Below are 72,089 nucleotides of genomic sequence, written 5' to 3'. Positions count from 1 at the left end.
ACTCTGATTTCCCTTCACAAACACTGTTAAAGATCACATAGCACCAGCTTATAATCCAACAGGTTTATTTCAAAGTAGAAGCTTTTGGAGCACTGCTCCTTCAACAGGTAGCTAGTGGGGCAAGATCAAAAGACACAGAATTTATAGTAAATTTATTTATCATAAATTTTGTGTGCGATGATCCTGCCCCACTAGCTACCTGGTGAAGGAGCAATGCACCGAAGCTAATACTTCCAAATAAACTTGTTGGACTATAACCTGGTTTTGCGCAATCTCTAATTTTGTTTGCCACAGTCTAGGACCGGCACTTCCACATCATGACTTCACAGATACTGCCAGATCTGCTGAGCTTTTTCAGCAATTTTTATTTTCGAGCCTTCTTAAACTGCTGCATGCTCTCACTGTTGTGAGAGACTGATGCAGTGACAAGGAAACAATAGCAATATTATTCTAAATCAGAGCGCTGTGCAATCCAAAGGGAGATTGCAGGTGACAGTGTTCCCACAATATTCCTACTTTTATCAAATTTGATGGCTGTTGCCATGGGAATAGGACATGGAAGATAATAAATACCCACTTCCTTTCATTATCTCACATGAAATTATTGGTCACAAGGTACTTAGCCATCATCATTTGTGGAACTAAAAACTGAGATCTCATGGCAAAGACATTGGATATACCCTCCTCATGTTGGGTCAATAGCAAATCCTGCAACAGTCCCATTGGGCTTATGACCTTCATCACAAAATACTTTGATTATTGAAAAAAAAGTACAAATCCATGCTCTGGCAACAATCCAAGAATAACAGTGCTTTGAAAATCATTGCAGATAAGGATATATAATACAATCTTTGTTTTACATTTAAGCTAATGATACACTGGACAGACACTGCTTGTTTTGGATTCTTTCAGTCAGAGCCAATAAATCTGTTGCTCAAAGCATTTTGTCCTGCCAAGTGAAATGTCAGTGGTTGTTTTGTGGTTTCTGTAGAGGATATACGAAAAGTCTGTGCAAATATTATTGTTTTCTTTGTGGGGGTCGGGGTGGTGGGGGGGGGGAGGTGTGGATTGCGAATGGGGGATTGTTAAATAAACATCCTTTTCTCAATTTCCCTGTAATTGAAACAAGATAATTCGGCTGGGTTCTCTTTCCTTGCATTATTTGATTTTCAGAGACAGTTGGCTGGAGCATGTCTGGAGCGTACATCAGGGCAGTGTACAGAGCATTGCTTTCTGAGACCTGCTTTCCCACTTGACAAGTTGGTAGATGTACAATTTCTGAAAATAAATGACTGTGGGGGCAGCTGTCTGCTCCAGTGTTGAAAATTATTAAGTGAAGGTGGATTAGACTGACCAGAACCTCTTAAGGTTTATAAACTCAAACATGTCCTTTTAAACACTTGCAGATTCCTTAGTTCAGTCAGAAAACTCACCCAGCACCTCCCTTATGAATACACCCAGTGTATCAGGTTCCTGTAGATAAGGCACAAGCACTGATTTTAGGCTTCCCACATTAGTTATAAGTGACAGTGCTGTAAAATTTGAGCCATGGAGTTAAATTCTGATTCTGTTTTGTTCCCCTTTTTGGTCAACATGAAGCATGTCTTTTAGATAAGCACATGAATATGCAAGGAATGGAGCGATATGGACCAAGGGCAGGCAGAAGGGATTAGTTTAATTTGGCGACATGTTCAACACAGCATCGTGGTTTCTGTGCTGCACAGTTCTATGTTCGATATTCCAAGTCCAGATGTTGTTTCATAATCAGTGATATTGATGGTAAAATTGCAAGGTTCTAATCTTCTCTAATAAGCAGCATTATGTCAATCACCTGTGTATTATTTCGTGTGCAATAAGAAGCAATTCTCCCGATACCCTTTCCAAGGCTTCAGAGTCTGGGTGGTCAGTTTTGGACTAAATTCTCCAAGTGAAATCATCGACTTATAAGGGTTCAGCATAACTTGGGACTCTATAAATTGCTAAATATCAATACCAGAGAAAAGATGCAGCAAAAGATTCACCAAGTTATCAAAATTTCAGAGGCTGCAGTTATGAGGGTCATTTTGGAACATGCCAGATCAAGCAGTTGTAAGTTAGCTACTCAATGAAAAGCAACATCAATGACTCCAAGGAAAGACTCAGTGTTGGGAAACCACATCATCTCAGGGATCTCTGTAATCTTGGTATGAGAAATGCCTTTGAGCCCCCACTGTGAAGCCATTGGTCAGTTGTAATATCATCCAGTTAGAGTCACAGAGATGTACAGCATGGAAAATCTTGAAGCATCCACGTCCTCATACCTACATCCAGCAGCTCTCATCTCGAACAGTGAGACTGCTTATTTCTTAAAGACAGGAGGGCCACTTATTGACACCCTTCCCCTACCCCCAGATCAACATAATTACATGTTTAATTCATAAATTCTGACAAAATTATTTGTTAACTTTCATGATGTTTGCTTTGAATAGGATCTATATTAAGCATTTCACACTGAGCTGTAGGGTGACCAGATTCAAGACAAATTTACCTGTGTTGAGATCCAAAGGTTTTCGGTTAGAAGAGTTAAATGTTCTATGCTGGACATTCATAGGACTTTTCAAAGGAAGATTTCCAATTGACTATGAACTTTGCTTGAATTGCAGTCTGTGCTGTGTCGTAAATGTCTTGCTCATTGCATGTTGGATTGAAGTTACACAATCTCAATTAATTTCGGATCCACACAGCTCAGAAAGGATGCAATTGTAACTCTGGTGCACAAGTCTTCAATACTATTGCCGGAATATTGTCAGGGCCTGTAGCCTTGGCACTGTCCACTGTCTCCAACTGTTTCTTGATATCACATGGAGTGAATCAAATTGGTTGAAGTCTGGTATCTGTAATGCTGGGGACCACTGGAGGAGGTTGAAATGGATCATCCACTCGGCATTTATAGCTGAAGATTGCTGTGAAAGCTTCAGCCTTATCTTTTGCACTGATGGACTGGGCTCTTCCATCATTGAGGATGGAGATATTTGTAGAGCCTCCTCCTCCATTGCGTTGCTTAATCATCCACAACCATTCATGAGTGGATGTAGCAGGACTGCAAAGCTTAGATCTGATACTTTCGTTGTGGGATTGCTTATGCTGTTGGCATGCAAGTAGTCCTGTTTGGTGGCTGCACCAGATTGACACCTCATCTTCAAGTACACATAGTGCTGTCCCTAGCAAACTCTCCATTGAACCAGAATTGATCCCCTGGCTTGATGGTTATGGTTGAGTGGGAGTACGCTGGGCCATGAGGTTATAGATTGTGCTGGAGTACAATTCTACTACTGTTGATGGCCCACAGTGCCTCATGGCTGCACAGTCTTGAGTTTTTAGATCTGTTTGAAGTCTGTCCCATTTAGCGTAGTGATAGTGTCACACAACAAGATGGAAATTATTTTCAATGTGAAGGCGAGGCATCGTTTCCTCATGAACTGTACGGTTGTTGCTCTTACCCAAACTGTCATGGACAGATGTTCCTGCAGCTGTCAGATTGATAAGGATGACTACGTCAGGCTGTTGCTTGACGAATCTATAAAACAGCTCTCCCAATTTTGACACTAGCTCTCAGATGTTAGTGAGGAGGACCTTGCAGGGTTGACAGTGCTGTTTCCACCTTTTCCAGTGTGGAGGTTGATGCCGGATGATCCGTCCGGTTTCCTTTCTTTGAGATTTTTTAGCGATTGATACAACTAAATGGCTTGTTCGGCCATTTCAGAGGGCAATTGAGAGTCAACCACATTTCTGTAGGTTTGGAGTCACATGTAGGCCAGATCAAATGATTTCCTTCTCTGGAGGACATTAGTGAACCAGAACTGAAGGACATTACCAGAGCTATTCCACATTTGTCTGCTCTCATTGACAGTAAAGTGAAAAATTCAAGTTGGCAGCAGTTTTGAGATACACACAAACATACATACCCACATATACGTGCAAATACAAAGACAAACACACACATGTGGTATTTTCCCAGATGACTACTCTTAATATCTTATGTTATTTGCCAACTACATATGTAAATGCTACTGGGCAGGGATTGTCTAAGGTAGGTCACCACTACCAAACCTCCTTTGACTTTGACGGAACAATGGTGTGTCTAACTGCCAGACTAGAAAAAAACAGACAGTCCCACTTGAGTATGGGTAGGGGAGATAGGAGGTGGTGAGAGAGAATGTAACAAACAAAGCTAAAAGAAAGGGAAAGAATGGATTCACATTCTGAAGGTCTTGAACTCAACATTGAGCCCAGAATGTTGTAAAGTGCCCAGTCTGAACATAAGATACTGCTCCTCAGGTTTTCACTGTGATTCGCTAAGCCATTGCAGCATGCTAAGGACATGTGAGGAGGATGCTGTGTTAAAATGGCCGCCTGCGGGAATGTTGGGAATATCCTTGCACACAGATGGGAGGTGTTCTGCAAAACCAGTCTGTGTTCAGTTTCTACAATGTAGAGTAGGCCACATTGGGTGCAATGAAGGTGACCTAGTCTACATTGGAGAAATCAAACACAGACCTTGTGACCGCTTTGCAGAAAATCTATGGTCCATGTGCAAGCATGATCCCGACCTTTCCATAGCCAGTCATTTTAGCACAGCGTCCTGCTCATGTGCCCACTTGTCAGTCCTTGCCCTGCTGCAATGCTTTAGCAGATCACAGCGATAACCTGAGGAGCAACATTGCAACTTCAGACTGGACACTTTACAACATTTAGGGCTCAACGTTGAGTTCAACACCTTCAGGTTGTGAACCCATTCCTTCCCTTTCTTTTAGTTTTGCTGGTTACATTCTCTGTCCTCTCTCCCCTGCCCCACTACAGTGGAACTGTCTGTTCTTTCCAATCTGGCAGTTGGGAACATCATTGTTCTGCCATCCTTACATTCTGATCAGCATCCTTTCTCCCACAGCTTTCCACTATCCCCCCCAACTACAGCACAAATGCTGCTCCCTCCACAGTTCACTTCAGCTGTGATGAAGAGTCATTTAGACTTGAAACATTTGCTTTCTGTCTCTTCCTGGATGCTGCCTGATCCACTGTGATCTCCACTGTGACCCACTTGTTGTTTTCAGTACAGTTTACGGCGTCTGCAGTAATTTGCTCCTCCTTTGACTTTGCTTTGTCTTGGGCCTATCTAATAAATGGTGACAGTGGATAAACCAATGAACAGCATCTACAAAAAAGGCATTTTTTTGGAGAACAGGAAAGATTATTGCAACAGAGCAATAAGCGTGGATTCATTTGGTCACATGTAATGACCAGGAACTAAGAGATTTTGTATACATACATCTGCCCCCTCCAAAAGATGGAGTAGAACATTTTGTCTCTGCTAACAGTCTCATGTGACACCAGAAAAATTGGAAGAGCCAATGAACTTTAGCCCCTTCAAACCATTACTTTGTTGAACAACATGCACATACACTTATACATTGAATGACTCACTCAAATATGTAAAACTGAGAACTTGCAGTCTCAAACAATGAACTGATGTTGAAATGTAAATCACAATCCATTCAGTCATACAGGCTAAAGTTGATTGCTCAGTCCAGCAGATCCAAAAGAGCTTAAAAAAGAGAAAAGAACTAATCAGGATTCACATAGATGATCATTATTCTCAACACTGAATGAAAAAAACAGAATGTCAGAAATGTCATGAATGAGTAAAGGTCAGACAGATCAGCAATATCTATATTATTGGCACAATGGCTCTCTCATTATGATATTCAATTGTTCATTGAACAAACCAAAGGTATATTTAGAATGATCAGTTGGAGGAGTGAGGCCACCTGCCACTACCAGCTGTGAAGTTCCTCTTTCATTATCTCTCTCCAATCCCCAACCCCCAAACTGCATTGCACACCATCTCCTGGCTACATCCCCTAGATTACACCACTCAACAGATTCAACAAAGGAAAATTGACTGGAACCACGTATGAGAGGAGAACCAGAGAAACAATGTATGCATTCACTGTACAGAGTGAAACACAAAGGAACTTCGCAGCACCCCTTATTTGTTGGTGCATTTAATCACTCACTGTGTCAAATGCAGATCATGAGACAAAAACAATGTTTGTTAAAATGTGACCTTGTGCAATTTTTAACTCCAAATCTGATTTGTTTGTAGCCAAATGCTAACATGATGTTATTGCCAGTTCTCTTACTGTGATGGACTGCACTGATAATAAACAAATTCCAAAGCATGATTCAAAGTGCACATGAACTTGAAGAAAGGCAAGATCCTGCAGATGTTGGAAGAAGCACAGAGAGTGCTGGAGAAGCTCAACAGGTCTGATAGCAGCTGTTGAGTGAGAAATGGATTTAATATTTTGATTCTGTAATGACTCTTATTGCAAAGCTCTGAGGCAGAGTTCTGAAGTAGAGTTGTGCCAAACGTGAAACATTAACCCCGTGTCTTTCTCCACAGATGCTGCCAGTTCTGCTGAGTTGTTCCAGCATTTTCTGTATTTGTTTACTGGACAGGGACTTGGCTGATAATAGGCATTCCAAGCAGATGGCAGCTGATTGTGTAGGATGTCCTTCAGAAGCATATAGATCAAAGAAGTGCATTTAAAAGTTTTTATCTATATCTATTTATCATAGTAAAATACTTGGGACTGTTTAGAAAATGTAGTAACATCACAGGTTAGTGATTTAAACCCTGGATTAATTAAGTATTACAATATGGACTACACAGAATTAGGATAATAATTAACAAATTAATATTTGAAAAGATATAACAATATTAATAATGGTAGAAATCATGCATAGTGAAGTATGCAACGTGGTTCCATTAAGATATACTGTGAAAATTTATGTTCTACATATTCCTTTTAATGAGATCTATATCAAACTGATATCTACTTAAATTAATTAAAGAGGAGACAGAAGACGCTACAGCTAACTGAAAACTGGAGTGCGCATTTACACTTTCTGTTTTTACATAGCTCAGTTGCTATGAGCAGTCCCCAAGTAAGGGTTCTCAGTTTGTGTGATTCTGGTCGGAGCATGCACAAATTGTAATACACCAGGTGAGCAAGAAGGAACTGGCTTCCTGTCTTTATTCTACACTCTCACCCCTCAATCTTGATTCTTTGCAGGAAGCTAACTCAACAGCAGTAATCCTTTCCCTCATGCATACCTTTCCCATTTCTTATGTATGTATGTTTTCCAAGGAGCCAGAAAAGAGGGTGTTTATCATTGCAAATATGTATGGAACATACTAATTACACAGGAGAAACTGAGGACTGCAGATCCTGGAGAGTGAGAATCAAAACATGTGGTGCTGGAAGAGCACAGCAGGTCAGGCAGCATCTGAGGAGTAGGAGAACGAACGTTTGGGTATAAGACCTTCATCAGGAATGTGGAGGGGCAGGGGGCTGAGAGATAAATAGGGGGGTAAGGGTGGAGCTGAGGGGAAGGTAGGTGGGATGGCGATAGGTGGATGCAGGTGGGGGGACATTGTGATAAGTCAGTGGGGAGGGTGGAATGAACAAGTGGGAAGGAAGATGGACAGAGAGGACAGGTCAAGAGTGTAGTGCCGAGTTGGAGGGTTGGATCTAGGATGAGGTGGGAGAAGGAGAAATTTGGAAACTGGTGAAGTCAATGATGATGCTATGTGGTTGTAGGAATCCGAGGTGGAAGATAAGGTGTTCTAATTAAACACATGTACATAGAAATGTGGATATTTGTGAATTTGTTAATTTGTGACCTTCACAACACACACCAGTTTGGTTGAAGCAGAGCACCAGACTAGCAGACAGAGATATGGGTTGCAGTTGATTTTTTTTTATTCTTCTTCTGTATTTCTCGAAAGGGGAAGATATAAACGGATTTTCCTTTGAAGTGTCTGACTGATGTTCCTTCTCACTCTCCAGGTATAAAATTCCACCCTCAGAACTGAATATAACCCACACAGAAATCTTCCAGACAGTCAATGAATTACAGTTTCAAAATTTACACTCCCAGCCACTTTTGACTTTTTTTTAACATTAACAGAAAAGCCTGTCAGACTTAAAAATCAATATGTCTGTGAGAAATTTGAGGTAATGATCAGTTGTCATGACAAGTTATGCATTCCTCGCTCAAGTTTAGACTTTGTGTTGTTGTGACTGGCATTGAGAAATGCAAAACTCTCTCCAGGTCAAACTGTGCAGAGTGAAGCTCCCGGTGTTAGAAATGCAGACTTTGTACCACATTTACTGACTCGTTCTTTCCGAGGATTTAAGATTTGTGCCACGTCATGTCTGTTTCTTTTCTCCTCTTAGACCTTTACACTTTAAAAGAATCTACATGTGATGTTACTCAGGGACTTTTGTCTGATGCATCTTGCCTTCTTAAAGTTATCACATTGGATGAATTTTCCCAAGGGCCAAACAAGGCACCTGTTATTATCTGTTTACAAGCAGACAAGCCAATGACCCTATCCGATTCTTGCCAAACTCCCCGTGAGCCATTGGAGACCAATCTCTTTCCCATCCCATTTTCCTCACTCATCACTTTTTTGCATCATTCAGCATAGGTTGGGGTTGAACTGGATTTTAGGTCCAATTATTTAGCTGTCAGATTATGTTTTCTCTTAACTTCATTCCCAAACTTTGAGCCATGTATTGCGTTGGATCAAGAATGGACAAAATACTGCAGTTATTTGCTACTACCTTCTGAGCTTGAGATCTTTTATCGCTGGTGGTTTATAGACCTCGGACCTTTTGGGATCAAATCCAGATCGGGTATAACTTTCAGCAACTTCTTTTCATATTCTTTAACTCTTTTAGAGTATCATCTTCATCCAGATTTTTATTTTAAAACTTGATCGTAGCGTTTGCATTGCTGGCTATTGTGGTTCTGTTCGCCGAGCTGGGAGTTTTTGTTGCAAACGTTTCGTCCCCTTTCTAGGTGACATCTTCAGTGCTTTGGAGCCTCCTGTGAAGTGCTTCTGTGCTGATTCCTCCAGCATTTATAGTGGTGTGTCTCTGCCGCTTCAGGGTTGTCAGTTCCTGTTCGCTGCAGTGGCCGGTATATAGGGTCTAGGTCGATGTGTTTGTTGATGGAATTTGTGGATGAGTGCCATGCCTCTAGGAATTCCCTGGCTGTTCTCTGTTTGTCTTGCCCTATAATAGTGGTGTTGTCCCAATCGAATTCATGTTGTTTGTCATCTGAGTGTGTGGCTACTAAGGATAGCTGGTTGTGTCGTTTTGTGGCTAGTTGGTGTTCATGGATGCGAGTTGTTAGCTGTCTTCTTGTTTGTCCTATGTAGTGTTTTGTGCAGTCCTTGCATGGGATTTTGTACACTACATTGGTTTTGCTCATGCTGGGTATCGGGTCCTTTGTCCTGGTGTGTTGTTGTCTGAGCGTGGCGTTGGTTTGTGTGCTGTTATGAGTCCTAGTGGTCGCAGTAGTCTGGTTGTCAGTTCAGAAATGCTCCTGATGTATGGTAGTGTGGCCAGTCCTTTGGGTTGCGGCATGTCCTCGTTCCGTTGTCTTTCCCTTAAGCATCTGTTGATGAAATTGCACGGGTATTTGTTTTTGGTGAATACCGTGTATAGGTGTTCTTCTTCCTCTTTTTGTAGTTCAGGTGTGCTGCAGTGTGTTGTGGCCCTTTTGAATTTATAGTGGTGTGTCTCTGCCGCTTCAGGGTTGTCAGTTCTTGTTCGCTGCAGTGGCTGGTATATAGGGTCTAGGTCGATGTGTTTGTTGATGGAATTTGTGGATGAGTGCCATGCCTCTAGGAATTCCCTGGCTGTTCTCTGTTTGTCTTGCCCTATAATAGTGGTGTTGTCCCAATCGAATTCATGTTGTTTGTCATCTGAGTGTGTGGCTACTAAGGATAGCTGATGCAACTTCTTTTGTGTGTGTTGGGGTGGTTGCTTTCATAGTTCAGGACTTGGTCTGTGTGTGTGGCTTTTCGTGTTGAATTCTCCATTCAGGGTTCTCTGTACCATCACGTCTAGGAATGGGAGCTGGTTGTCCTTTTCTTCCTCTCTCGTGAATCGGATTCCTGTGAGTGTGGCGTTGATGATCCGGTGTGTGTTCTCTATTTCTGTGTTTTTAATGATTACAAAGGTGTTGTACAAAGAGTTTGGGTTGTATTTGCGTTAAGACTGTTTGTTCTAACCTTTGCGTTACTGCCTCTGCTATGAGTCCAGAGATCAGTGAGCTCATGGGTGTTCCGTTGATTTGTTCATTTATCTGGTTGTTGAATGTGAAGTGTGTTGTGAGGCACAGGTGCTAAATGCATGCAGACACAGAGAAAACATTGCAAACTCAACCAGTTGCTCAAGGGTGAAGTTGAACCTGGGTCCATGATGCTATGAAGCAGTAGTGCTAACTATTGAGCCACCATGCTGCCCCTCACTTCACTGTGAGTCGAAGGTCATATATAGGCCAGACTGGGTAAAGATGCCAGATTTCCTTCCTGAAAGGAAGGAAGTGAACCAGGGCCATGGTGACAATGGTTACATGATCACCAGTATTTAACCCTTTACTCCGGATTTTTATTGAACTCAAATATCACCAAATGCCAGAGTGGGATTTGAACTCTTGCCCTCAGAACATTAGCCTGATGTTCTCAATTACTAATCCAGTGACATTATTATCATTCAGCTTTTAGCAAATGTCAGCCAGATTTTAGGATTGAGAATGAATCCTCAGGAAAGTACAGTCCCCATCAAAGTGGGTACACACTCAAGTTCATTACTTACCCATACAGAAGACCAAATAATCTCTATGCTATGTTTGTTGTACAGTTGACAGTGAATCGGAAATAATTAATCATTGTGAGCTGAATCTTATGTATTTTTGGCTGTCAGTTTCATCAAGTTTCATGGAGGGTTTACCTCAACAGGGCCTAATGAGTTTTCTCACCATATCTAACCAAAATCAACTGATTACCCTGACCCTGTGGCTCCTCACTCATCTAGTTCTAGCTCCATTCTCCACTCACATTACTCAGAACAACTCAGCACTGCCAGGGTTTCCCAGAATGGACTGGAATTAATTTTGTATGTAGTATCTTAAAAAGGTCTTTGTGCACCCCGACAAGTCTGGATCGGCCCTGCACAGTACATGGTATTCACTCCCAACATGGCAGACAAGGGAAAATTGGTAACCTCAATGTGAGCAGGTACCTGGATCCCTGGTGGATAGGGTGGGACAGAGCAGGGTTGTCCTCTTTCCTCAGGACTGGCAGTGGAGGTCATGAAATCTTGTCCAATGGGAAAAAAGAGCAACAATGTAGGAAATACGTGAATAACTGCCTATATAAGTGTTATCACTTACTCTCAGTCACCTCACACTCACTCTATCACTGCTACTGCAACCGCCTCCCAACAAGTCTCATGCTCTAACACTTTCACTATTGCTTGTAATATCTTCCTTCACTCTCTCTTATCCATCCCTACCCCCAACACCACTAACCTTGTGTGCTTGCTCAGGAAAACTTTTTTCTGTATCAAAAGTGTTAGCTGTTCCTCCCATTTTCATCTAGCTGTCTCTTGTTCCAGGAAGAAAACAGCCCTCAATAAGGCAAAAAGCATCAACACAAGTGGTGGTGGACTGTCTGACATTCAGCTCCTCATGCTCTATGAGGACAGAGCCCTGACTCTGATCACCCTGAAAGGCAGGCAGACTAATTGTGCCCATCCCCTGCACTGGTAATAAGGGCTGCTGTTGATATACTATAAGACAATAAGACCATAAGCATAGGCCATAGGAGTGGAAGCATGGCCATTCAGCCATCAAGTCCACTCCACCATTTGATCATGGCTGATAGGCATTTCAACTCCACCGACCTATACTCTCCCAGTAGACCCTTAATTCCTTGAGAGACCAAGAATTTATCAATCTCTGCCTTGAAGACATTTAACGTCCCGGCCTCCATTGTGCTCTGTGGCAATGAATTCCACATGCCTACCACTCTCTGGCTGAAGAAATGTCTCCTCATTTCCGTTCTAAATTGGCCCCCTCTAATTCTAAGGCTGTGGCCATGGGTCCTAGTCTCCCTGCCTAATGGAAACAACTTCCCAGCATCCACCCTTTCTAAGCTATGCATTATCCTATAAGTTTCTATTAGATTTCCCTCAGCCTTCTAAACTCGAATGAATACAATCCCAGGATCCTCAGCCATTCATCATATGTTAGGCCTACCATTCCAGGGATCATCATGTGAATCGCTTCTGGACACGCGAGTATGTCCTTTCTGAGGTGTAGGGCCCAAAATTGGACACAGTATTTTAAATGAGGCCTAACTAGAGCTTTATACAGTCTCAGAAGCACATCGTTGCTTTTATTTTCCAACCTTCTTGAGATAAATGACAACATTACATTTGCTTTCTTAACCGTGGACTCAACCTGTAAGTCAATCTTTAGAGAGTCCAGCTCTCCCAGATCCCTTTGTACTTTGGCTTTATGAATTTTATCACCCGTTAAGGAAATAGTGCATGCTTGTGTTCTTTTTTCCAAAGTGCAAGACCTCGCATTTGCTCACATTGAATTTCACCAGCCATTTACTGGACCAGTCTCCTAAACTGTCTATACTGCGCCAAGACTCCCTCACGGAAGGCTTTCTTGTCTCAACTAGGAGCTGCCAATAATCCATGACAAGCTTCCTGGCTTTGTGTCTGTGCTAAAGAGCATAGCAGTACAACAGTATCTCATGCTAAGAGAGGAAAGCACAAAATGGAAATGGAAGGTGAGGTGGAGATGATGTGAGCTGCAGGCTCAAAGTGAGTGAGTGCTAAGAGAGTAAGTGAAGAGCCCAATGATGCAACCTGGTCCAGTCCATGAGCTGTGTTTATGTCCCTGAGAGCAAAGTGTCCTTGCTGCAGCATCATAATGATCATTGTCATTGTGCTCAGAGATGAAGCATTGAAGTACAGAGGCATGCTGTGAGTAGTTCAGAGATGTGCTATGAAGATTCTTCGAGGCTGTCGTATGTCAGATGCCAATGTCTGTGGAGGTGGGCTGCATGTGAGTGGTACCCATGAAGTGTGCCCTGAGGTGTGAATGCCAGGTGTAGAAACGATAAGCTGAAGTGACCTGAGAGACACAAGTTACATTTAATAATCAGTTCATAAACAATAATGGATGCCGGAAGACTGGAGGTTGGCCAACATGGTGCCACTGTTTAGAAAGGTGGTAAGGCAAAGCTAAGGAACTATAGATCAGTGAACCTAACATCGGTGGTGGGCAAGTTGTTGGAGGGAATCCTGAGGGACAGGATTTACATGTCTTTGGAAAGGCAAGGAATAATTAGGAATAGTCAACATGGCTTTGTACGTGGGAACTGGTGTATCATGAACTTGATTGAGTTTTTTGAAGAAGTAACAAAGAGGATTTATGAGAGCAGATTGGAGGACGTGGTCTATATGGATTTCAATAAGGCGTTCAACAAGGTTCCTCACGGGAGACTGGTTAGCAAGGTTCTTCAGAAGAAGGGTCACTGGATCCAAAACATTAACTCTGATTTCTCTCCATAGATGCTGCCAGCCCTGTTGAGAATGTCAAGAAATTTCTGATTTTGAGTCTGAGTTCCAGCATCTGCAGTTCTTTTGGTTTTTATTTTGTGCTGTGAAGAGTCCATGCAACATGAGAATTAGCTGACAATAAAGCTTTGAGGACTGTTTTCACTCTTTCTGGAATTAAGAAATCTTGCCGAAGTACTGAAGAAATCCCAACTGAAATTTAGAGCTGATCATTATGTGAGCCTGATGGGTCAATTTGTCAGATTAGAGATGTGTGATTTATAAATTAGCAAAAGCACCCACTGGGTAGGCTAATTAATGGATGCCATGATATCCATTAGCAAGCTGACAGCTGAAACACTATCTAAATGCGGTATTATTGCAATTTAGAATTGTGGTACAACTACATCTGAAAATATCCGGCGTTTCAAACTATTGTCTTTAAAAGTGCTGAAGGGATGGCGTTAAGGAAAGATGTGTGCAAACACTGACATCAGTATCAATTTTGCAAAGATTTCTGATTGTACAGAACTTATTCATTTTTTCACAGAGCTTTTGACAAATTAGGTGATTAGGAAAGGAACTAGTTGATGCTATCTCATTCATTGAAAAAGGAGTGTTTAAACATCACGATTAATTGGTTTGTCTCAGAAAAAAAGTGTTTCTGTCCCGTATTCCTGGAGGAAGTGGCCATCTATAGCAGACCTGGTTGGCTAATAGATCTGCTATTGTACTGGCTTGATGGTGATGGAGATTTAAAAGGGGAGCATTTAAGAAGACATTCTATGAGATCCATATGAAATATTTGTATGACTTTATGGGGATATAAAATAAAGGAATATTGTGGCTGTTAAATATACTGTCAAGAATCTAATACTGACACAGACACAAAAGTAAAGTCGTAATAGTGAAAAATATCATGATATCGCGAATTTACCTTAAATGTGGCAAAAAGGTATAGAAGAAGGGCATTCTGTAGACTGAACGATCCTATTCACAATGCTCACTGAACATATGTTTAAAAATAAAGAGGGAACATGGCAGCATAAAAATGCAATGAGGTAGAGGCAACAGACAGGACAAACATATGCAAATAATTAAATATAAGGAGACAAAGGGTAATTGAAATCAAGTGTCTTGGAGGCTATAGATGGTAGACCATTCTGTTGATCCATTTTCTGAGAAGACAAGGGAACAGAAGTGTGAGGATGTTAGTTTCATGTAATAGATTGTAAAAGTTTCCCATGTTGTTCAAACTCATGTGACCAATACAACATCAGCTTGTATTTATATAGCGTTTTCAATGTTGTAAAATATGTCTAAAGGGGCTTTGTAGGAACAATGTAAGGTAAAAATGAACACCAAGCTACATAAGGTGGCTGAAAGCAGTTCAACAAAAGAATGTTTGAAGAAATAATTTGGAGGAAAATATTGTATTACATGAACAATATGTTAGCCATTAGATTTCTGACAACTTTCAGGAAAGAATCCTGGACCTCTGAACAAAATGGCAAAATGATTATGCACCATTCACATTACACAGGGGACTGAAGGAAGGAAATATATATGCACTCGGGTTAGGGAGCTCGGAAATGATTCTGTGTCCTGTAGTTAAGGAGAATTTCCTGTAATATTTATGGGACAGGTGGGCACAGAATGGTGGAGGCTTTGTACCTCCCAGAGCAGGGGAAAACCTGATCTTATCAAGTCATCCAAGACAGGTCTCTGCATATTTACGGTGAGTTTCTTGCATTATAAACTTTCAGAGTCATCAGCAGTGTAATATGTTAGTAACTGGTACAACTATGTCGTTAACATTCATTTGAAGCTCAACATACAAAGAGAACTTACATTAAATAAGGCAAGATAAATAGGTCTGTGTGTATTAATGTGGCACCCAAAACAGAGCCAGCAGGGTATTAAGTATGTGACTAAAGGCAGTTACATTTGTTGGTAGTGAGGATATGATGGTGATTTCTTGATGGTAAAGAATGGTGGAGGTTATGTTGGAGGTCTGTTGACTGGTATAATGAGAAAAAGCAAAACTGGAGCTAGCTTGAAGATTTACACTTTGGCAAGGAACTGAAAAAAGTACAAAGTTCCAACTTGGGCGACTGTCTGTATGGAGTTTGCATGTTCTCCCTGTATCTGTGTGGTTTTCCTTCGGGTGTTCCGGTTTCCTCCCACAGTCTAAAGATGCACAAGTTAGGTGGATTGACCATCTTAAATTGAACATAGTGTCCAGGGATGTAGGTTAGGTGTGGGAAATGCAGGGTTACAGAGATAGGGATGTGTTTGGGTGGAATGCTCTTCGGAAGGTCAATGTGGACTCGATGGGCCAAATGACCAGCTTCCATACTGTACGCATTCTATTCTATGATTCCATTCTATTCTATTTTTCAATCTTATTACTAATGAGAGAATGTTTCCAGAGAAGTCTTTGCTGTACAAAAGGGTTAATTATAATGGGCACCATTTCTCACCTGTCCTTTCTTGCTCTTGACCGGATTGGCTGACTAAGTGATTTCATGGGGTAGTTAAAAGATAACTATTTTGTTCTGGGTCTGGAATCACAAGTAGACCAGACCAAGTATAGGGATGTACCTACAAGAGAAGATGCAAAACTTGACCAACTCTTGGGAAATAAGTCAAGGCAGTTGACTGAGCAACATTGGGGCCAGCGACCACAATTCCATTAGATTTAAATAGTGATAGAAAAGGATAGACCAGATCTAAAAGTTGAAGTTCTAAATTGGAGAAAGGCTAATTTTGATAGTATTAGGCAAGAACTTTCAAAAGCTAATGGAGGGGGTTGAGGGGGGTGGGGAACAGATGTCCACAGGTAAAGGGACAGCTGGAAAATGGGAAGCCTTCAGAAATGAGATAACGAGAATCCAGAGGAAGTATATTCCCGTTAGGGTGAAAGGAAAGGCTGGTAGGTATAGGGAATACTGGATGGCAAAAGAAATTGAGGTTTGTTCAAGAAAAAGAAGGAAGCATTTGTAAGGTACAGACAGGATAGATCGAATGAATCCTTAGAAGAGTATAAAGGCAGGAGGGGAATAAGAGGGAAATCAGGAGGTCAAAAATGGGACATGAGATAGCTTTGGCAAATAGAATTAAGGAGAATCCAAAGGGATTTTACATTAAGGACAAAAGGATAAGTAGGGAGAGAGTAGGGCCCTTCAAAGATCAGCAAGGCGGCCTTTGTGTGGAGCCACAGAAAATGGGGAGATAATAAATGCATATTTTGCATCAGTATTTACTGTGGAAAAGGATATGGAAGCTATAGACTGCAGGGAAATAGATGGTGACACCTTGCAAACTGTCCATATTACAGAGGAGGAAGTGTTGGATGTCTTGAAACAGATTAAGGTGAATAAATCTCCAGGACCGGATCAGGTGTACCCTAGCTTTTTGTGGAAAGCTAGAGAAGTGATTGCTGGGCCTCCTGCTGAGGTATTTGTATCATTGATACTTACAGGAAGACTGGAGGTTGGCTAAAGTGGTGCCACTGTTTAAGAAGGGTGGTAAGGACAAGCCAGGGTACTATAGACCAGTGAGCCTGATGCTGGAGGTGGGCAAGTTGTTGGAGGGAATCCTGAGGGACAGGATGTACATGTGTTTGGAAAGGCAAGGACTGATTAGGGATAGTGAACATGGCTTTGTGTGTGGGAAATCATGTCTCACAAACTTGATTGAGTTTTTCAAAGAAGTAACAAAGAGAATTGATGAGGGCAGAGCAGTAGATGTGATCTATATGTCTTCAGTAAGATGTTAGACAAGGGAGACTGGTGAGCAAAGTTAGATCTCATGGAATACAGGGAGAACTAGCCATTTGGATACAGAACTGGTTCAAAGGTAGAAAACAAAGGGTGGTGGTGGAGAGTTGTTTTTCACATTGGAGCCCTGTGACCAGTGGAGTGCCACAACGATTGGTACTGGGTCCACTAATTTTGTCATTTACATAAATGAGTTGGATGCAAGCATAAGAGGTACAGTTAGTTAGTTTGCAGATGATACCAAAATTGGAGGTGTTGTAGACAGCGAAGAGGGTTACCTCAGATTGCAACAGTATCTGGACCAGATGGGCCAATGGGCTGAGAAGTGGCAGATGAAGTTTAATTCAGATAAATGTGAGGTGCTGCATTTTGGGAAAGCAAATTTTAACAGCACTTATATACTTAATGGTAAGGACCTAGGGAGTGTTGCTGAACAAAGAGACTTTGGAGTGCAGGTTCATAGCTCCTTGAGAGTGGAGTTGCAGGTAGATAGGATAGTGAAGAAGGCGTTTGGTATGCTTTCCTTTATTGGTCAAAGTATTGAGTACAAGAGTCGGGAGGTTGTGTTGCAGCTGTACAGGACATTGGTTAGGCCACTGTTGGAATATTGCATGCAATTCTGGTCTCCTTCCTATAGGAAAGATGTTGTGAAACTTGAAAGGGTTCAGAAATGATTTACAAGGATGTTGCCAGGGTTGGAGGATCTGAGCAATAGGGACAGGCTGAACAGACTGAGGCTGTTGTCCCTGGAGCGTCGGAGCTTGAGGGGTGACCTTATAGAGGTTTACAAAATCATGAGGGGCATGGATAGGGCAAATAGGCAAAGTCTTTTCCCTGGGTGGGGGAGTCCTGAACTAGAGGGCATAGGTTTAGGGTGAGAGGGAAAAGATATGAGAGACCTAAGGGGCAACATTTTCACGAAGAGTTTGGTACGTGTATGGAATGAGCTGCCAGAGGAAGTGTGGAGGCTGGTACAATTGCAACATTTAAAAGGCATTTGGATGGTTATATGAGTAGGAAAGGTTTGGAGGGATATGGGCCAGGTGTTGGCAGGTGGAACTAGATTGGGTTGGGATACCCGGTCGGCATGGACAGGTTGGATTGAAGGGTCTGTTTCCATGCTGTACATCTCTATAACTCTATAAGTAAGGGTAACAGATTTCCTCCCCTAGCAAACTAGGTAGGTCTTTATAACAATAATAGTTACATGGTTGCCATTAGACTAATTTCGAATTTCAGATTTTATTGAATTCAAATTCAGCCATCTGCCATAGCTATGTCCCTTGAAGATTAGTCTGGGACTCTGCATTACTAGTCTATTGGCATGACCAATATGTCACCAATACCCACTGCCAGAACAGCCAGTGTCATAAATCTACATTAGATTAAGCAATGTTCTCTCAATATCAATGTCCTTTTAAAAACTGATTTAATGAGAGAGGACAGCAGTCTTCGCTGTAAATCTTAGCTTTAAAATATGAATGAGAAATTGACCATGCAATTATTTGTAATTCGTTGGAACTCACTTTAAAGTAATAATGAATTTCTCATCTGCTTTTTGTGAAACTTTCTGCCAAATGTCCATCCCTTCTCCAGAAGTACATATTGACAGCTGGCTAATTGGGTTTTCCATCTGCTTTTCCTGTCTCCACCCTCTCTCAATACCCAGCCTGTGCCATTCCCATGAGTTATAATAACTGGGAAATGTACCCAACTGTGTTTTCACTGAATTAATTTTTTCAATTATTCTAGCCATTTTAACAACAATTCTTGTGTCATCTATCCTCTAATCTCAACTTTATTATGGCCAAACCATTCAACATTATCCGCGGTTATGTTAGAGCCCGGGTGTCTCTGGAGAAGGAGCACGCAGTGTCCACCAACACCCTTCAGCTGTTTAGGGAAAGGTAGGCACCACAGGGAGTGGAGTGCATTATTTCCCCCTCCAACTCTATTTTGATTTAATCCCTGCCCTCCCCTTCACTGTTTGATCACACAGCATTGCCCTTTGATGTGAAGGGCTCTGCTTGTCACTGGCCACTTGGGTGTTTCTTTTCTTCCTGGTGGTGAAACTGAATAAAGACTCGTACACCTTGTGTCTTTCACTGTGTCTCATACCTGCACACACACCATGGGTGCTGGGGGAAAAAAAGCACTACTACATTTAGGAGGGAAAGAAAGTGTCAACGGTTCTGTTAAAAAAAATAAAATCACATAGTTAAACTAATGGTGACAATATAACCACTGGTGATTGTTCGAAAAAGAACACATCCAGATTACTGAAACAATGACAATTTGAAATTATATTTTTAGGATTCTGCCAAGATATCTAACAGTTTATTCAACCATGCAAATTGCTACATGGAAGGGAAAGAAATCGGCCATTCTGGCCCCATCTGACTTATATGTGACTCAAGACTCACAGTAATGGGATTGTCCCTTAACTGTCCTCTGGGCAATTAGGGATGGTATTAATGCCGACCTAGATAGAGAGGTGCACAATTAATTTTTAAACATCTAAAGCCCTTTGATGTTGCAAATCGACTAAAGTTGCATATTGGGGTGTGTTTGTCATGTGACTGGAACAAAATGTTTAATAATAAATATGTAAGTGAAGATTTTTCAATTAAAAGTTCTCAATATTTCTTGAGCTCACTCAAATTATCTTGCAGTTTTCACTTTGCCTTCCCTCTTTGGTGAAACCTCAGAATCATATTTTTAGGCTTTGCAAAGTTTTTTTTAAAATATTCCTTGTTGAATAAAAAAGTAATTTCAAAAAGATTTGGGGCTTTTTACGTAAACACATCAAAGCTCATTCATCATCTATAATGACAGCTGACAACTCATCCAAAGACCTGACACTCTGACAGCTTATATGTCCCACTGAAAGCACTCAGAAACCACAGCAGATGGAATGGTTTGGCTCAATCAACGCATCTGCTTAAGCGACTTGGAAATCTTTGAAAAGAGCATCAAATTGGACCTTTGGGCACTTTATATTATGTACCATATACAAAAGAGATTCTGATTGACCAAAGAACTCAGAAAACTTGGCGTTGAATCAAATCATCATGCTGGCTAGTTCCATACAGTATATTCGCACAGTTTAATCAACTGATTTATATCTTGTTCATTCACCTAGGGCCGTAATCTTAATTTACCATATTGTGCACATCCCCTCAAGGTCTAATAGCATATGTGACCCATTAAATGGTAGTGCCATTGACTATTCCCAGACCTCAAGGACCTTTGTGCATGAGTACCACATCAAGAAAATGGTTGCACATTTACTGTCAAACATGTGATGAGCTTTTCCTGCCTTTCTTTCTTGCTACTGAGTACCTTTATTTGTATACTTCTGGATCAGCATAAAAGTAAAAAGGTTTCAGACAAATTATTACAAGACAAATGTAAAAATAACAAATACGAGGATCATGTGATTAATTGGTAGCTGTTCTTTAGATTGTGTTTTCAGGTTAATTATCATGTATGTAGAGTGGAAAAACACGGAGATCGTGTTGGAAACAAATCAGTCAACCCAAAGCAGGTAGACCAAAAAGACAAAATAAAGAGGAGTAAAAGGAAGCAACTGAATTGCAAAGAAGGATGTAAATTTTTTTTCTGAAACTAAACCTAAGTACTGACCTGAATTAATTACTTACATTATTTAATCATCAGAAACGACTTGCATTCGTGTGCATATAACACAGGAATAATCTCACACATAGTCTGAAACTGAATAACATCAAGAGATACTAAAAGCAGTTGAAAGTGTCCAGATAATGGAGACTGCCCAAGCATAAACCCTGAGCTAAGGAATGGAAGGTGTGTGATAAAATGGATTACTGGAGAAGGTTATGTGAACAGGGTGAGAAAGGTTTGTGCCAGGAGTTGAAATTGAGGGCAAGTCTCTTGATATTTGTTTAATAAGGCACAGTAGAGCTAATTGAGCACAGAGACAATGACTGCATGGAACTTTGCACAGGAGACAGCACAAACTGTGAAGGTTTTATACAATTCATATTATTTGAAGGCAAGGGAGTTGATGGGTCTAGTAGATATCCTTAATTTTTGAAGTAGAGCTGAAGCTTCTCCCATGTGGAATCAATGTTTAGGATGAAAGTGTACACAGAGAGATTAGCAAAGTTGACTAACAGAGGTAAACTGTAGTTAGAGTTGTTTCCAAGTTTTCTAAGCAAATGATTAATGCATTAAAATGTTTTCTGCTTTAGCTTTCATCTAGTGTCACAATCCTCTACTAATAATTATAAAATTAAACATTCTAAAACTGAACAGCATATATATGTTCAAATTAGCAGTGTTCAGTTATAAATCTTTGAAAGTGAAACCCGTCAATTTTAGACTCCTAGTTCACACTGTTCCGTGATCTAGAATTGCATTGAACTTTTCACAGACTGATTCTGTGCAAACATCCACACAGTCATTTATAGATATGATCAAAGAATGTTGGTGAATGAATAGTGCCTTTATAACAGGAAGGGCATGTTAAGTAAACTTAAGAAGAGGTCAACTCAGAAACTGAAAACAAGCCAGAGGAGTAAAGGTGTGTGTGTGATCAGAACTATTTCTTCTGCTTGGGTCAGATGATGTGATAATAGCTTTGCAATTCTTTTAGTGATTTGGAAAATTGAAAAACCAAATTCTTTTATTCATTCTCAGAGTTCTAACAAGGTGCACCATTACAGACGTGGGCGTTCTTTCCTGCAATTCTCTCTGTTCCACTAACTCCACTCTGCCATCAAGAGACGTTGTGAATTAGGCTGAACAGCTTCTGTCAGGGTGGGAGGAAAAACAGGAGAAATTTATCCCACTCCTATGTGCCTCCTGACAGCTAGAGGCAAAGAATTTGAACAGCTTGTCACTCGGGAGGTTAATGTTGCATGGTGGAGGAGACCTGAAAAAGAGAGAAGGGGAAGAAAAAAAGCATTATAAGAGCAAAAAGCAATCATTTCAATTATCTGACAGTAATTTAAACATTGGCAGGGATATTACGAATCTCTTTAGTGTCAACGTAACACAGAAATATATGGATGACTACGTTATGACAAGAACAAACTGACTACAAATGTTTAGAACAGGATTATCAGAGTTTTCATTATCCCTCACACCCTAAAAATCCCAATTATTTCAGTACACACCAAGCAGAGAATGAAAAACTTCAAATAACTTCCAAATTTTCACCTGCAGTCATGAAATAATAAAAATGTATTTTCAGTGTGCTTACAAAAGGGAAACTGATTGCAGACTGGGTGACCACTCATCCTGCTTACAGGCCCACATGTCTGTCCTCGGCATCTGCAGTGTTCTAGTGAATCACAGCACAAAGGAGAAAGTGAGGTCTGCAGATGCTGGAGATCAGAGCTGAAAATGTGTTGCTGGAAAAGCGCAGCAGGTCAGGCAGCATCCAAGGAACAGGAAATTCGACGTTTCATGATGAAGGGCTTATGCCCGAAACATCGAATTTCCTGTTCCTTGGATGCTGCCTGACCTGCTGCGCAATCACAGCACAAACCAGAGGAACAACTTCTCAGCACTTTACAGCCTTCTGGACTTAATACTGTATTGAGTTCAACACCTTTAAATTGTGAACATTTCTCTTAGCTTGTTATCATGTCCTCCCCGCCCCCAATCCCACTTACTATCCTTTCACGTCTCGCAGGAGACACACCATTGTTCAGCCATTCTCATATTCTGAATACTTAAGCTGAACTATTAACATCTTTTCTTCAATGGCACCCGACACCCACAGCCTGGAGTAATAATTTCAGACATGGGCATATTTTTTATAAATGCCATTACTCTATCTGTGCAAACAGAAGTGAAAGCTTTTTAAATTTTTATCCGTGGGTTTATCGCAAGTTATTGAGATGGTTTTTGTTAACATTGCTTAGAGGATATTGTCACAGTGAACACAACTTTAAGCACTTTAAAAATAATCCTTGGTCAGGACTATTTTTGGAACCTGATCTCCAACTTGCTATCAATATGCACTTCCTGTATTAAAGTTCTATTTATTTACAAGAAGTCATTGATAACATCTACGAGTGATTGTATGTATGTTTGTATACAAGTGAAAAAAAATACAAGACCTGATTATGGTACAGTGAAAAGTGGGAGACTAAACCTAATGGAATTCTATTCCCATTGCATACAATATTACCATCAGCTGTGAGATCATAGAGTCATACAGTATGGAAACAAGCTCTTAAGTCCAACTTGTCTGCGCTGATCAGATATCCCAGTCTAACCTTGTCCCATTTGCCAACATTTGGCCCATATCCTTCTAAATTCTTTCTGTTTATGTACCCATCCAGATGCCTTTTAAATGTTGTAATTGTGCCTACCTCCACCACTTCCTCTGTCAGCTCTTTCCATACATGCACCACCATCTGCATGAAAAAGTTACCCTGCAGGTCCTTTTTAAACTGTTCACCTCTCACCTTAAACCGAGGCCCTCCAGTTTTGGACTCCCCACCCCAGGAAAAAGACATTGGCTATTTAAAAGATTAACACCAATTCCTCTACAATCTCCTCAGAAAATCTCCTTCAGAATTCTGAGGTGAGGACCATCCAGTCCAAGTGGTTTAACTACGTTCAAAACTTTTCAGTTTCCTCAACACCTTCGCCTTAGTAATGACCACTGCACTCACCTCAGCTCCCTGACTGTCTTGAAGTTCATGTATGGTGCTGGTGTCTTCCATTGTGAAAACTGATGCAAACAACCTAGTCAGTTCCTCCGCCATTTCATCGTTTCCCATTACTACTTGTCCACTGATCCAATGCCCACTCTTACTTCTCTCTTATCTTTTATGTATCTGTAAAACCTCTTGTAATCTTCTTTTATATTATGAGCTAGATAGCAAAATGGCATTTACGATGAGCTAGTGAAAAATCCCTGGTTAGTTAGCACTACCTGAAACATGTTCATGGAGTAAAGATATTAATATTGACATAACTAAAATAGAAACAGAACTGTTCTCTCCATCTCTCACTTTCTTTGCTTAGCTATTGCATACTACATTCCTCTGCATACAGTAGAGCTAAATTTGTCCTTTTGAGTCATAGAGTCATAGAGATCTACAACACAGAAACAGACCCTTCAGTCCAACTTGTCCATGCCGTCTAGATATCCTAACCCAATCTAGTCCATCTGCCAGCACCCGGCATATATCCCTCCAGACCCTTCTTATTCATATACCCATCCAGATGCCTTTTAAATGATGCAATTGTACTAGCCTCCACACTTTCTCTGGCAGCTCATTCCATACAAGTGAAAAGGTTGCCCGTTAGGTCTCTTTTATATCTTTCCCCACTCTCCCTAAACCTATGCCCTCTAGTTCTGTACTCTCCCACACCAGGGAAAAGACTGTCTATCTATCCTGTACATGCACCTCATAATTTTATGAACCTCTATAAGGTCACCCCTCAGCCTCTGATGCTCCAGGGAAAACAGCTCCAGCCTGTTCAGCTTCTCCCCTATAGCTCAAATCCTCCAACCCTGGCAACATCCTTGTAAATCTTTCCTGAACCCTTTCAAGTTTCACAACATCTTTCCGATAGGAAGGAGACAGAATTTCATGCAATATTCCAACAGTGGCCTAACCAATGTCATGTAAAGCCACGACATGACCTTCCCTTTTCGCAGCAGAGAGCAGCGGGAGGTGGGCGGAAGTTCAGGCGGAATGCAAAGCCAGTCGGGAAGGTAAGTGATTGCTATTAGAGTGGGTGTGTTCTAAACCCCAGGTCCTATAAAGTAGGGTCTTCCTCCCTCCCTCCTCCTCTAACCTAAATTAAGAGTCCATGGGCTTGCTACAAAACGAGGGTCTAAGGAAGTTTTTAATCAAAGAGTGAGGCTTCAGCTCAGGAGTCTTTGAAAAGGAGGTTAAGTGAAGTGATTACGCCACAGTTGAAGAGGGTGAAGACATGACTGCCCAGCTGGTTCAGTGCGCTACGTGCTTGATGTGGGACGTCAGCGACTCTGGTGTGTTTGGCTCGTACATGTGCAGAAAATGTGTGCACACTCAGCTATTGACCGAGCATATTGCAGCACTGATGAAAGAACTCGAGGACCTTAGGCTCATCCGAGAGAACGAGATCTTTCTGGACAAGACCTTCAGCGAGGTTATTACACCAATCATGAAGAAAGAGAGCAGAAGAGAGCGGACGATGAGGAAGGCAGAGAGGAGACAGGTGCAAGAGACCCCGGGAGAAGTACCTGTCAGGAACAAGTTGAAGCTGTTGGAAACAGTGGTGACTGATAACACTGCCAGTCCACGAGGCGGCCAGATCTGTCAAACAAAAGTTGGCGCAGAGGCAAAGTGGAAGAGTCGGACATCGCACAGAGCCGTAGTAATAGGGGACTCCATCATGAGAAGAACTGACCGAGGTTTTTGTGGCAGCAGACGGGATTTAAGGATGGTGTGTGTCTTCCTGGTGCCAGGGTGAAAGACATCGCGGACAGAGTGCAGGAAATCCTCAAGGACGAGGGTGAAGAGCCAGAGGTGGTGGTACATGACGGCATAAATGATGTCGGGAAGAAGAGGAGGCACATACTACAGCGGGACTTTGGAGAACTAGGAAGAAGGCTGAAAAGCAGGACGTCCAAGGTGGTTATCTCCGGTTTGCTTCCAGTTCCTCGGGCTGGTGAGGCCAGAAACAGGGAGATAATGGACTTGAATGTGTGGTTGGGGAACTGGTGCAGGAAGCAAGGATTTAAGTTCTTGAATCACTGGGGTACATTTTGTGGCAAACATAAATTCTACAAGAGAGACGGTTTGCACCTTAATGGGTTAGGGACCAGCATTCTGGCAGGCAGGTTTTCTACTGCAACACAGCTACATTTAAACTAAGTAGCGGGGGGGAGGGGACAAACTGGATGTATAAAAAGGAGGTTGAAGGGAAAGTTAGAACAAGGGAAGTCAAGAAAGACAACTGTATTAATAAGGCAGAAAATTCGAAAAGGGATCATGCTGTAAGGTTGAGTGGAATAGGGGTTGATGGGAAGGGTGAGAGCAGTAACAAATTAAAAATACTGTATATGAACGCACGAAGCATTAGAAATAAGATGGATGAGCTTGAGGCTCTTTTGGAAATTGGCAGATACGATATTGTGGGGATAACTGAGACGTGGCTTCAAGTGGACAGGGCCTGGGAAATGAATATTCAAGGCTACACGTGCTATCATAAGGACAGACTGACGGGCAGAGGGGGTGGAGTGGCCTTGTTGGTAAGGGAGGATATTCAGTCCCTTGCACGGGGGGATCTAGAGTCAGGGGATGTAGAGTCCGTGTGGATAGAGCTGCAAAATACTAAGGGTAAAAAGACCCTCTTGGGAGTCATCTACAGGCCCCCAAACTGTAGTCTGGATGTCGGATGTAAGTTGAATCAGGAGCTGAAATTGGCCTGTAGTATAGATGTCACTACAGTTGTTATGGGGAATTTTAACATGCAGGTAGACTGGGAGAATCAGGATGGTATTGGACCTCAAGAAAGAGACATTGTGGAGTGTCTCAGAGATGGATTCTTAGAGCAGCTGGTGCTGGAGCCGACCAGGGAGAAGGCAATTCTGGATCTAGTATTGTGTAATGAACCAGAATTGGTCAGAGACCTCGAAGTGAAGGAGCCATTGGGAAGTAGTGACCATAATACAATAAGTTTCAAGCTGCAATTTGAGAGGGAGAGGGTACAGTCGGAAGTGACAGTACTTCTGTTGAATAAAGGGAACTATGGAGCTATGAGGGAGGAGCTGGCCAAAGTTCAATGGTGCAATACCTTAGCAGGGATGACCGTGGTGGAACAATGGCGAATGTTTCTGTGTATAATGCAGAAGTTGCAGGATCATTTCATTCTTAAAAGGAAGAAAGATCCCAGGAGGAGGCATGGGTGGCCGTGGCCGACGAGGGAAGTTAAGAAACATATAAAGTTAAAAGAGAAAAAGTATAACATAGCAAAGATAAGTGGGAAAACAGAGGACTGGGAAGCTTTTAAAGAACAACAGAGGATTACTAAGAAGGAAATATGCAGAGGAAAAATGAGGTACGAAGGTAAACTGGCCAATAATATAAAGGAGGATAGTAAAAGCTTTTTCAAGTATGTGCAAAGCAAAAAAATGGTTAGGACTAAAATTGGGCCCTTGAAGACAGAAACAGGGGAATATATTACAGGGAGCAAAGAAATGGCAGAAGAATTAAATGGGTACTTCAGATCTGTGTTCACTGGGGAAGACACAAGCAATCTCCCTGAGGTAATAGTAACTGAAGGACCTGAACTTATTGGAATCTGTATTCGCCAGGATTTGGTGTAGGAGAGACTGTTAGGTCTGAAGGTTGATAGGTCCCCGGGGCCTGATGGTCTACATCCCAGGGTACTGAAGGAGGTGGCTCGGGAAATCATGGATGCATTGGTGATTATTTTCCAGAATTTGATAGATTCGGGATCAGTACCTGAGGATTGGAGAGTGGCTAATGTTATACCACTTTTTAAGAAAGGTGGGAGAGAGAAAGCAGGAAATTATAGACCAGTTATTCTGACCTCAATGGTGGGAAAGATGCTGTAGTCTATTATAAAGGATGAGATTACGGCACATCTGGATAGTAGTAACAGGATAGAACAGAGTCAGCATGGATTTATGAAGGGGAAATCGTGCTTGACTAATCTTCTGGAGTTTTTTGAGGATGTAACTCTGAAGATGGATGAGGGAGATCCAGTAGATGTAGTGTACCTGGACTTTCAGAAAGCTTTTGATAAAGTTTCACATAGGAGGTTAGTAAGTAAACTTAGGGCGCATGGTATTGGGGACAAAGTACTAGATTGGATTGAAAATTGGTTGGCTGATAGGAAACAAAGGGTAGTGATATACGGCTCCATTTCGGAATGGCAGGCAGTGACCAGTGGGGTACAGCAAGGATCCATGCTGGGACCGCAGCTTTTTACAATATATGTTAATGATATAGAAGATGGTATCAGCAATAACATTAGCAAATTTGCTGATGATACAAAGCTGGGTGGCAGGGTGAAATGTGATGAGGATGTTAGGAGATTACAGGGTGACCTGGACAAGTTAGGTGAGTGGGCAGATGCATGGCAGATACAGTTTAATGTGGATAAATGTATGGTTATCCACTTTGGTGGCAAGAACAGGAAGGCAAATTACTACCTAAATGGAATTAATTTAGGTAAAGGGGCAGTACAGAGAGATCTGGGTGTTCTTGTACACCAGTCAATGAAGGCAAGCATGCAGGTACAGGAGGTAGTAAAGAAGGCTAATAGCATGCTGGCCTTCATAACAAGAGGGATTGAGTATAGAAGCAAAGAGGTGCTTCTGCAGCTGTACAAGACCCTGGTGAGACCACACCTAGAGTACTGTGTGCAGTTCTGATCGCCAAATTTGAGGAAAGACATTCTGGCTATTGAGGGAGTGCAGCGTAGGTTCACGAGGTCAATTCCTGGAATGGAGGGATTACCTTACACTGAAAGACTGAAGCGGCTGGGCTTGTATACCCTTGAGTTTAGAAGACTGAGAGGGAATCTGATTGAGACATATAAGATTATTAAAGGATTTGACACTCTGGAGGCAGGAAACATGTTTCCGCTGATGGGTGAGTGCTGAACCAGAGGACACAGCTTAAAAACATGGGGTAGACCATTTAGGACAGAGATGAGGAGAAACTTCTTCACCCAGAGAGTGGTGGCTGTGTGGAATGCTCTGTCCCAGAGGGCAGTGGAGGCCCAGTCTGGATTCACTTAAGAAAGAGTTGGATAGAGCTCTCAAAGATAGTGGAATCAAGGGTTATGGAGATAAGGCAGGAAGTGGATACTGATTAGGAATGATCAGCCATGATCATATTGAATGGCGGTGCAGGCTCAAAGGGCTGAATGGCCTACTCCTGCACCTATTGTCTATTGTCTATTGTCCAACTCCTGTACTCAATGCTCTGAACAATAAAGGAAAGCATACCAGTCAGCTTCTGCACTATCCTACCTACCTCCGACTCCATTTACAAGGAGCTATGAACCTGCACTCCAAGGTCTCTTTGTTCAGTAACACTCCCTAGGACCTTACCATTAAGTTTATAAGTCCTTCCATGATTTGCTTTCCAAAAATGCAGCACCTCACATTTATCTAAATTAAACTCCATCTACCACTTCTAAGCCCATTGGCCCATCTGATAAAGATCCCGCTGTAATCTGAGGTCACCTTCATCGCTGTCCATTGCACCTTTACCTCATTAAGTCTTCCATTTAGATAATAGCTGCTCTGGTTGACTGTTTTTCCAGTATCTAAAACACTTGTTGAACCTGATGATTTTCTTCAGAGAACATTTAACCCCTGGCACAACTTCACCTCATTAGTATATTATAAGAACCATCCAATGGTGATTTCAACGCCTTTAAGTTGTGGAAGATTTCAGGCACAAATTGCAATTTTCTGAAACAAATCAATCTTTTCCACTATCAAGATCCACATTGTCAGTTTTGGAACCAAAATGAAAACAGCAAAACCAATTTGTTTCCGCTCTATTTCGTGCCTGGAATCTGAATGGACTCAATGTGCCTTAAGTGCATTGTTAATTTCAAGTCTTTTCTGTGACCAACCTTATCTTGGTTCATAAACAGCCTTCCCATTGATCCATCCCTTTCAGGGCTTTGCCTTGGGAAACATACATGCAGCTACAGTCCAGGCCACTGACCTCAGGCATGCAGATGTGGTGGAAGTTGAACTGAAACAATCCTTCAGCCTTCAACTCATTTCTGGCACATTGTCAGAAACTCTTTGCTGAGGATGTTTCCAGTAGAAATTGTCCACCCTAATTGCTCGGAGCACTGCTTCATGTCTGATTACCCAATGGATGTAGCTGCAAGAAACTCAGTCAGGAGACCACTTGCCTCAGAGGCCTCACAAAGAATGGTCAAATCGATTGATTCCTTTGATGACAGGACTGTCCAATGAGATTAGGCCGGTGTGAATGAGAGATGATGTCAATTGTTATGATCTCAGTCAAGGTCAATAATATTTACAAAGAAAGTTGAACTTCCAGTTCATAGCAGAAGGAAATATTTAACATTTTAAGAGGTTACTGGATCATAAAAGTTATTAAATAAAGTTAATAAAGAAAAAGTATGCTTGTGACAAGTGTCGGATAGTAAATACAATTGAGAACCCAGACAAATAAAGACTCAGAAGAGGGGTGAAAGGTAAATAAGGGAAGTAAAGAGGGATTATGAAGAAAAACTGATAGTTAAATAAAGGGAACATTAAGTCTTCTATATGTGCATAAATTGTAAGAGGACATGAAAGGAAGAGTAGGCCTGATCCAGGACTAAAAAGGTGAATTATCCATGAAGGCAAAAATGCATAGCGAAGGTGTGAAATGAATACTTTTCATTTATCTTTACCCTTAGGACAGGAGGTACATATGGTGACAGAGGAATAAGTTCAGTCGCTAGAGGATTTAACATTGATAAGGGAACGTTATTCTATAAGCTAATGGCAATTAAAATTGATAAAGCATCGAGACTAGATGAATGCATCCAAGATTCACTGAAAGAGGTGAGACAGGAAACTGAATAGGTTTCACAATAATTTTGCAATTTTCTTTGCATATTTTGCTGGAACATTATGTCTTTGTTCAAAAATAGTTGTAAAGATAAGCCCAGCGATTACAGATCAAGTCAGTTTAATGTTGATGCTGGGTAAAAATCTACAAACCATTATTCAGGATAGAATTAATAGACATAATAAAAATGTGGGTTAGTGAGTTTTGAGAAGATTTGTAGCTCAGGTTAAGGTTCTGGATGTAGATTTGCTTGCTGAGCTGAAAGATTCATTTCCAGACTTTTCGTCATCCTACTAGGAACATCTTCAGTGGGCCTCCGGGCGAAGCACTGCTGCTGATTCCTGTTATCTACTCGAAGACTACGCCATTAGAAGACTCAAAGACACATACACCAAACACCACTAACATCATCAGCAAGGACAGTATCGTCAAGCTAATGGACCTATGTAAAAACAAGGGCTGCAGATGCTGGAAACCAGATTCTAGATTAGTTCAGGCAGTTCAGGCAGCATCTGAGGAGCAGGAAAATCAACATTTCCGGCAAAAGCCCTTCATCAGGAATCGAGGCAGAGTGCATGCAGAGTGGAGAGATAAACGAGAGGAGGGTGGGGGTGGGGAGAAAGTAGCAGAGAGTACAATGGGTGAATGGGGGTGGGGATGAAGGTGATAGGTCAGAGAGGAGGGTTGTGTGGATAAGTGGAAAGGAAGATAGGCGGGTAGGACAAGTCATGGGGACAGTGCTGAGCTGGAAGTTTGGAGCTGGAGTGAGGTGGGGGAAGGGGAAATGAGGAAACTGGTGAAGTCCACATTGGTGCCCTGGGGTTGAAGTATTCCGAGGGGGAAGATGAGGCGTTCTTTCCTCCAGGCATCGGATGGTGAGGGAGCGGCGGTGAAGGATATCCAGGACCTCCATGTCCTCGGCAGAGTGGGAGGGGGAGTTGAAATGTTGGGCAACAGGGCGGTGCAGTTGATTGGTGCGGGTGTCCCAGAGATGTTCCCTAAAGCGCCCTGCTAGGAGGCATCCAGTCTCCCCAACGTAGAGGAGACCGCATCGGGTGGAACAGACACAATAACTGATATTGGTGGATGTGCAGGTAAAACTTTGATGGATGTGGAAGGCTCCTTTGGAGCCTTGGATGGAGGTGAGGGAGGAGGTGTGGGTGCAGGTTTTGCAATTCCTGCGGTGGCAGGGGAAGGTGCCAGGACAGGAGGGTGGGTTGTTGGGAGGGGCGTGGACCTGACCAGGTAGTCACGGAGGGAATGGTCTTTGCAGAAGGTGAAAAGGTTGGGGCGGGAAATATATCCCTGGTGGTAGGGTCCATTTGGAGATAGCGGAAATATCCTCGGATGATTTGGTTTGTGCGAAGGTTGGTAGGGTGAAAGGTGAGCACCGGGGGGTTCTGTCCTTGTTACGGTTGGAGGGATGGGGTCTGAGGGTGGAGGTGCGGGACGTGGACGAGATGCATTGGAGGGCATCTTTAACCACGTGGGAAGGGAAATTGCAGCCTCTAAAGAAGGAGGCCATCTGGTGTGTTCTGTGGTGGAACTGGTCTTCCTGAGAGCAGATACGGCAGAGGCGGAGGAATTGGGAATACGGGATGGTATTTTTGCAGGAGGTAGGATGGAAAGAGGTGTAATCCAGGTAGCTGTGGTAGTTGGTGGGTTTGTAAAAAATGTCGGTGTCAAGTCGGTCGTCATTAATGGAGATGGAGAGGTCCAGGAAGGGAAGGGAGGTGTCAGAGATAGTCCAGGTAAATTTAAGGTCAGGGTGGAATGTATTGGTGAAGTAGATAAATTTCTCAACTTCCTCGCGGGAGCATGAGGTGGCGCCAATGCAGTCATCAATGTAGCAGAGGAAGAGGTGGGGAATGGTGCTAGTGTAATTACGGAAGATGAACTGTTCTACATAGCCGACAAAGAGACAGGCATAGCTGAGCCCCATACAGGTGCCCATTGCTACCCCTTTAGTCTGGAGGAAGTGGGAGGATTCGAAGGAGAAATTGTTGAGGGTGAGGATCAGTTCAGCCAAACGAATGAGAGTGTCGGTGGAAGAGTACTGTTGGGTACGTCGGGAGAGGAAGAAACGGAGGGCTTGGAGGCCCTGGTCATGGCGGATGGAGGAGTAGAGGGATTGGATATCCATGGTGAAGGTGAGGCATTGGGGGCCGGGGAAATGGAAATCTTGGAGGAGGTGGAGAGAATGGGTGACGTCTGGAATGTATGTGGTGAGTTCACGGACTAGGGGGGATAGGACAGTGTCGAGGTAGGTGGAGATGAGTTCGATTGGGCAGGAGCATGCTGAGACAATGGGTCGCCCAGGGTGGTCAGGCTTGTGAATCTTGGGAAGGAGGTAGAACTGGGCAGTGCGTGGTTCCCGGACTATGAGGTTGGAAGCTGTGGGTGCGAGATCTCCTGAGGTGATGAAGTTCTGTATGGTCTGGAAGATGATGGTTGGTGATGGAGGGGTGGGGTCATGGTTGATGGGGCGGTAGGAGAAGGTGTCTTCGAGTTGGCTCTGGCTTCAGCGGTGTAGAGGTCAGTGCGCCAGATTACCACTGCACCCCCTTTAGTGGACCTATGCCATACCACACATTTCAACAACAAAAACAGGCAAACCTAATGTCCTTTACAAAATACCGTGCAAGGCTGTAACAAACACTACGTTGAACAAACAGGCAGAAAACTAGCTACCAGGATACAATAACATCAACTAGCCACAAAAACAACATGACCCCCTCTCACTTGTATTTTACATATAGAAAAGGAAGGATACCACTTCAACTGGAACAACACATCCATCCTAGGACAATCCAAACAGCGACTTGCATGAGAATTCCTAGAAGCATGGCATTCCAACCGGAAATCCATCAACAAACACTTCGAGTTAGACCCCATCTACCACACCCTGAGGAAAAAAAACAGGAAATGACATCACCACAGGAAATGACATCATCAGCCCAAAGAAACCCAAACATATAAATAGAAAGCAGGAATCAGCAGCAGTCCACTGAAGATGTTGCCTAGTAGGGTGACGAAATGTCTGGAAATGAACCTTCCAGCTCAGTGAGCAATCCTACATTCAGAACAATTAGCCAGGAATGGTGAAGGGAAAATCATGTGTATTAACTGAATGGATTTCTTTGAAGACGTGATAGTGAGGTTTGATGATGTCGGACTGATGATGTTGTGTATAAGAACTTTCAAAAGGTGTTTGACACAGTGCCATACAACAGACCTGTGAGTAAAGTTGCAAGCTATAAAATACAAGGGACAGTAGCAATTTGGATGCAAAATTGGTTGAAGGATAAGAAACAGAATAAAGGTCAATATATATTTCTGGATCTGGAAGAATATTTATAGTGGAGCTTCCCAAGGACTGATATTGGGAACTTTGCCTTTCCTGATATGTATATAAATATGAATCATCTATATATTGATGTAAAGGGTTAATTCAAAGTTTGTAGCTGACACAATACTTGGGGGAGAGTGTAAAACTTCAAAAGAGCATGTTGATGAAGTGCATGGATAGGTGGCAGATATGGTTTGATGCAGAGAAATGTGAGGTGATACATTTTGGCACCAAAAACAAGGAGAAAGTATAAAAAAAGGGCACTAATCCATTGGATGTACAAGTATATATCTTCCAGTGAAAAGTGAGGTCTGCAGATGCTGGAGATCAGAGCTGAAAATGTGTTGCTGGTTAAAGCACAGCAGGTCAGGCAGCATCCAAGGAACAGGAAATTTGACGTTTCGGGCCTGATGAAGGGCTCTGGCCCAAAACGTCGAATTTCCTGTTCCTTGGATGCGGCCTGACCTGCTGTGCTTTAACCAGCAACACATTTTCAGCAGTACAAGTATATATATACCTAATTCATTAATGGTGTCAGGACAGATAGGAAAATATGTTAATAACGTATCTAATATTTCAGGCTTCGTTACTGAGGCCCAGAATACAGGACAGGGAGGTTATGCTGATATAATATAACAGCTGGTTAGATCACTGCTAGAGTATTGTGTACTGTCATGGGTGCCACAATCTAGGAAGGATGTGAATACATTGAAAAATGTAGAAGAGGTTTACAAGAATGGTTTACAAGATGAGAAACAACTGTTATGGGCCAAGTTGAGGCTGTGTTCCTTGCAGAGTAAAAAAAGGTTGGGGGGAGAGTAAGATTTGATAGAAAATCTCAAAATCATGAGAAGTCTCATAGGGAGACAGAGGAAAATGTTCTGGCTCATAAAAGGATTGAGAGCTAGAGGACACAGATTTAAAAAGAAGCAAATGCGAGGTGAGATATTTTCTTTCACAAAGCAATTTGTTGGGGTCTGGAATTACAGCCTGAACCTGTGGTGGAGGCATGTTTAATTGAGGAATTCAAGCAGAAATTAGACTATTATTTAAATAGAAACAATATGGAGAAATATGGAGTAATATCAGGTGACTGGCTCAATGTTAAAATGTTCAGAGCATTAGTGAGATAATAGTTGAATGGTTTCTTTCTGCACTGTAATAATTCTATGATTCTGTGATAGCAAGGTATAGTTCATTGCCTAATGGCTGCAGGTATAATTATCATTAACTAGTTAGGCAAAATTACAACTATCTGAAGACAGATATGTCATGCCTGTCTTGATTGGAACCTCATGGAAGACAAGCTATTTCTCTGCATAAGGACTGTGTTAACATCACCAGATTGGGGACAGCTCAATGCAACTCAACAGTAACTCTTTCACAACCACTATCTTAGACTACATCTCCCCCAAAGTTTTCTTATCAATTATGTATTTTTGTCAATAGTTTATATACACTTACTACTACCTCTTCTTTCCTTAGGTTTCTGAGTCTACAACTTCAGGTAGAACATAGAACAGTACAGCACAGAACAGGCCCTTCAGCCCACGATGTTGTGATGACCATTGATCCTCATGTATGCACCCTCAAATTTCTGTGACCATATGCATGTCCAGGAGTCTCTTAAATGTCCCCAATGACCTGGCCTCCACAACTGCTGCTGGCAACACATTCCATGCTCTCACAACTCTCTGTGTAAAGAACCCACCTCTGACATCCCCTCTATACTTTCCTCCAACCAGCTTAAAACTATGACCCCTCATGTTAGTCATTTCTGCCCTGGGAAATAATCTCTGGCCATTGACTCTATCTATGCCTCTCATTATCTTGTATACCTCAATTAGGTCCCCTCTTCTCCTCCTTTTCTCCAATGAAAAAAGTCCAAGCTCAGTCAATCTCTCCTCATAAGATAAGCCCTCCAGTCCAGGCAGCATCCTGGTAAACCTCCTCTGAACCCGCTCCAAAGCATCCACATCTTTCCTATAATTGGGCGACCAGAACTGGACGCAGTATTCCAAGTGCGGTCTAACCAAAGTTTTATAGAGCTGCAACAAGATCTCACGACTCTTAAACTCAATACCCCTGTTAATGAAAACCAAAACACCATATGCTTTCTTAACAACCATGTCCACTTGGGTGGCCATTTTAAGGGATCTATGTACCTGCACACCAAGATCCCTCTGTTCCTCCACACTGCCAAGAATCCTATCCTTAATCCTGTACTCAGCTTTCAAATTTGACCTTCCAACATGCATCTCCTCACATTTAGCCAGGTTGAACTCCATCTGCCACCTCTCAGCCCATCTCTGTATCCTGTCAATGTCCCGCTGCAGCCTACAACAGCCCACTATACTGTCAACGACACCTCCAACCTTTGTGTCATCTGCAAACTTGCTGACCCATCCTTCAATCCCCTCATCCAAGTCATTAATAAAAGTTACAAACAATAGAGGCCCAAGGACAGAGCCCTGTGGAATACCACTCACCACAGACTTCCAGGCAGAATATTTTCCTTCTACTACCACTCGCTGTTTTCTGTTGGCCAGCCAATTCTGTATCCAGACAGCTATGTTCCCCTGAATCCCATTCCCCCTGACCTTCTGAATGAGCCTACCATGGGGAACCTAATGTAGTTGGCGGTTTTAAAATTCTAAGACAATGTTTCCACTTGGGTTTTTTCAATTTTGATAGGTCTTTGGCTTGCAGAATGCTGCTGTTAATTTTGATCTAGGCCTTGATAAATTTGTGAACATCATGCTTGACAAATCCATTGGATGTTTTCAAGGATGTAACTAATAGAGTTCATATGGGGAAGTCAGTGGATAAGTTTACTTGAAGGTTTACGATAAGGTCCTGCATAAGAGATTAGCATGTACAATTAAAACACATGGGATTGGAGTAGTATATTGAAATGATGGAGGACTGATCATGTCTAACATGGGGGATTATATTTCTTCATCTGAAAGAAAATCTTGACAAGAGATTCTTTATTTTGTCTTCCTCATTATTGATACTTTCTTGTTTTCAGTCACCAAATCGTGTAAGTTAGGATCAGATTAATTTTAAACTTGTAACAGAATCCTGCGCAACTGGGACACCTCTTTTGCATTCTTGTTTTAGATAGGTTTGATTTTTAAATCTGCCAATTCCTTCTGCAGAAAAAGTACACGGGTGCAAAGTTGCCTAAACATTACGTGATGGTGTCGCAGTGATTAGCACCACAGTCTCACAATGTCAAGGACCTGGATTCAATTTCAGCTTGCAGTGAGTATTTGTGTGGAGTTTTCCTATTCTCCCTGAGTCTGCATGTATTTTCTTTGGGTGCCCCACTTTCCTCCCACAGTCCAAAGATGTGCAGATGGAGGACCGGAAAAATTTCTGGCTGTAACAGCTGCTCCTTTTTTTTTTGGGGTATTTTAGGTGCTGGAGGTGATTTCCTTGAATTGAAGGAGCAGTACTTACTGTTTCATTTGCTGTTGCATTGTTTTGGAACTTTGGGGGAAAAAAAAGTCAAAACAACAGTAGTTTTAAAAGGGAGAAGCACAGACAATGGAAGCACATGGTGAGGATAGTGTAGAAGACAGAGAGGGAATCTGCACAGTTACTGCCTTTGCTGTTTGAATTTGTGTATCGCTGGACATTGGAGTACATCTGGTAAAATTATCAAACAGTGAAATTCACAACTAATCTTGGAGGAGCTGTTGGGCGAAGTTCACAGCACAGAATCAGATAAGTTAATCATTGTTTTAAGTGTGGCCTACAGAGAATCTGCAGTAGTGAGTAGAGTAGGTTCTTTCTTGATTATATGTTTTTGGAGAAATATTTCTTGATTAAATATAAAGTATAATCCATAATTATTACTTTAACCTGGGGCAGTGTTTTTAGAAGAATAAGACAGTGTTATTTTTTGAGTCTGTAGATTGTGAAGGAGCAAAAATGGCCTTTAATAGAGTGATATGTACTTCTTGGCAGATGTGGAAGTTTAAAGAGAGTTTAAGGGTTACTGCAGATCATATCTGCCATAAAGGCTGCTGGCTGCGAATCTTATCAGATCGAATGGATCAGTTGGAGAGACAGTTAGAAGCAATGAGGAATTTGCAACAGCAACAGTATATGATGGATTGCAGTTATAGAAAGGGGGGAAAGTCTCAGATACTGTCACATACATAAGTTAACACCAGGAAGGGTAAGAGAGGTAGGCAGCTAGTGCTGGAGTCTTTTGTGGATATAGGAGAAAGTGAGGACTGCAGATGCTGGAAATCAGAGCTGAAAAATGTGTTGCTGGAAAAGCGTAGCAGGTCAGGCAGCATCCAAGGAGCAGGAGAATCGACGTTTCAGGCATAAGCCCTTCTTCAGGAATCCTTTTGTGGATATACCCATTTCAAACAGGTATGCTGTTTTGGAAATGCAGGGGGTGATGGATTCTCAGGGGAATGTAACACAAACGGCCAAGTTTCTGGTATGGAGATTGGCTCTAATGCAATGAGGGATACGTCGGCTTCCCAGAGATCAATTGTGTTAGGGGATTCTGTAGTCCGTGGTGTAGACAGACGCTTCTGTGGCCAGCAGCGAAAAAGCAGAATGATGTGTTGTTTCCCTGGTGCCAGGATCAAGGATGTCTCAGAGAGGGTGCAGAATGTTCTCACAGGGGAAGAGGGGCCAGCAACAGGTCATTGTCCACATTGGAACCAACGACATAGGAAGGGAAAAGGTTGAGATTCTGAAGGCAGATTATAGGGAGTTAGGCAGAAATTTGAAAAGGACATCCTCGAGAGTAGTAATATCTGGATTACTTCCAGGCTATGAGCTAGTGAGGGCAGGAATAGGAGTATAGAGCAGATAAATGCATGGCTGAGGAGCTGGTGTATGTGGGAAGGATTCACATTTTTTGATCATTGGAATCTATTTTGGGGTAGAAGTGACCTGTACAAGAAGGAAAGAGATCAATCTGAGACTGGTACAATTGAGAATAGAGTAAAAAGTGAGGTCTGCAGATGCTGGAGATCAGAGCTGAAAATGTGTTGCTGGTTAAAGCACAGCAGGTCAGGCAGCATCCAAGGAACAGGAAATTCGACATTTCGGGCCAGAGCCCTTCATCAGGAATGAGGAGAGGGTGCCAGGCAGGCTAAGATAAAAGGTAGGGTGGAGGGACTTGGGGGAGGGGTGATGGAGATGTGATAGGTGGAAGGAGGTCAAGATGCTGCCTGACCTGCTGTGCTTTAACCAGCAACACATTTTCAGCCACAATTGAGAATAGAAGCAAGTCAAACAGTCAGGGCAGGCAGGGACAAAGTAGGACTAATAAATTAAACTGCATTTATTTCAATGTAAGGAGCCAAACAGGGAAGGCAGATGAACTCAGGGCATGGTTAGGAACATGGGACTAGGATATCATAGCAATATAGAAACATGGCTCAGGGATGGGCAGGACTGGCAGCTTAATGTTCCAGGATACAAATGCTACAGGAAGGATTAAAAGGGAGGCAAGAGAGATGGGGGAGTGGCATTTTTGATAAGAGGTAGCATTACAGCTTTGCTGAGGGAGGATATTCCCAGAAATACATCCAGGGAAGTTATTTGGAACTGAGAAATAAGAAAGGGATGATAACCTTATTGGGATTGTATTATAGACCCCCTATTAGTCAGAGGGAAATTGAGAAACAAACTTGTAAGGAGATCTCAGCTACCTGTAAGAATAATAAGGTGGTTATGGGAGGGGATTTTAACTTCCAAACATGGACTGGGACTGTCATAGTGTTAAGGGTTTAAATGGAGAGGAATTTGTTTTGTGTGTACAAGACAATTTTCTGATTCAGTATGTGGATGTGCAAAACTTGACCTATTCTTGGGAAACAAGGCAGGGCAGGTGACTGAGGTGCCAGTGGGGGACCACTTTGGGGCTAGCGACCATAATCCTATTAGATTTAAAATAATGGCAGAAAAGGATAGACCAGATCTAAAAGTTTAAGTTCTAAATTGGAGAAGGGTCAATTTTGATGGTATTAGGCAAGAACTTTCGAAAGCTGATTGGGGGCAGATGTTCGCAGGTAAAGGGACGGCTGGAAAATGGGAAGCCTTCAGAAATGAGATAACAAGAATCCAGAGAAAGTATATTCCTGTTAGGGTGAAAGGAAAGGCTGCTAAGTATAAGGAATGCTGGATGATGAAAGAAATTGAGGGTTTGGTTAAGAAAAAGAAGGAAGCATATGTCAGGTATAGGCAGGATAGATCGAGTGAATCCTTAGAAGAGTATAAAGGAAGTAGGAGTATATTTAAGAGTGAAATCAGGAGGCCAAAAAGGGGACATGAGATATCTTTGGCAAATAGAATTGAGGAGAATCCAAAGAGTTTTTTCAAATACATTATGGACAAAAGGATAACTAGGGAGAGAATACGGCCCCTCAAAGATCAACAAAGCGGCCTTTGTGCGGAGCAGCAGAAAATGGGGGAGATACTAAATTAGTATTTTGTATCAGTATTTACTGTGAGAAAGGATATGGAAGATATAGACTGTAGAGAAATAAATGGTGACATCTTACAAAATGTCTATATTCCAGAGGAGGAAGTGCTGGATGTCTTCAAATGCATAAAATTAGATTACTTACAGTGTGGAAACAGGCCCTTCGGCCCAACAGGTCCACACCGACCCGCTGAAGCGAAACCCACCCATACCCCTACATTTACCCCTTACCTAACACTACGGGCAATTTAGCACGGCCAATTCACCTGACCCGCACATCTTTGGACTGTGGGAGGAAACCGGAGCACCCGGAGGAAACCCACGCAGACACGGGGAGAACGTGCAAACTCCACACAGTCGCCTGAGTTGGGAATTGAACCCGGGTCTCAGGCGCTGTGAGGCAGCAGTGCTAACCACTGTGCCACCGTGCCGCCCACAAAGTGGATAAATCCCCAGGACTTGATCAGGTATACCCTAGAACTCTGTGGGAAGCTGGAGAAGTGATTGCTGGGCCTCTTGCTGAGATATTTGTGTCATCAATAATTACAGGTGAGGAGCCAGAAGACTGGAGGTTGGCTAACGTGGTGCCACTGTTTAAGAAGGGTGGTAAGGACAAGCCAGGGAACTATAGACCAGTGAGCCTGACGTCAGTGGTGAGCAAGTTGTTGAAAGGAATCCTGAGGGACAGAATGTACATGTATTTGGAAAGGCAAGGACTGGTTATGGATAGTAAACATGGTTTTGTGTGTGGGAAATCATGTCTCACAAACTTGATTGAGTTTTTTGAAGAAGTAACAAAGAGAGTTGATGAGGGCAGAGAGGTAGATGTGATTTATATGGACTTCAGTAAGGCGTTTAGGAGAAAGTGAGGACTGCAGATGCTGGAGACCAGATTTGAAAAATGTGGTGCAGGAAAAACACAGCAGGCCAGGCAGCATCCAACGAGCAGGAGAATGGATGTTTCGGGCATAAGCCCTTCTTCAGGCATTCCTGAAGAAGGGCTTATGCCCGAAACGTCAATTCTCCTGCTCCTCAGATGCTGCCAGCACCACATTTTTCAACACTGGTCTCCAGCATCTGCAGTCCTCACTTTCTCCTAGTTAATCTTAACCTACTGCGAATCCTTTCGCAAGGATGCTGACCTTGAAGAAGCTCTCCTCCTCCCTCTACAAGGATCTCAGTGAGTCCCATTTCTGAAGAAGGGCTTATGCCCGAAAAGTCGATTCTCCTGCTCCTGGGATGCTTCTTGGCCTGCTGTGTTTTAACAGCACCACATTTTTCAAACTTCAGTAAGGCGTTTGACAAGGATCCCCATGGGAGACTGATGAGCAAGGTTAGATCTCATGGAATACACAGAGAGCTAGCCATTTAGATACAGAACTGGCTCAAAGGTAGAAGAGAGAGGGTGGTGGTAGAGGGTTGTTTTTCAGACTGGAGGCCTGTGACAGTGGAGTGCCACAAGGATCAGTGCTGGGTCCTCTACTTTTTGTCATTTACATAAATGATTTGGATGCGAGCATAAGAGGTACAGTTAGTAAGTTTGCAGATGACACCAAAATTGGAGGTGTAGTGGACAGCGAAGAGGTTTACCTCAGATTACAACAGGATCTTGACCAGATGGGCCAATGGGCTGAGAAGTGGCAGATGGAGTTTAATTCAGATAAATGTGAAGTGCTGCATTTTGGGAAAGCAAATCTTAGCAGGACTTATACACTTAATGGTAAGGTCCTAGGGAGTGTTGCTGAACAAAGGGACCTTGGAGTGCAGGTTCATAGCTCCTTGAAAGTGGAGTTGCAGGTAGATAGGATAGTGAAGAAGGCATTTGGTATGCTTTCCTTTATTGGTCAAAGTGTTGAGTACAGGAGTTGGGAGGTCATGTTGCGGCTGTACAGGACATTGGTTAGGCCACTGTTGGAATATTGTGTGCAATTCTGGTGTCCTTCGTATTGGAAAGATGTTGTGAAACTTGAAAGGGTTCAGAAAAGATTTACAAGGATGTTGCCAGGGTTGGAGGATTTGAACTATGGGGAGAGGCTGAACAGGCTGGGGCTGTTTTCCCTAGACTGTCGGAGGCTGAGGGGTGACCTTATAAAGGTTTACAAAATGATGAGGGGCATGGATAGAGTAAATAGGCAAAGTCTTTTCCCTGGGTTCGGGAAGTCCAGAACTAGAGGGCATAGGTTTAGGGTGAGAGGGGAAAGATTTAAAAGAGACCTAAGGGGCAACATTTTCATGCAGAGGGTGGTACATGTATGGAATGAGCTGCCAGAGGAAGTTCTGAGGCATTTGGATGGGTATATGAATAGGAAGAGTTTGGAGGGATATGAGCCGGGTGCTGGCAGGTGGGACTAGATTGGGTTGGGATATTTGGTCGGCATGGACGGATTGGACCGAAGGGTCTGTTTCCATGATACATCTCTATGACTCTGTGTGTAGTTTTGATGGATTGGCTATGCTATATTGTCTGTAGTTCAGGCTAGTGGATTAGCAATGGGGAGGGAGCAGGGGGGCTGTTGGGTGGGGGCGGCAAGGGGGTTGTTGGGGGAGGTTGGGGGGGTGGGGGGCAGGAGGGCTGTTGGGGGTGGAGGTGCTATTGGGGAGGCTGGGTGAGATGCTCTTAAATAGGTTAGTGTGGACTTGACAGTGCAGCCTCGTTCTGCACTGTAGAGATTTTATTACTATGCCTCCAAACTGGCCTTCAATTCAGCAGAGAAAGAGTTGCTATGATGAGTAGGATCTAGTAGGAATGCCTGAGACGAAAAGTAATTCGGCAATGGATGGTGGTGATATGCTAATCAAGGGATCATTAGTTGAACACTTATTAGGCATACATGGGGAACAGATCATCAGTGTTGTTGGAGTGTGTGGAGTGTGAGTAGAAATAAAACTCTGACAGGAAATGTAATATGGCAGGATTCTGTCTAACTTATCATTTAACCTCGCTCCTTTAATAAAATCTCCTATTAAATTAGCATAAACATCTGCTAAATATAAAGTAAACTCACCATCAAATTTATGTTCCAATTAATTTTTTTCTTACTGTACCCCCTTTGCTGCCCTTTAGGTGACAAGAAACTGTTCCCAGTCACAGTACAACTCTCAATTTTCTCACCATGAGACCATCAGATATAGGAACAGGAGTGGCCATTCAAGCCTAACCCACCATTCAATAGCTGATCCATCATTCCTCACATCCACTTCCTTGTATTTTCCCATGTTTCTTGATTCTACTACTCATGAAGAATCAATCTATCTCAGCCTTAAATATGCAAAGATGCTAGCCCATAGCTCTCTGGGGCAAAGAGTTCCAACCCTCTGAGAAATGAAATTCCTCCTCATCTCAATCTAAAATGGACCCCATGTCTTTATTCTGGGACTACACCCTTTTGTCCTAGACTCGCTAATGAGGAGAAACATCCTTTCAGTATTTATCCTGTCACGTCCCTTAAAAATCCTGTATGTTTCAGTGAGAGCACCTCTTACTCTTCTAAACTTTGGTGAACAGAGTCCTTTGCTCATATTTAACCTTTGCTCATAAGACAAACCCTCCATCTTGTGGATTATCTTTGTGAACTGCCTTTAATGAAATAACATCTTTCCTTAGTAAGGGGACCAAAACTGCTCACAGTACTCCAGATGTGGTCTCAGCAGCACCTTGTGTGGTTGCAGTAAGACTTCCCTACTCTTATACTCCAACCCCTTTGAAATAAAGGCTAATATTCCATTATCTTTTCTGATTACTTGTTGGACTGGTGTGTTAGCTTTCTGTGTTTCCCCCAAATCCCTTTATGTTGCTATCTTCTGCAGTTTTTCTCCATTGAAATACTTTGTTCTTTTATCTTCACCAATTAACTTGTCTTTTCAGAAGCATCTACAGTCAATTTATTTTATCTTCATACTGAAATTATTTTTTCAACCAGTTAAAGGTTTCCCAGGACTCTACTTTCATCTGTATTCTGTCCAATTTTCTACTGCTGTAATAGTCAATGAGATATGAACAACGTTCTGATCCCTTTTGCATCATTTGAAGACATGAACATGTAATTGGTCTTGATATAATGTGGGATTCACCCAGTTGCATCATTTCACTTAGATTTTTATGAGCTATTTCTTCTGAAATTCTGGTGGAAGAATTGGAAATTCCACTTGAAATTTCAGTCTGTTATTTTCAAAGATAGTACCAACAGAGTACATATGATTATAATGTTAAAAGAGATTATCAACAATGTTAACAAGTAACACTTGCTCTGTAATAAGCTGATAACCGACCCTTAGTTCAGTTCACAGGCCGGAGGCTGGAAGAACACAGTAAGCCAGACAGCATCTGGAGGTGGAGAAGTCGACCTTTCAGTATAAGAGTAGAGAAGTCCTGAAGAAGGATTACACCCAAGACATTGACTTCTCCACCTCCTACTGCTGCTTGGCTTGCTGTGTTCTTCCAGCCTCCTGACTGGATTCCAGCACCTGCAGTTTTTAAAATCTCTAACCTTAGTTCCTGTCACCAGGGCAATTCTGTTCCTGAACTTAGTTGCAACCATATTGCAGACTTGGACAAAACAGCAAGACTCACAAAGTGAGGTGAGAGTGACAATCCTTGATGTCAAGACAGCATTTGGTAGATTATGGTATCTAGGAGATCTAGCCAACATTGGAGTCAAAGGGAATTAGAAAGAAAAATCTTCACTGTTTGGTGTCAGACCTTTCATAAAGGAAAATGTTGTTGGAAGTCAATCACCTCAACTCCAGGACTACACTGACAAAGTTTCTCAGGATAATATCTTAGGCTCAAGTATCTTCAATTGCTTCAAAATTAGAAATTGCTGGAAAACCTCAGCAGGTCTGGCAGCATTTGTGGAGAGAAAACAAAGCTAACAATTCAGGTATAGTGACCCTTTTTCAGGACTGATTGTCGTAAAATGCCGAGACAATGATATCCACATCTCTTTAATAAATGTAAAAATCTCTGTCCAGATGTTTCATGATTACAGTGTTATCGACTAGGCCAGACCACTCAAAACATTCTTAAGCAGGCAGCCCCAGACCTAACTTTGCAATTTGTTTCAGCAGGTGTGCAGTGAAAATTATCCGGAGTAAAATAGCTAGGTTTTCTACTAGATTTTAAAACAGACAAAAACTTTATTTGCAAAATTGCACAGTGAAACACAAAGAACAGAATAAAGAATCCCAACAGAACTCAACCTATCCAGCTAGACTTAATTATGCTGTTCCAAATGCATACAACAGACCCAATAAGCAAAGTCCCTTTACAACCCATTATAAATGGAAAACATGCTTACAGGTTGAAGTTGAAGGGCAGAAAAGACAGGGAGTTTCTGCACAACTCCCTGGTATACTTTCCAGTTCAAGACTGAACTAAAACTGCTCAGCTCAGCTCAGCTAAAGAGCTGACCATTCCCCTTTCATTATACAGGTCATTTCTAAAACATGGCTACTTTGGCCTGAAGTCTCATCTGTTTACATATAAACAGAAGGCCTCTCAAAATCCTTTTCATCTCTGTACCAAATCAGACTGATTGGCCTCCAGCCCCGGTTTATTGTCGCTCTGAAAAAGATCAAAGACAGAGTCTCCTTGAGCTAAGGAACAGCTTTTACAAAAAAAAGGGATTAACTTTGTGACAATGAACAATTCTGCTAACTTACCTCTCAACCTTCACTACGTTAAGTAGAGTAGTCCCAGCTTCTCCAGTCAATCCATTTTTGTAGGCAATACAACCCCCCTGCATTTCTAAAGATAGTGTTGTTTCATCTGATTCAGCCAAACAGTCTTTTGTCAGAGATACAAGCCAATTATTCAGGGGGAAATCCCATGAGAATCAAAGTCCATCATTTTTTTTGAGAGAATGAGACATTTCTGTTTAAATTTAGCTAAAGTCCTTTCTTGTGTGGTATGCTTAAAATCCTTGCTTCAAATATAAGTAAAAACATTTCTATATCTTCAAGACATAGGTCTTGGTAATGTTACTATGTGGATGAGCGTTGTCAAAAAGACTTAATAGGAGTTCTATTATTCAAATTTTATTTGTCATTGAAACAAATAAAATTTAAATGTTTTTATTATTCATTCATGGGAAGAAGGCATCACTGGGTAGGCCAGCATTATGTGGTGGCACAGTGGTTAGCACTGCTGTCTCACAGCGCCTGAGACCCGGATTCAATTCCTGACTCAGGCGACTGACTGTGTGGAGTTTGCACGTTCTCTCCGTGTTGGTGTGGGTTTCCTCCGGGTGCTCCGGTTTCCTCCCACAGTCCAAAGATGTGCGGGTCAGGTGAATTGGCTATGCTAAATTGCCCGTAGTGTTAGGTAAGGGGTAAATGTAGGGGTATGGGTGGGTTTCGCTTCGGCGGGTCGGTGTGGACTTGTTGGGCCGAAGGGCCTGTTTCCACACTGTAAGTAATCTAATCTAATTATTTGGCCTGAAGTCTCATCTGTTTACATATAAACAGAAGGCCTCTCAAGATCCTTTTCATCTCTGTACCAAATCAGACTGATGGACCTCCAGCCTCGGTTTACTGTCCCTCTGAAAAAGATCAAAGACAGAGTCTCCTTGAGCTAAGGAACAGCTTTTAAAGAGGGCAACCACATTGTTGGGTTAAGAATCAACCACATTGCTGTGGGTCTGGAGTCACATGAAGGCCAGACCAGGTAAGAATGGCAGTTTCCTTCCAGAAGGACACGAGTGGATGAGATGGATTTTCCCAACAATTGGCAATGGATTCATGGTCATCATTAGGCTCTTAATTTCATATTTTTACTGAATTCAAATTCTAATATTGGCCATGCAAGATTCAAACCCAGACCTCCAGATCTTTCCCTGAGTCTCTTTTTTTTGGGTCCATTGATAATGCCACAATGGTACGGCCTTGCAGCCACCATGATTATGTAGCTATTATATTCACTGACGTGACCCTTCTGAAACTGATAAGATCTTTTGGAGTCTGCACATGAACAGTTTGATAGAAAGGATTCTGTCCATGATACAATGTTTCTCATGTGGGTGTTCTGATGAAGTTTCCTCAGACTGCATTCAATTAGAATTACTGAACCTTAATACTATTCTATCAGCAAGAATAAGTGAAATCTTATTGAATCAGTTTGGAAATGTGGTTTTAATTTCATAATTATTGCTGACAAACTTTAATGGCCTTGAAACCTAATGTTATATATTTGGACTGGCAAATCCCTCCTTATGATAAATAAAATATACATGTTTTTAAACTAATGAACATCTTTGTTAAATGCCTCTGAATTTTAAGCATGTGCTTTAATCCCTTGTATGTGTCTCAATCTTTACTTGGTTCTCCGGAAAATAGTTAAAAGACCAAGAATAATTAGAATAACAAAAGATAAAATAATTGCTATCTGTGTGACATTTCATCATAAATGGTTGCTTACCCTGCGTGATCACATGACTGCCTCTGAATACCTTGTGGTCCCCTGGGCTTGGCACCAAATGAAAGTTGCCATGGCAAAAAGACAAATCTAAACACCAAGGTTTGCTAGACTTTTGTGGGAGGCTTTCTTCAAGGCCATCTGTAACCACCATTGTTTCCCACTGACCATGAAACATGAGCCAATCATTTTGCATTGGCTTTCTTATTCCTCATTGAGAAATTAAGTATCAAAAACATGTTAAGCCAGCATCGTGTTAATTATATAATTTTAAAAATTTATTCTATAAAATTGACTTATTTTTTGCACATGAAAAGAAAAAATACCTAGAACTTCAAACACCTATTGCAAAGCATTATTCCATTTAGGCTGTACTGTATATCTGCAGAATTATGTATCTAATAATATGTAATAGATTTATACATGTGCTTTGAACATTGATGAACATTGCATATTCACAAGTGATTTTGATGATTCTTCTGCCTAAATAAAGTGTGATGCTAAGAGGATTATCTGCATGAATAGATGAGCCAGCACAGCTGCCTCACTTTACAAAGGCAAGTCCTTGAGTCACAATTCTAGCGGCAGACGTTTATCAAAAGCTCTCAACATGAAGGCCACAATTATTTTTCTACCCACTAAGTAAATCCTCATTCTGTTATTTGTGGCCATTGATACTCAGTTCATTTTATAAATATATTGTACAATATAAAGTAGTGAACAAACATAGCACCTGGTTATATTGGCCTTATTCGAACAATCCCACCATTGTTTTCGTGTTATATCAGGGCAAGTAACTTTCATCTAGTAGCAAACTGGATTAGACAATAGACAATAGATGCAGGAGGAGGCCATTCTGCCCTTCGAGCCTGCACCACCATTCAATATGATCATGGCTGATCATCCTTAATCAGTATCCTGTTCCTGCCTTATCTCCATAACCCTTGATTCCACTATCCTTGAGAGCTCTATCCAACTCTTTCTTAAATGAATCCAGAGACTGGGCATCCACTGCCCTCTGGGGCAGAGCATTCCACACAGCCACCACTTTCTGGGTGAAGAAGTTTCTCCTCATCTCTGGCCTAAATGGTCTACTGTGTATTTTTAAGCTGTGTCCTCTGGTTCAGCACTCACCCATCAGCGGAAACATGTTTCCTGCCTCCAGAGTGTCCAATCCTTTAATAATCTTATATGTCTCAATCAGATTCCCTCTCAGTCTTCTAAACTCAAAGGTATACAAGCCCAGTCGCTCCAGTCTTTCAGCATAAGGTAGTCCCACCATTCCAGGAATTGACCTCGTGGACCTACACTGCACTCCCTCAATCGCCAGAATGTCTTTCCTCAAAGTTGGAGACCAGAACTGCACACAATACTCCAGTTGTGGTCTCACCAGGGCCCTGTACAGCTGCAGAAGAACCTCTTTGCTTCTATACTCAATCCCTCTTGTTATGAAGGCCAGCATGCTATTAGCCTTCTTCACTACCTGCTGTACCTGCATGCTTACCTTCATTGACTGGTGTACAAGAACACCCAGATCTCTTTGTACTGCCCCTTTACCTCAATTGATTCCATTTAGGTAGTAATCTGCCTTCCTGTTCTTGCCACCAAAGTGGATCACCATACATTTATGCACATTAAACTGCATCTGCCATGCATCTGACCACTCACCTAACCTGTCCAGGTCACCCTGTAATCTCCTAACATCCTCCTCACATTTCACCCTGCCACCTAGCTTAGTATCATCAGCAAATTTGCTAATGTTATTACTAGTACCATCTTCTATATCATTAATATATATTGTAAAAAGCTGCGGTCCCAACACTGATCCCTGCGGTACCCCACTGGTCATTGCCTGCCATTCCGAAATGTAGCCGTTTATCACTACTCTTTGTTTCCTGTCAGCCAATCATTTTTCAATCCAAGTTAGTAATTAGAAACTGTTTCTATTGGTTTACAGCCTCAAAACAGAACCTACCCCCAACAAGTCTCCCCTTCTTCAAACTCTTCTATGCTTCATGGACCTTCTGTAAGTTTTCCTTAAAGACTCTCAATTAACATTTTGTTTTATCTCCCCATGAGAAGTGGGTGTCACTGGTGAATGACATCATTGTCAGTGGGTGTCAATGGCCATTCTGAATTGCCCAGAAGGCAGTTCAGAGTCAACCACATTACTGTGCGTCTTGAATCTTATGTAGGCCAGACCAGGTAAGGATGGCAGATTTCCTTCCAAAAGGAAATTAGTGAAGCAGATGGACTCTGGGTCCACCAACAATCCTGCAGCAGAGTTCATTCCAGGAGTACCACATCAGCCCTACCACACTGCCAGCAATACAACTGTTGCTCCTGTCAATCTGCCAGACATGCAGATTCAGGCCTCCACATCGCAACAGCTGGAGCTCCACTTCCGGATTCTGACGCCAAGTGCAGATACTGCCTTCTCTTTGACTGCAGATTCCATCTTCCCTGTGACTGCAGATACAGCCTTCCCTGTTACTGTAGACACTACCTTCTCGCTGACTGTAGATACCGCCTTTTCAGTGACCGCAGATACCATCCTCTCTGTGACTGCAGATACTGCCTTCCCTGTGACTGCAGATAGTGCTTTCTCTGTGAGTGCAGATACTATCTTCCCTGTGAATGTAGATACCGTCTTCTCAGTGAGTGCAGATACCGCCGTCTCTGTGACTGCAGATACTGCCTTCTCTGTGAATGCAGATAGCATCATCCCTGTGACTGCAGACACTGCCTTCTTGCTGACTGCAGATACAGCCTTCCCTGTGACCACAGATACCGCCATCTCTGCGTCCACAGACATTGCCTTCTCTGTGAGTGCAGATACCGTATTCACTGTAACTGTAAATACTGCCTTACTATTGCCGCAATCTTGAAGGCCTGTTCCACTACCACTGCCTCAAGCCCTACATCCACCAATATCAAAGTCACAATGCTCTTGAGCCATCTCTCACTCGCTGGTGTTACGGGTTTCCTACGGGCTCACTCTACCCCCCACGCTGGGCTCACTCTCCCCGCTATGCTGTGCTCACTGTCCACCCAAAACTGGGCTCACTCTCCTGCACGCTCGACTCACTCTTTCCCCCACATTGTGCTCATTCTCTTCCCCCTTGCAGGGCTAACTCTCTCTCTCCCCCCACACTGGGCTCACTCTCCCTCCTCCTCCCATATGGGCTCACTCTCTCTTCTGCCACACTGGGCTCCCCACCCCAACACTGGACTCAATCTCTCTTGTCCCACACCGGGCTCACACTCTCCCCCCACACCGAACACACTCTCTCCCCCCCACACTGGGCTCACTCTCTCCCCTACACTGGGCTCACTCTTCCCCCCCACCCCCACCCCTACTGGGCTCACTCTCCACCCCCCCCCCCCACACACACACTGGGCTCACTCTCTCCAGCACGCTGGGTTTACATTCCCCCCCCCATTCCCACCCCAGACGCTGGGTTCACATCCCCCCGACACGTCAAGCTCACTCTATCCAAGGAGCCTGCTCTTGCCGTTGCTGCTGCACATCCTTGGGAGCCTGGACCTGCTGATCCCCATTTTAAGACACCAACAAGGCTTTTAAAGAGAAAAAAAGACAGAGAAAGAGAGCAAATAAAAATAGTAAAAGTAAAATGTAAAAGTGAAAAGGAAGAGCATCAACAAAGAAAGCAAATGGAAGCAGATAAGCCCTGGGCGAGGAGCTCGGATACAGTGCAGCTACTCCGTGGCCATCTTGGAAATCATCTACTCCTGATAGAATGAGATCCACAAGAAACTTTCCACCCATTCAAAGTGAGAGCTTTCTAGATGGAGGTGTGGCAATGTTTGTAACACCATTAAAATAGGAAAGCATTAGGACAGGATAGAGCGAAGGAGTAACGAGAAGTGAATCAATTTCAGATATTATCTAGGTGGTATTATCATCACTGAATTCCGCACTACCAACATTCTGGGTGTTATCATTGACCAGAGGCTCAACTGGACTCACCACATAAACACAGCAGTTATTCCAGTAGGTCAGAGGCAAGGAATACTGTAGTGAGTAACTCATTTATTGAATCCATAAAGCCGGTCCACCGTTTACAAGGCACAAGTGAAAAGTGTAGTGCAATACTCCCCATTTACCTAGATTGGTACAGCCTTCAGCAAAATGTATGAAACTTGACACCATCCAGGTTAAAGCAGCCCATTTGATTGGCATCACATCCACAAGCATCCACTCCCTTCACTACTCATGCTCCATAGCAGCAGTGTGCACTATGTACAAGATGTACTGCAGAAATTCACCAAAGAACTTCAGACAGCACCTTCCAAACCATGATCACTTCCATCTAGAATGACAAGTGCAACAGAGAAATGGGAATACCACCATATGCAAGTTCCCCTCACCATCCTGACTTCGAAATGTATAACCATTCATTCACTGTCACTGGGTCAAATTTCTGGAATTCCCTCCCTCATGGCATTATGGGTCAACCCACAGCAGGTAGACTGCAGCCGTTCAAGAAGGCAGCTCACCACCATCTTCTCAAGGGCAGCTAGGAACGGACAATAAATGCTGGCCAGTCAGCGATGCCCGTATCCCACAAATGAATACATTTTTAAAAAACATTTACCCCCCCCCATGGAATATAGATGGGTGACATGAGGAGATGTGTATAACAAGAGTCTGCTTCAGCAAAAAGGCAATAAGGAAGCTGTATCATTTCCCACATAAAGAGCCAGAATTATAATCATCTGTGTACATTGTTCTTTCTGTGATTCACACATTGATCCTGGGTCAAAATCTCTTCTGCAAAACTATTTGGTATTACTATAGCATTTCTCAGCCTGGTGTATCTACTAAGGTCCTTTGTTGTTTTCAAAAAGTATAGACTTAGTAGTAAAATTTAGTCAAACTATTTCAGATATTAAAAGAACTGGACTGCATCTGTGTGTGGATGGATGATTTGAGATAGTGGAACGTCATAGGTCATCTACCCAAAGATAATTACTTGACTCATTCTGATCCTTTATCCTGAGCTGTTACCTTAGCATTTAGTATGAGTAGTGGTTTGCCATTGTTTTCCACTCTCTAGGAAGGACAAGTTTGAATTGAATTGAATTTACTGTAACGTGTACTGAGGCACAGTGAAAAGCTTTGTCTTGAGAGCAATGCAGGCAGATCACAGAGTTAAGTAGCATAGATAGTCAATAATAAGGTAAACAGCAGCAAAAACAAAAACATAGCTACAGGTGAATGTTAAGAGTTTGTGAGTTCATTCAGTATTCTAACAACAGTAGGGCAGAAACTGTTATAAAACCAGCTGGTGCATGTGTTCAGGCTTCTGTACCTTCTCCCCAATGGTGGAGATTGTAGACAAACGTTGCCGGGGTGGGATGGATCTTTGAGAATGCTGGCAGCCTTTCCTTGACAGCGGGCCTGGTAGATGAATTCTATAGATGGGAGTTTGGCCTTTGTGATTGTCCGGGCCAACTTCACCACGAAATGACCTTGAATGGCACTGTTGCCAAGTTGGCAGCTCCCATGTCTACTTCAGCCAAAGCAAGATTCAAACCCATTCACTGTTGATGCTATTCTGATTTCCAGACTAACGTTATGGTAAGGAGTGGGTGGAATAATCTTCTCTCCTTTTCACCTCCCCTACTGGCCACACCAGAAGTTTAAGTTATAATTTTTAGCACATGGCTATGTCTTTCTTCTATTAAATCTTGTTAACCATTTTATTGTATAAGGGGTTCAGGGTGCAGGAACAGCCTGGCAATGATGTTACAGAGCTGCACATCTCTGGTTATTAAAAGTAGGGGGCAAACGGGGCAATGAGAGTTAGAACGTTTGAGAATGAGAAAATTTTAAGAGCATTAGAATATGATAACTCAAAGAAAATAGATTTTTTCCTTATCTAATGTAACTCTAATACCACAGCCTGGTATATCCATGAGTACATAACAGAACAGCATTTAGTATTGATCTATAATAAATAGTATGATTTTGAATGAATAAAATAGCATACAACAATAAATACAATAAATATAATAGAGTGCTATTCTGAAATCCAATCCTAAAGACAGTTCTTGACTTTGTCTTCTCCCTTGCAAGTAAGTTTGCAGATGACACCAAAATTGGAGGTGCAGTAGACGGTGAAGAAAGTATGTCAGATTACAACACGATCTTGATCAGGTGGGCTAGTGGACTGAGAAGTGGCAGATGGAGTTTAATCTAGATAAATGTGATGTGCTGCATTTTGGGAAAGCAAATCTTAGCAGAATTTGTACACCTAATGATAAGGCGCAAGGGAGTATTGCTGAACAAAGAGACCTTGGATTGCAGGTTCATAGCTCCTTGACAGTGGAGTAAGAAGTAGATAGGATAATGAAGGAGGCATTTGGTATGCTTTCCTTTATTGGTCAGAGTATTGAGTACAGGAGTTGGGAGGTCATGTTGCGGCTGTATAGAACATTGGTTAGGCCAATGTTGGAACATTACATGCATTTCTGGTCTCCTTCCTACTGGTAAGATGTTGTGAAACTTGAAAGGGTTCAGAAAATATTTACAAGGATGTTGCCAAGGTTGGAGGATTTAAGCTACAGGGAGAGGCTGAACAGGCTGGAGCTGTTTTCGCTGGAGCATCGGAGACTGAGGGGTGACCTTATAGAGGTTTACAAAATTATGAGGGGCATGGTTAGGATAAACAGACAAAGTCTTTTCCCCGGTGTGGGGGAAGCCAGAACTAGAAGGCATAGGTGTAGGGTGAGATGGGAAAGGTATAATAGGGGCAGCATTTTCATGCAAAGGGTGGTATGTGTATGGAATGAGCTGCCAGAGGAAATGGTGGAGGCTGGTACATTTAAACATTTAAGAGGCATTTGGATGAGTATAGGAATAGGAAGGGTTTGGAGGGATATGGGCCGGGTGCTGGCAGATGGGACTAGATTGGGTTGCGATATCTGGTTGGACCGAAGGGTCTGTTTCCATGCTGTACATCTCTATGACTCTATGACTCAAGTAGAAGGCTTTCTTGAGTGAAAGAAAGGATGATTTTATGATCTGATAACCCTGAGAAAAATAACAAAGATGCAAGAACAATCAGTCTCTGACACATATGCACAAGTGTCAATTTAAATGTGACAATGTCCAGTATAAATGAAAGTAAAGGAACATACAGTTTAAAGTCCATATAAAACCATAAGACATTGGACATTTAGGGCGGCACGGTGGCACAGTGGTTAGCACTGCTGCCTCACAGCGCCTGTAGACCCGGGTTCAATTCCCGACTCGGTCAACTGACTGTGTGGAGTTTGCACGTTCTCCCCGTGTCTGCGTGGGTTTCCTCCGGGTGCTCCGGTTTCCTCCCACAGTCACAAAGATGTGCGGGTCAGGTGAATTGGTCAAGCTAAATTGCCCGTAGTGTTAGGTAAGGGGTAAATGTAGGGGTATGGGTGGGTTGCGCTTCGGCAGGTCGGTGTGGGCTTGTTGGGCCGAAGGGCCTGTTTCCACACTGTAAGTCTAATCTAATTGGAGCAGAAGTACATCATTCAGCACATTGTGTCTGGACCACCATTTGATGAGATCATGACTGATCTGCTTTTGCTCAACATGTTTTTCATTCTTTTCCCAATGATCCTTGATTCCCTTACTCACTGAAAATCTGTCTGAAGATAAAATCACCAAAGCCCAGAGGACCAAGGGGCTAGTCTCTCATTAGAAAAAGACAACTCGTGGTGAGTTTACCCAAAGGGTCACCATGAGAGGCAAGAGGTCACATTGCAATTACATGACCTTCATGGTAATGGCAGCCAGTGCAGGGGTTGAATGCAAACTGTTGGCATCATACTGTATTGCAAACCAGCCATTCAACCAACTGAACAAACCAACAACACTCTCCCTGCCTTAAACACACATAAACGACCTGCATCCACAGTGTGTTAAAGATTTCCACAAAATCACCACCTTTGAGAGAAGAAACTCTTCACCATCTCTGACATAACTGGGTGACATTTCACTCTGAGATTATGCCCCCAGTCCTAGACTCTCCCATAAGGGGAACCAACCAAAATTCCCTTAAACTTTCTTATCAGCTGTGTACATCTCTGCACTGCAGCAACTGCTGGAAGCGGAAGTCAATATTGAAATCGACATGCCAACGCCAATTGAAATTTGCGGCTTGTTGGGGAAGGTTGGCCAACAACTTCTCAGCATCCACCTTGTCAAGGTCCCTAAGAACCTTATATGTTTCAATAAGGTTGCCTTTTTATTTTTCAAAGTTCTGGTGAGTACAAGCTCAAATTGCAAAACTTTTCCTCACATTAAAAAAAGCAAGCTGCCTTTCACATTATCCAAACATTTCTCATCATTATGATATCTAGCGCCGCAGGCAGGTAGAACATCCAGAGCGGTTTGCTGCTCTGCTGCATTATTCAGAAGACTACATCAAAAAAGGATGTCTTACGTGAGAGTCGAGAGTGTGTTGCTGGAAAAGCACAGCAGGTCAGGCAGCATCCAAGAAGCAGGAGAATCAACATTTTGGGCATGAGCTTATCAGGGCTTATGCCCGAAAGGTTGACTCTCCTGCTCCTCAGATGCTGCCTGACCTGTTGTGCTTTTCCAGTGCCACACTCTCGATTCTGATCTTCAACATCTGCAGTCCTCACTTTCTCTTGTTTTACATGAGAGTTGAATGACTGACCTGACCCAAAGTAACCTTCTGCAAAATTCTTCAGAAGTCAAAGTAGAATGTTAGAATTATTATTAATAGCTGTCAACACATTCTTGGAGCTTTAGTGGCAACCTTTCTGGTGTGAGTTTGCCTCCAAAGGGATGTTTTATCATATGTTTATGTTATTTCCTTTAATATTAGAGAATTGAATGTGGACATCATGGTTTTGAAGAATCCAAGAGACATTTATTACAACTAATTACTACATGCAAACAGTACATTTCTCAAGTGCAGAAGTGGCAGAGCTAATTATTAGATTACATTACAACAGAAGAGCATGCTTCCAATATAGTGTCATCTTCAAGTAATTCAAGATGGAATAAGAAATCCTGATACTTGCAGGTCACATAGTATAATACAATGATGATGTTATGAACATATCTCTTCAAAGCACACTGACTGAGAAATTACACATGTTATAGACCAGGCCTGACCCCTCAAAACATTTTCAAGCTGGTAGCCCAGATCATAACTTTGCTATTTGTTTTAGGTAAGTGAATAGTGGATATTCCTGGAGTGAATTAACTGGTCTGACTGCCAAGTTTGAAACAAACAGAATTTATTTACAAAATTATGGAATGAAATACAAAGAACACAAAATAGAACATGAATAACTTATCCTATCCAAAACCCAACACACTATCCCAACTTAATGATGCTGTTCCAAAAATACTTGCAACAGTCCCAGTAAACACATCCCTTAGCACAAAGAGTAGAGCTGAAACAGAGGCTGAGGCTGAATGATAGAGACATGGCCCTCGTAATCGAGGTGCTACATGTTTCTCAGTGTGGAGGAGTGTGTGCAGCCCTCATCTACAAAATATGCCGCCACTGACCCTTCTCAGCGCTAAGAACCTGCTTAACTCCTTTTGTTTCCAACTGAACAACAGCCATACACCAGCTATGAGTGGGATGTTTGCCTCTGTGGTTGCCTTCCTCAGAAGGTGAAGGTAGATGCTGGAGGACCAGGGTTTACAGGTTGAAATTAGAGAGAGAGAGAGAGAGAGAGTACCCGGCTGGACTTGCCCCAGCAGCCTTTCTTCACACGCACTGCTACTGAACTGAATCAAAAATTCTAATCTAAATGAAGGTTAGCTACACAGTTAGCTGACTATACCATTTTTTAAAAAGACATGAAAGCCTTAGTCCAGAGGCATTATCTGTTAGGGAGAAACAAAAAGGGCCCCGATTAACCTTTCAAACCCTGCCTAGTTGGAGCCTGGCCAATCACCCCCTCTTAGAAGAAGAAGCTCAAGGGCACAGTAACCTTCTAAAAGAAACAGGTTCCTCACACACATCACATTCCACATCAGTTCAGTGAACACCAAACCTATCCTGTTGCAGACTGCTGATGATCATTACTGCTTATTACCAGCAACAAGTACCTGGTGGTGACACTAACAGAGAAACCAAGCAAAATTCTTCATTATGAAGATTAATGTCACACTGTATTGTCTTACCTTCGAAGTAGAACTTCAACATGATGTTTTTAAATCAGTGAATTTCAGATTCTCTGCAGCACTTAAAAAAATCCCTAAATCTATCTTTCCATCTCCACCTTAGTTAACATGGTGCATATTTATTTTGTCTTTTGGCAAAAGGTGCTGAGTTATTTATGTCAACCTTCAAGCATTTTTACATGCTTAAAAGCTCCTGGTAGCAACTGAAAATTAACATGAAAGATTTCAGGTAAAGTGAAGAGAATAATAAATTACAGTTCTGAGAGATTCTTTTTAATTCAAAGGTGCGTGTAACTGTTAGCTGATACAAGTGCAATTATCTAAATGACGCATTAGTCCAAGAATTAACTGGAAATTATGTTCTGATACAAATCCAGTGGTATGCAGAAAACAATCAGTCTTGATATTACGTAGGGCCTTGAATGTTCCTACTCACTTTCAAAATAGCTACTGATGTTCTTCAAAAATGTGTGCAAAATTTGGCAGCTACAATTCTCAGTGTTAACAGTGCAGGCCCAAGCAGGTCCTTCAAAGAGACTGATGCAAGAGAGAAAGAAACCCAGAAAGTAAAACAAAGGAGAAAGAAGAGAGCTGAAAGAGAATGGAGAGAAACGAGAGATGTAATAACAATTGAAAAGACATAAACATACTCATGAGTTGCATGTAACCTGGAATAGATCATTTAAAAATTATGTGGAGTATTGGGGAGACCCATTTTACCCAGGTTGGTCAAACTAATTTAGCAGTGAGCAACTGTGAACTGTGGCTAATTGGCAGTTTTCTTAATACTGTTGTATGCACAAATCTCACGTTAAAAAATTGGATACGTAGTACAATCTTATGTCCCTAGTGCAGTACTGAGAGCATATTGCACTGCCTTTCAAAAATGTTAACATGAACATTGAATGTCCGGTCAAATGGATCAACAAGATCCATAATGCTATTTCAAAGACTTATCTCTGCTAGGTCAGGTAGAAGCTGTGGAGAGAAAAAGAGTTAACATTTCAGGTCAATTTCCTTTCATCAGAACTCTAATTCATCAATTTCCAATGCTGAGTTAAATCTTATGATTTTTGGCTGTGTTGGTTTCACTGAGTTTCTTGCCAGAAGGCCTAGCAAGATGTCTCATTATATCTTACCAAACTCCCTCATTAACCACCTATGGTGCTCCTCTCACCTCACTCTAGCCTGGTTCTATCAAGTTCCCCCATTCCCAGGAAAATTTGCAACTTACTGGACATTGGACGTCAATGAGACACAATGAGAGGTTGGCATCCTTGGCACCTGTGCTGGATTTAAAAGGCAGCTATGTACCCAGACAAACATTGGCAATCAATGTTGTCCTGCACTGGCAGCATGATGGCATAGCAGCCACAAAGCCACATTGCTTATGGCATATTGCAATGTGGCTGACACTCCCTTGGAATCAGAATCACGTTCTCTCACCTTGTAGCTGTTTACCTGTCCTTAGCTTCACCCTGTGGATGCAACCCCTGCCTGAGTTTGGATGCTCCTCAGTCTCAGGGGTGCTGACTGCTGCCTCTGGGTTTGCTGTTGAACCTGGTCCTCCAGCATCTACCTTCACCTTCTGAGGAAGGCAACCACAGAGGCAAACATCCCACTCATAGCTGGTGTATGGCTGTTGTTCAGTTGGAAACAAAAGGAGTTAAGCAGGTTCTTAGCACTGAGAAGAGTCAGTGGCGGCATATTTTGTAAATGAGGGCTGCACACACTCCTCCACACAGAGAAACATGTAGCACCTCGATTACGAGGGCCATGTCTCTATCATTCAGTCTCAGCCTCTGCACTAACATGGTGCGACCCTATCGTGCCAGATGAGTGACCAGCTCTTCTCATCAAAAAACAAGTACCTGTTTCACTTTGACCCCTTTGCCATCACAGACACATGCAGGTCTGAAACTTATCATTGCATTCAGTCGAGTCCATCATAATACTTATAGGAAAATGATAAAGCAATTGTCTTTACCTCCAGAAAATATCTTTCAGGAGTTCACAAGCTATGGTTAATTGTCAACCAGCTTTCACTTCTTTTTAAGTCATTGTCATTGAGATGCTAATGTTCAATTTGTAAGGACCAATGACATGGTGCAAATAGCCTTTGACCACAAAACTCATTTTCATTCAGTACACATTGCAGTGTAACTGCAGTTTTCAGTCTGTACTTCCAAAGCATCCTGCAAGTGGATTGGAGAGGTGCTTTGAGGATCTTGAGGGGCTCGCATTTTTCAAGTACCAATGTAAGTGGACAAGAGTGCATGTGGCTGGTGTCCATGGATCCTGCCCATCATGGAAGTATGACCAACAGATAGCTGCGAATTGGGATTGTCAGGCACCTGCTCTGATTTTCACATCAAGAATGTTTGGTTTCTTATTAGCTGACAACAAGAGGTGGATGGGAAGCTGCAAAATCTGGAGGTGAGATGTGCTCTTAATAAGGCAAATAAGGAGATAAAAAGAAGAGTTTCACAAAAATGTTTATTTGGCTTTCAGTGTATTACATTTCATCAGTGATTTGGCCGACATCATCAGAAAGGCAGGCACCAAGCACTGTTTAATGAAACGAAACAGTACAATGTCAATTTAGGCAGAACGAGAGTGTGGGTGGAGAAGTGCTGTGTGTAATATTTGTTCAGTGCTGAGAAAGCTGGATCAGTAATCACACTGACAGTGACGTTACTCGCTCAACTCTGCTTTTGTGGTTTGCAAATGCCTTCCAGTTGCAAACACGCTGCCCTGATGTCAGGCAGGTCTTCTCCTGCTGGTCACTTCTGAGTTATGTTGGGAAGGGCCAGAAAAGCTTGGGATCCATAAACATCATCAGCTTTTTCTGAATGCTACAAAACCAGTTTCCACCCAGCAATGGAATGCAGTTGACCTCTTCCAAAGAATACACCGAAGAGAAAAAAAAATCAATCTATTGCTGTGGCAGTCAGTTTAGGTCAAAGTTTCCAACGTGCAAAAGATGAAGTATTTAATTGGGGAACAGTAAACTCTTGTAATTTGTAGACGTGTTCTCATGATTAAGTGGAAATGTGTATTGAGAGTATCAGCGTTGTAGAAAATACAGTAACTGCTTCACAAAATTTAATCTAGCACATTAAAAAAAGACTTCCGTTTATACCATGCCTTTTGCAACTTTGGAATATCCTGAAGCATTTTACAGCCAATTAAAAAGTAATTGAGTCAGAGTGCAGAGCTAAGGTATTAAACACATTTGTCTAATATTTAGATATTAATACTATGCATCTATCTTTACCAAGGAAGAAAATGCTACCCAGGCCAGGGAGAAATAAAATGTGGTTCAGGCATCTGAAAGGTTTGATATTGATAACAACATTCATTCTTTAATCTATTTGTATTTAAGGCATCAGAATCCGATCTGAGGAAGGGAGGAGGGAAATTGCTCAGGCACTAGGCCATAGTTTTTCTGCCTTCTTCAGGGCACTAGAGCATTGCAAATGGTACACTCTTGTTCAAAACAGATTGTGATAAACCAAGAAATTTCAGACCAATCAGTTCACCTTTGGTACCGGGGAAACTTCTAGAAACAATAATTTGTTGCAAAATTAAGAGTGAGTATCAATTCCTTGGGAGAAAACCATGTTCATCTAAATAGTTGGAGTTTTTTGATGAGGTGACACAAAGGGTTGATGAGAGTAATGCTGTTGATTTGGTACACAGGGATGTCCAAAAGGTATTTGATACTGTATCATTTAACAGACCAGGCTCCAGGGGAAGAAAGACACATTCTTTTCAACCTCTTGATGGAATCTTGAAAGGAACAGCTGAAAACTCATCAATCACAATTCTAAGATTGTTTCTTTTGAATGAAGATACAGCAAGCAAGGCAAGTTACCACAAAATGTCCAATTCCTCAAATATGCATTGACGTATATGTATCAGGCATTCCTGATTCATCCAGTTTAATCTAGTTGGCTACATGCTGAATCCAGGTGATGTCATCTCGATACTGGAACTGGAAATAACTTGTCTTTTCCTCAGGCTGAAATACATGTTGTGAATATAATCCATAGTTTCACTTAAGTATGAAGATTTTTTTCCCCTTTGTTTACCTGCCTTTTACAGTCTTACTTTGTGAATCGTACATTATGTCTATTTATTTAGTGTATTGCTTTAAAACACCTTGGAGCTGTTTGATATAATGTCAGTTTATTCCTGATGAAGGGCTTATGCCCGAAACATCGAATTTCCTGTTCCTTGGATGCTGCCTGACCTGCTGCGCTTTTCCAGCAACACATTTTCAGCTATAATGTCAGTTTAATAATGTATAGATTTTCTGATCATTGTGTGCAAATTTTGCCAAAGAAATTCCCATGATAAACTTAAGGTATTTACTTCATAATACAGGGCTCTAGCCTCAGATAGCAAGGCTAACAGGGCAAAGTGCCAGCTATAATTTGTTTTTAACTTGAGTACTCAGTCGAGCAACTGATAGAATTAAAAGAGTCAGACTCAGAGAAATGCTTGTCATAGAACATAGAAAAAAAAGTCATAAATTAAATTGTAATCAATAACATGACCATAGCTGTAATTAGAAACCATTATCTTAGAAAAGTAGTGCATATTTTATTTCTCAGAGGCAGCCATTACAACTAAAGATAGGTGGCACTATTTTCTTCAACTATGTCACACAGAATCACAAAAGAATTACAGAGCAGAAAGACACTCTTCAACCCATCACGTCTGCATCGACTCATTAAATGAACACCATTACCTTGTGTTAATCTCCTGCATTTTTCTCCTTTTTATCAAGATAACCATCCAATGCTCTCTTCGATTGTGCCTGTACCACACTTTCAGCCATAGTATAGGGTGATTTTTCATGTACAAACCCAATGAATGCGCAGCAGAAATGCACATATGACCTACCATTTTCCACTCATGAACATCACATGGATGGAAAATATAGGTCAGTGCATCTACAACTGTACATTTTCAATTAGTGAGAATCCTTGATGCGAGCAAGTGGGTGTTGCAGCCTACTCAGTTTTATTAATTCCATTTGGAGTTCCAGTAGAATGAATGGAAAATCATGGAGAAAAATTCAGAGTTGGCTCATTCTACTTCACAGTGTGAGAAACTAATTTGATGACAAATTCAGTTGGAAATGTCTAGTCTAGGTACATAGAAAGGAAGGCGTCCAACTCAGTTTAAATAATGAATCACTGACAGAGTGCATTCATTTAGATTTATTTCAAATGAAAATACATGGAACAGTGTGAAGCTAGGCAACTCTAATTTTTGCATGGGTGATATTTGATTTGACACAGCAAATGTACATAATACAAAACTTGTTCAATGGCAGAAATGCAGTGAAGATTTCATGATCCAGATCCATTGGCTACAGTTAAGTTAGAAATTCGAAGAACAGTGTCATGTATGAAATGAAATCTGAACTCAGGTTCACAATAAGTTGTTGGCAATATCTAATTGTTTTGTCATCAAGCTTGATAAGCTGTCAAATTTACAAACTGGAACATTACCTTCCTGATAATCAGGGTCTCACACAGTAACTTGGTCATATTCACCTGCTGGTTTATCTAATATTTACTATCAACACCAAATTCTCAGAAGTCAGAGTTTAATTTCAATAACAATAGTCATAATTTCACATTGGTTATTTGGTTATACAGCAAACTATACATTAACCAGGAGTGTGTCAGTTGATCAACTATTCTGGTTAATCAGGAGGTCCATATAAACAATGTAAAAACACAAACTAATAGAAACATAATGCACTGGGTATTTATGTCATTGTTAAACTTTATTTACAGTATAAATTGCTCAAATAATAATGCAACCTTGCCTTAAATAAAACTTACCACCAAGGAGCCTTCTCACTTGTACCCTCAATTAAATTCTCAATGTTGTAATAACAGAGTCAACTATCGGTATCTGAGATATATATTTTTTGCGAGTTTATTGAGAGTGCTGGTTCGCATGGTGCACTTAAAGCTAACCAGAGTGAGATTTTGCAAACAAATGCAAATCCATTTGAAAGACTCTGGTTGCACAGTTCTCCTGTGTGAGCTTCAGGCCTAAGATTGCTATTTTGATCTGATATGAAAGCTGATAATATTCTCTCACCCAAGGATTAAATGGTTATGAATCAATATTCACAACTATATAATGAAATATTTTTCATATTTCATTACATATGTAACATGTTATAAATGTAATGCATCCACATGTCCATAAGATGCAAACCAAGCCAAATGGCTGAAATTTCTCACTAGAGCTATCAATAACTTATATTTAGATAGTGCCTGCAGTATTCTAGAATACCCTATGGTACATCGTAGGAGCATTATCAAATTGAAAGCCACAGGGGAGATAAGGGTGACTGGTGAAAATATTAGTCAGGATTAGGTTTTAAGGAAAGTCTTGATAGGAGGAGAGCGAAGTAAAGAGGTGGACAGGCAATTTCTAAGTTTACAGCTTTAACTGCTGAAGGAGACAGAAATATTACAGATGCTGGAATCCAAAGTAGACAGGCGAAAGGCTGGAGGAACACAGCAAGCCAGGCAGCATCAGGAGTTGGAAAAGTCAAAGTTTTGGTAGAAGGGTTACATTCAAAGTATCAACTTCTCCACCTCCTAATACTGTCTGGCTTGTTGTGATTTTCCAGCCTCCTGCTTGTCTACTTGACTGCTGAAGTGACAAGCAACAGTCTGGATTAATTAAAATCAGAAATGTATAGGAAATGACATTGGAGGATTCTGAGATTGCAGAAGACTGTAGAACTGGAGGAGATTACAAAGATATACAGAAGTGAGGCAATAGAAGTATTTGAAAACAAAGAGAAGGATCATAGAATTGAGAAATTATTGTACTGAAAGACAGACAATGCTTTAGAAATTGAAGGAAATGGTCTTCTTAATGGAACAGATATGTAGTCAGCAGTTTCATGCTGGGCTCAAAAACAAATTTGCAACATTTATAAGCAACCAAACTCCCATCACCTCACAAAACAATGCCATTTCAGTGAACGAACTACTCACAAGCCTGAAAATAAATCAGCTTAAGTGATTGGGTTCTTTCTAGATTTGATTATACGTACCTTAAAATAACATTTAACCATAGGAAATTGAACATAGGATTAAAAAGAACAATAAATTCAGCTGTGAACTTACCCATGTCACATGCAAATACTACCAAAACATTTACTGCAGTTCAAACATCCCCTTTCTCAAAAATCTGCTCTACTCATAAAGTTAGGATATATCACATAGATCTTCTTTCTTAACATTTCTTTTTGTCCAGACACACATGACTTTAATTTTTCTCAGCATTGTTTATCCCCGAGTTATGTTGTATGTGTTATGGAACCAACCAACCAACCACCAGAAAACAGCTGGGTGAGTGCTGTCATCAATCCTCCACACAAGACGTTGTCTGTTCAGACATGCTGTGACACATCTGTAAAGCAGGTGGGATTTCAACCTGAGCCTCCTTACCCAGAGGTAGGGACACTGCCAAGAACCCTCAATCTTCAACCTTACATTCTGAAATAAATTTTAACAGGCCAAATGGCCATTGGTAGACAACACAACACAAACAAATCCAAACAATTAACAGAAACTTATAGAAACAGAGTGGAACTTATGAAAATCAAGTCAGAATAAAATTGTCTAAGGTGATAATGCACTTCAGCCTCTGTGGTTTCCGTTGGTCTCTGAAAGCCTTGATCTTGCCAGTGGACATTACATTCCCAATATTTGCCCCTGACTAATGTAAAAAGTGAGGTCTGCAAATGCTGGAGATCAGAGCTGAAAATGTGTTGCTGGTTAAAGCGCAGCAGGTCAGGCAGCATCCAAGGAACAGGAAATTCGATGTTTTGGGCACAAGCCCTTCATCAGGAATCATTCGGGCTTGTGCCCGAAACATCGAATTTCCTGTTCCTTGGATGCTGCCTGACCTGCTGCGCTTTAACCAGCAACACACTTTCAGCCCTGACTAATGTACCTAACCTACACATCCCTGAGCACTATGGGCAATTTACTAAACCTGCACATCTTTGGATTGTGGGAGGAAACCCATGCAGAGAGTGTACAAACTCCAAACAGGCAGTCACCTGAAGCTGGAATTGAACCCAGGTCCTTGGTGATATGAGGCAGCAGCACTAACCACTGAGCCACTGTGCAGTAATAGCAGAAGATAGACAGACAGTCAGAGACTACAATCACCTCCACAGTTCATTGCTTGGAGCAGTTGATAGTCACTGCAGACAATCCTCAGTTCTATACTAGGTTTCAGAACCTATTTCGATAATAGTGATAGAGAATGAACCACTATTTAGTTATAACAAGATGATGCACTCACCTTAATAAGATTTAGCTTATTGCATGACAGCAATAGGTACAGGTTATATGAGCTATTAATTAAGACTTTCAGGATGATCTATATTTCTCCAGTGGGATCCTGAGCTAGACTCCACTATTTTACACTGAAGATTTTGTAATATCACCAGTTTGGGTAGAGTTTAATACAATCCCCAACATAATCCTTTCAGAACTATTGCCTTATACAACACAGTGCCATCGGTCAGCACTGATCCTTTGCACACACGTGCTAAGATTGCAAATGAGCTACAACAACAAGGAGCAGAAAGAGAAGAACTGTTTTAAAGAGGAAAAGGTGAGAATGGATGACTAGCTAAAGAGAAGTAGAGCAAAAAAAGCGGTGAGGTTGTTTAGTAGGTAAGATGAGAGATGGGCAAATGAATAAATGAGTTTATATTTGATTATTGGCATATTTCAGAAAATAAATAGCAGAATCCCAACAGAATGCATTCAGCAGATTAATTCTGAACCTGCTCCATGATTTGTATTATTATTCAGCTCCAATGAACAATAACGATAAAAATTATGAACCTTATGTGAAAACCAGACCAATTCATCTTTGAAATCTGCCTTTGAATGTCTGTACATTCCGAAATTAAACAGATAAAGATCAGGAGATTTAATTGTGTGTTGCAAGCCAAGAAGCACCACGGGACAAAAACCTGTCAAGAATCTTAAAGTCGTTTTCATTAAATTCTATTTTGAACCCATGGATTACATCCCCACAGTGAGTTGATGGTAAATATTTTACTTCCAAAATCCACAAGCTGCTTTCCTAGAACATCTCAGTTCAGAGTGCCTCAAAGCATAATCAGTGTATGAACGTCTTTCAATAACTTTAATGACCCAAACTTATATCACATTTTTTTAATGATTTCTATGTGGAATGTTAGAAGTGGGAGGTCATTCCGTAACTTAGGGGCAAAATTCAGATTTGGCTTTCCAAGTGGAATTGACAATTAATATTTTACTTCGTGTTTCCATTATTTATTTCCTAAAAATTATCCTCATTGAAACTGGAATGCTCAGAGGTGCATTTGAGGGAACCAAAATAAGATGCTGCCGTGGAAACAGAAATACTTGCAATACTCAGAAGGTCACTCAACAGCTATACAAAAACAGGCCATTTGGCCCCACTGTACCATGTCAATACCCCCAACACAACATTAGGTAAGTCTATCAGGACATTTGTTGCGTCCTTTCTTTCTCATGCCCTTATCTTGTTTCCCCTAAGTGGTTGGGAGGTCATGTTATGGCTGTGACCTTACTATTGTTAGAATACTGAATGGACTTGCAAACTCTTAACATTTGCCTGTACCTGCGTTTTTGTTTTTGCTGCTGTTTACCAATTATTTACTTATCTATGCTAATTAACTATGTGATCTGCCTGTATTGCTCGCAAGACAAAGCTTTTCACTGTGCCTTGGTACACGTGACAATAAATTCAATTCAATTCAGAACATTTGTTGCTTCCTTTCTCTCCCATGCCCTTATCTTGTTTCCCCTAAGTGGTTGGGAGGTCATGTTGTGGCTGGACAGGACATTGATAATGCCACTTTTGGATTATTGTGTGCAATTCTGGTCTCCATCCTGTAGGAAGGATGTAGTGAAACTTCAAAGCCTTCAGAAAAGATTTACAAGGATGTTGCCAGGGTTGGAGTGTTCAAGTTATAGGGAGAGGCTGAATAGGCTGAGATGTGACCTAATTGAAGGTCATGGGTAGGTTGAACAGCCAAGGTCTATTTCCCAGTGTAGGGGAGTCCAAACTAGAGGGCATAGATTTAAGATGAAAGGGAAAAGATATAAAAGGAATCTAAGGGGCAATTTTTTCACACAGAGGTTGGTGTTTGTATGGAATAAACTACTAGAATAAGTGGTGGAGGCTGGTACAATTATAACTTTTAAAAGGCAGCTGGATGGGTATATGACTACAAAAGGTTTAGAGGGATATGGGCCAAATGCTGACAATTGAGACTAGATTAATCTAGGATATCTTGTCGGCATGGCTGAGTTGGACCGAAGAGTCTGCTTCCATGCTGTACAACTTTCTGACTCTCAGGGTATTTATGCTCTTTAAAAAAAATCTGAAAATTATTAAGCCAAAAAAAATGCAGAAAATATTGGAAGCATTCAGCAGGCCAGGCAATCTCTGATGAGAGGCAGAAACACAGCCAATGGCCCAGGCTGCCAACTTGTTAAAGTGAGTGCATTTGCTTATTATATTGTGAAACACATAACTATTCACAGTGGATTGAAAGAATAATTCATGAGAAGCAATGTAAATATTGTTCCTTTTAACAAAGGCACTCTTATGTCCCCAGAGCAGTTCATCTTGCTTGGATTTCTTCACTCCCATGATTAAATGTTCTGAGCTCTGAGATGAGATGTAGTGTCAAATTGTTTGCTTCATTAAAGTTGGAATCTGCATGAAATTCATGAACCTAATTACCTGTAAACACAAAAATATAATCAGTGTTGCTCAGGGAAGTTTAACTGCTTAATGTACACAGGGTGCCCTACGGTTTGCTGGGAAATAGACAAACTCTGAGGCATTCACAGATGTTTTCACTTGTGATTGAAATAATGACAGATGAGAAATGAAAAGTTACATTTCAACAAGGCAATTTTAAAAATGGTGTTAGCATTTTCTGAAATTATACAGTCTTAATCAGTATTAAACAGGCTGCTAGGAGGAAACTTGGAAACTTTGCAGGTAATTTGAACCTAACTTGCCAGGTGACAGTCCCACAGATGGATTGTTGGTTGGACACCCTCTCTATTATTACCTTCTGCTGCTTTTAATGGTGAGTTATTGCAGAGTGGAGTTAAAACTGCCATTAAAGAGGATGCCATCCTGATGGATGGGTTAAGTTAGCCCTTGTTCTGTCATCTCAATGATGGCATTGGGTGGAATTTTAACAGCCCCCTGGCAGTTGGCTTGACTGGGAAATGGTGGGAGAACAGAACATAGAAACATAGAAGGTAAGAGCAGGAGGAGGCTATTCAACTCCTCAAGCCTGAACTGTCATTCAATATGATTATCGAACTCAATATCTATTCCCACCCTCCACTATATCCTTTGATCCCTTCAGCCAAAAGAACTATGTCTACCTCCTTCTGGAAAACATATAATGTTTCCATCATTTTTGCACACAGGAGTGAACAGTCTCTGTGAGTGGCCACACATTTCTTGCTGCTGCTCAGCCATTATCTGTGACTGTGAATTCCCTGGGCTCACCAGTCTCTGGATGAAGAAATTTCTCTTTATCTAAGTTCTAAAAGCTTTACCCTTTATCCTTAAAGCTATGACCCCTGATTGTAGACTCTCCACCATTGGAAGCATCCTTCCCGCATCTAATCACCTAATCCTGTTAGAAATTTATAGATTTCTATGACACCCTTCCCATTTTTTCTAAAATCCAGTGAATATAATTGTAACTGAAACAATCTCTTCTCATGTGTCTGTCATTCAAAGAATCAAATTGGAGCCTTTCAGTACCCATCCTCTATAGCAACAGCATCCTTCCTCAGATAAGGAGATCAAAAAGCATGCAATGTTCCAGGCACTGCCTCACCAATGCCATGTAGAATCGCAGGAAGACATGCTTGTTCCTGTACTTGAATCCTCTCACAATGAAGGCCAGCATATAGATCACCTTCTTTACTGCCTGCTACACCTCTGTGCTTACTTTCAGTGACTGGTGCAAGAGGACACCCATATCCTGTTGAACATTTCAATCCCTCAATTATCTCTTCCCTCTGACGTGCCAATCTCCCAGGAGAAGTTGGGGAATTAGATAGGGAACAATCAGGAAAGCAGTGGCCAAGCAGAGGACAATAGCTGTTAGGCAGCTAATTGGGAGCTGTGTGGAGTAGAGTTTAAAGTTTCCTTTGGGCAGCACCAGTAGCTCATCTGCTTAATGTAGGCAAAAGCTCAGCAGCAGGTTGGGAGTGGCAGCCCCTGTGTACATTTGTATTTCCAACCCAGCTGTCTGACATTCATCAAAGTAAATGTTTCAACATTTAGAAAGATTGCACAGCTTAAGCCCATGTTGGAGGGCAGGTATTGAAAGGGTGTTGCCAATGTCCACTGCTGGCAGAAGTAAGGAGTTGAGAGGTTTTGACCTATTTTGGTTCAACTACTCAATGGGTATTTGATTCTCAGAGATTAGGTCTTCTAGTGAAGAGGAAACTGAGAGTGTGAAGAACACTCAATCTCATTGGTACCTCCCAGTCAACAGCTTATGCTGCATCAAGCAGCTGATGGATATCATATGCTAGAGACCAGAGCACTACATCAGTCATCAAATTAATTAGGTTATTAAGGTCGAAATGATGATGGGATTCAAGGCGATTGCTGGCTCCCTGAGTTACAGGAGATCATTGACTGCATGCATCTGTCCATCCAGGCTACTAATTCTGTGCAAGAAGGACCTCACTTGCTGCATGGTTAACTAGTCTAGGACTCATGTCAAAAGAGATACCTGGATTAGCAATAGGGAGTGCCGCATCAAGCATCTCATATACATATAACAGGGGAATTGAGTTTAAGAGTCATGAGATCTTGTTGCAGCTCTATAAAACTTTGGTCAGACTGCACTTGGAATACTGCGTCCAGTTCTGGTCGCCCTACTATAGGAAAGATGTGGATGCTTTGGAGAGGGTTCAGAGGAGGTTTACCAATTTGCTGCCTGGACTGGAGGGCTTATCTTATGAAGAGAGGTTGACTGAGCTTGGACTTTTTTCATTGGAGAAAAGGAGGAGGAGAGAGGACCTAATTGAGGTATACAAGATAATGAGAGGCATAGATGGAGTTGATAGCCAAAGACTATTTCCCAGGGCAGAAATGACTAACACGAGGGGTCATAGTTTTAAGCTGGTTGGAGGAAAGTATAGAGGGGATGTCAGAGGTGGGTTCTTTACACAGAGAGTTGTGAGAGCATGGAAAGTGTTGCCAGCAGCAGTTATGGAGGCCAGGTCATTGGGGACATTTAAGAGACTACTGGACATGCATATGGTCACAGAAATTTGAGGGTGCATACATGAGGATCAATGGTCATCACAACATCGTGGGTTGAAGGGCCTGTTCTGTGCTGTACAGTTCTATGTTCTATGTTCTATTCTGTCCAATTCAGGACAGTAGTATGATGGTGGTCCATTGTGCTCTAACATTCCAGGGGACAATTGCATTAGTTATGCAAAACCATGTTGAGTACCCATCTCCTCCTAGAAAGAGGATGACCTGAAGGACCTTCAAGGTTAAGCTGACAATTGATGTATATCTAATCTGCTATCAATGAGAATTGGCATTTGTCTCAGGAGTCATCCAAAGCACTCAAGAGCAAATGTTTTTGTGAGGTATTGTTAAACATCTTGAAAATGATACACTCTTCTCCCTGATGTAGCCTTGTAGCATTTCAATAACATCCTACCATCTCCGTGGCTCCATTGATACACCATTCCATCAG

This window comes from Hemiscyllium ocellatum, chromosome 7, assembly GCF_020745735.1.
Source record: "Hemiscyllium ocellatum isolate sHemOce1 chromosome 7, sHemOce1.pat.X.cur, whole genome shotgun sequence".
Taxonomy (NCBI): domain Eukaryota; kingdom Metazoa; phylum Chordata; class Chondrichthyes; order Orectolobiformes; family Hemiscylliidae; genus Hemiscyllium; species Hemiscyllium ocellatum.
Note: the sequence above shows the minus strand (reverse complement) of the source record.